Source organism: Crinia signifera, chromosome 1 (assembly GCF_055691185.1).
Source record: "Crinia signifera chromosome 1, ASM5569118v1, whole genome shotgun sequence".
In the NCBI taxonomy this organism is placed as follows: Eukaryota; Metazoa; Chordata; class Amphibia; order Anura; family Myobatrachidae; genus Crinia; species Crinia signifera.
Genome location: NC_139217.1, coordinates 307,504,953 through 307,577,041, shown reverse-complemented (window position 1 = coordinate 307,577,041; position 72,089 = coordinate 307,504,953). Strand labels below are relative to the sequence as shown.

Here is a 72,089-nt window from a genome sequence, read left to right as displayed (position 1 = left end):
CAACAAGGATTTGGGTATAAATTGGGCATGGGTCCCAGATGTCATCATTTTGAATAAGTAGCTGGTGTCCTGCAAGGGTTAAACAGCGTTCGTTAAAACATATTACACTTGAAACCCGCACAGGGGGTTCACATACATATGACCCACTTGCAATTTCGTTTGACCAACAAGGATTTGGGCAGAAATAGGGCACTAAAAGGGGCATAGGTCCCAGATGTCATCATTTTGAATAAGTAGCTGGTGTCCTGCAAGGGTTAAACAGCGTTTGGGCAAAAAATATTACACAGAAAACCCGCACAGGGGGGTCACGTACATATGACCCACTTGCAATTTCTTTTGACCAACTAGGATTTGGGCAGAAATCGGGCACTAAAGTGGGCATATCTTCCAGATTTCATTATTTTGAATAAGTAGCTGGTGTCCTACAAGGGTTAAACAGCATTGGTCAAAAAATATTACACTTGAAACCCACACAGGGGGGTCACTTACATATGAACCACTTGCAATTTCTTTTGACCAACAAGGATTTGGGCAGAAATCAGGCACTAAAGTGGGCATGGGTCCCAGATTTCATCATTTTTTATAAGTAGCTGGTGTCCTGCAAGGGTTAAACAGCGTTGGTCAAAAAATATTACACAGAAAACCCGCACAGGAGGGTCACGTACATATGACCCGCTTGCAATTTCTTTTGACTAACAAGGATTTGGGTAGAAATTGGGCACGAAACTGGGCAAGGGTCCCAGTTGTCATCATTTTGAATAAGTAGCTGGTGTCCTGAAAGAGTTAAACAGCGTTGGTCAAAACATATTACACTTGAAACCCGCACAGGGGGGTCACATACATATGACCCACTTTCAATTTCTTTTGACCAACAAGGATTTGGGCAGAAATCGGGCACAAAAATGGGCATAGGTCCCAGATATCATTTGGAATAAGTAGCTGGTGTCCTGCAAGGGTTAAACAGCGCTGGTCAAAAAATATTACACTTAAAACCCGCACAGAGGGGGCACATACATATGACCCATTGGCAATTTCTTTTGACCAACAAGGATTTGGGCAGAAATAGGGCACTAAAGTAGGAAAGGGTACAAGATTCAATACAATCATCCAACCTTCAATACAATCATCCAATCTTCAACCAATCATCCAATCTTCAATTATCCAATCAAATCCTTTTCATTCATTCTTCAACTCTTCAAGCAACATTACATTATTCTTTCAAGTACCAAGCATCATCATATTCTACAAAAACATATTGGACTATTGACTTTACATTTGCATTATCTGCCATATATCATTTGTGCCATCAGTATCAATGTCTTGCAATATCTTTATTAAACCAAATTCATTTAATCCTATTTGTTTCACTTCCTTCTGTCGTGGATGCAACCCCCATAAGTTAAAGCACCCAGCCTCCGTTATTCTACAGCTGGTGCTTCTAAGAACGTGACATTATGTTTTTTTTTGTTTTTTGCTTGTTGCCATGGGAGGATTACATGTTTGTTGCCATGGGGGGTTCCATGCTTGTTGCCATGGGGGGATTACATGCTCATTGCCCACAGGGATGGGAAGAGTTTACATGCTTGTTGCCCAAGGGGCTCCCTCCAACCATACCGGCTCATGCTCCTCTGCCCACACAGCAGCAATGTCATGTACCGGTCCCACTGGCAGTGACTCCTGGGTCCCAACCCCAGGCTGCGCAGGGCCGCAGGCTTCCCTCACCCCACCGGCAGCTCTCTGTCATTTCAAATATGGCGCTGATTCGTAAGCCAATCGGAGCTCGTGGCCAGTCACAGTAGCTGCTTTTACATGAGCTCTAATTGGCTCAGGAGCCGTGCCATATTTGAAATGGCCGAGAGCTGTCGGAGGGGTGAGGGAAGCCTGAGGCCCTGCGCTTCACTCTTCTACTCTCTGTGTGGTAGGGAGGGGTGGGAGAAGCCTGTGGGGCTGGTCTGCGATCACCTTCACCTCTTAGTGGCGGCAACTGCTGGAGGGGTGGGAAAAGCACAGCAGGGGATACGGGATGGTATGGCGTACCTGCAACATATTTCTTAAAGGTACGCGGTACCACTCCGTACCCCCCTATTTGCACCACTGGTCAATCAGGGTCTGCCGATCCGCTTGGGATCGATGAGCATGCCCCCAAAACGCTAAAAAGGTAGGTTCCAGCACTTGGGATGCCCTCTTTATCTGAGGCTCCACCCTTCCTTACTGCAGAACACCAATTTTCAGTGGTGACAAGGGACTTCAGACTTTTGGAGGTATTGGCCTATACTTAGGCTTACCATATGCCTTTAATCCAGGACACCTAAGATCTACATAGGTTTTGTGCTTGGCTAAATTCAAACCTGCATTACATCCATTTTTTTTTCAGCCCCAGAGCCTGTGTAATCATAGCTGATCAGATCTCTGACAAATACTGGGGACAAAGCTGTTAGCATGGGCTTTGGGCAGTAAGCTTGAAACCCAAATCGCAGGAGCTTGATCGCTTCTCTGCCTTTTGGCTAAGATCAAGTGTAGTATCTGTTCTTATCAGTTGGGTCTGGACGGCCCCCTGGCAGAGAATAGAGAAAGGCCGGACTAAACCACCTTGCTACTGAGCTGAGGACTAACCCACTTCATGCTCTGGGCAGGTGCTAGGTCTGGCTGAGTATCTACGCCCTGCTGGTGGGGGAACATCGTTCTCTCCACTGGTAGGGAGGGGAGAAGCATCGGGCTGAGTAGTTGGGGCTCTTGTTCGGGGGTTTATAGCCTCTGAGGGAGAGTCACTCGAAAAGCCCGGTCTAGTATCCACTCCCAGGAAGACAGGAAAAGCTGGGACTCAGTAGATTGTCCCTGGTTGGGGGAGCAGAAACTCCCAGCCAGTGAGACAGCGAAAAGCCCAGCCTAGTACTCAATCCCTGGGAGAGGTGAAATGTCGGGACTGAGTAGGTGTTTTCTTCTCCTTCAGTAGGTCTATGGCCACTGCGGGGGAGACTCATCGAAAAGCCCGGTGGAGTATCCATTCCCATGCCGGGGGGTCCGGAAAGGGCCTGCTGGTGAGGCGGAGAAACACTTGGTCGGACGCTGACTGGCTGGCTGCCTGGAGTCCGAGGCTGCACTGTGCCCCCGGGGAAACTCGGGGGTGCCGAACATGCACGGGTGATCCCCAAATCACCATGCACTAGTAAGCACTAGCACTGCGCACTTCCCTTTAGGCTAGCGCTTCACGTCCTTACCTCGTCCTTTTGGATGGGGTAGGACAATTTTTCACACCCCCACCCCGGCCTTCTGGCTGAGGTCTTTATTATTTATTTCTCTACCCCTCTCACGTTCGTCACTTTTCACGTTCCTTGTATTTTGTAGTTTTGTCACGTTTTTTTGGGTAGTGTGGTCGACCCTTACGGGCCTTCCATTTCCCCAATGTGCCGAAGCTCTCGCCTTTTGGGGAGAGCTTCGTGCCCCCGAGGACGACCCCGAGCCGCAAGGCGGAGGGAAGTCTATTGAGGGTCTCTCCAAACCTTCGGGTGCGGAGGACCCACCGTCCTAACCCTTCCGGGGGTTGAGGAGAGAGGGTCTCTCTAAGCTTCGGTGAAGAGGACCCACCGTTCCCTATTTTCCCCTCTTCGGCCTTATGGTTGAGAGGGGATAGGGGAAAAACGGGGCGTTATATATATATATATATATATATATATATATATATATATATATATATATATAAAAATATATATATATATATTTAAATATCCAGCCGGCACTCTAATCAGCAAAACATAACTTGATCCGGAGCATGTCCACCACTACACGGTAACATAACCAAGCCCACCGACAGCTGCAAAACGGACCCTTTCAAAATAAATACTCGGACGCTGAGCTTACAGCAACGTTTCAATGTTTATCCAACATTGTCCTCAGGCTTAATGAAATATACAAACACATACCTTTAACCCCTTCCCGACATTTGACGTACATTTACGTCATGGTCGGGAAGTACTTCCCGACACATGGCGTAAATGTACGTCATGGCTTGTAACTGTCACCGCGTCTATAGACGCGGTGACAGTTTCAACATGTCTGCTGTCCCTGACAGCAGACATGTCCCTGCATGCCCAGGGGGGGCTGCGATGCCGCCCCCCCGTCGGAGATCGCTGTGATTGGCTGTTCAGTGTGAACAGCCAATTACAGCGTTTTCTGTGTCACCGGCGAATAACCTTCGCCGGTGACACGCAATCGGAGGTGATTGGTGCTGTAAAGTACAGCACCAATCACCGCGGGGTGTAAGGGTGACACTGGTGTCACCCCACCTCACCCCGCCCGCCCCCAAAGGCCGTGATTGGTTCGTCGGACCGACGGACCAATCACAGCCAAGGAGGGGGATTTAAACTAACGGTGACTGCACTGCAGACGCCATTCCGGTCTGGAATTGCGTGCAGTGCGGTCACCGTGCCTAGCTGCGGCAGTATACTGACCTGAACCGAGCAAAATACTTACCTGATCACTGCTTCATCACTGCTTGTAGTGTGCTGGATGCTTCCTGGATCCTGTACTTGTGACTTCCTGTGTTGTGAACTTGTGCTGCTGCAGTGTAATAGCGTTAGATAGAGAGAGAGATAGATAGAGAGAGATAGAGAGAGATAGTGTCAGAGAGTGCTATATTTTGTGCTGCTGCAGTGTGATATAGTTATAGATAGAGAGATAGAGAGAGAGAGATAAAGAGAGATAGAGAGATAGTGACAGATTGTGCTATATATTTTTTATATAACTGACTGCTGCCCCCCCTTTTGTGCTGATCAGTATAAATTAACTGATCAGCAACTTTTTGGGGGCGCAGGTTTTTTTTTATATATATATATACCTGTCAGTGCTGCTGCTGCAGTGTTATAGAGTGATAGATAGTGAGAGATAGAGAGATAGAGAGAGATAGTGACAGAGAGTGATAGAGACTGCTATATTTTGTGTCTGCTGCCCCCATTTTGTGCACCCCCAGCAACTTTTTGGGGGTGCAGGGGTTATTTTTCATATATATATAACTGTCAGTGCTGCTGCTGCAGTGTCATAGAGTGATAGATAGTGAGAGATAGAGAGATAGAGAGAGATAGTGACAGAGAGTGATAGAGAGTGCTAAATTTTGTGTCTGCTGCCCCCGCCTTTTGTGCTGATCACTATATCTGAGGTGATCAGCAACTTTTTGGGGGTGCAGAGGTTTTTTTTATATATATATACCTGCCAGTTGCTGCCAGTTGCACTGTCAGTTGCACCAAAGGTTGTGCACCTGCTGCCCCTCACTGGTAATCAGTGTCGCATCACTGATCACCTTTTTTTTTTTTTTAGGCTGCTGTGGGGTCTTTTTTTAATTTTTTTTTTACACACACTGTGATTTTGTGGGTGTCCTGTGGCCACTGTGCGCTGATCAGTGACGTACATCACTGATCAGCTTTTTCGGCACAGGGTTGATCTTTTTTTTTTTTTTTTATCAAATTCCTGTTGCCTTTGAGCGCTGTTCAGTGACGGACGTTACTGACCAACATCTGTGCTCAATTTTTGGCGCAGGACCTTTTTTTTTTTTTTTTTTTAACCCCTTCAATTTTTTTTTTTTTAACCCCTTCAATTTTTTTTAACCCCTTCAATTTTTTTTTTTTGTATAAAGTATTTTTTTTTCTGCACTACATACACACTACACACTACATACCCCCCGGGTTGAAATAAAGTTTGTACCCCCCCCTACACTATACACGTGTTGAAACATTTCACTACCAGTAACACAAAAATAAAAATGGCATCCCAAATGTCATCCCAAATGTCATCCCAAATGTCATCCCAGTCATCCAGAAGAATGTATTCAGCGGAGGAGGCATATGCCATGCTTGCCTCTGACTCTGACACAGCCAGTGATGCAAGCGGGGAATTTGAAGGCTTCGTCTTAAGCTCCTCTTCCTCCTCTAGTGATGAGGGACCCCCTCAAAGACGCCCCCGTAGAGCAGCTGAGACCCCCCCCCAATAATTGATCTCGTATGGACCCCACCACCAGACAATTTTGAGCCCCAGGTTCCTGAGTTTTTGGCCATGCCAGGAATCCAATTTGATTCCACAGGTCTCAGAGAAATTGACTTTTTCAAATTATTTTTCTCTGATGATTTTATAAATTTAATGGTGGACCAAACTAATTTATATGCCCAGCAGTTTATTGCTCAAAACCCCACGTCATCATTTGCTAGGTGGACCCCTGTAGATGCAGTAGAGATGATGACGTTTTGGGGTCTGGTGTTTCATATGGGCATAGTAAAAAAGCCAGAAATTAGGCAATATTGGAGTACAGATGTTCTGTACAGCACCCCATTTTACCGTATGGCCATGCCCCGGGCTCGATTTGAGACGATCCTTAAATTTTTGCATTACAACGATAATGCACAGTGCCCACCCAGAGATGATCCCACCTTTGACCGGCTATTCAAAGTCAGGCCGGTCATTGATCATTTCAGTGCCAAATTTGAAGAGATGTACATCGCAGATAAATTCATTTGCATAGACGAGTCCCTTATACATTTTAAAGGAAGGGTTAAATTCCGCCAGTACCTTCCCAGTAAGAGGGCAAGGTATGGCATAAAAATGTATAAGCTGTGTGAAAGCACCTCAGGGTACACCCACAGGTTTAGGGTATATGAAGGGAAGGATTCAAGAATTGAACCGCCAGAATGCCCCCCCTCCCTCGTAGGTGTTAGTGGAAAAATTGTCTGGGATTTAGTGCACCCCTTCCTGGATAAAGGTTATCACCTCTATGTGGATAACTTTTACACCAGCATCCCCCTGTTTAAGGCCCTTGGTTCAAGAGGTACAGCAGCTTGCGGTACTGTGCGCAAGAACCAAAGAGGCCTCCCAAAAACGCAAATTGCCCAAGTAATGAGAAGGGGTGAAAGCAGGGGATTATGCACCGAAAATATGTTGTTGGTCAAATATAAGGACAAGAGGGATGTCCTTATACTGACAACAATTCACGGAGACAGTACCACCTCCGTCCCTGTACGAGGTACCAGTACCCACACCTCAAAACCTAATTGTATCCTGGATTACAATAGGTACATGGGCGGAGTGGATCTTTCAGATCAGGTACTGAAGCCGTACAGTGCCCTGCGGAAAACAAAAATCTGGTACAAGAAGCTGGCCGTGTATATCATCCAGATGGCACTGTATAACGCTTACGTGCTATTCCGTTCTACCGGCCAGAGGGGGACATTTATGCACTTTCAAGAGGAAGTCATAAAGGGCCTAGTATTTGGGAACCAGCAGGCAGAGGGCCCCAGTACTTCTAGTACTGGCCCCCGTATTGTACCAGGGCAGCATTTTCCTGATGAAATCCCCTCCACTGGAAAAAAGGGCAGGACACAAAAAAGGTGCAAAGTTTGCTATAAAAAGGGAATAAGAAAGCAAACTATTTTCCAGTGTGACACTTGCCCCGACAAACCCGGCCTATGTATAAAGGAGTGTTTTAAAATATACCACACATCTATGGATTTTTAGGTTCATCATTTCACCGTGCTTCGGGGGTCTTGCTAATGCCACATAGCACCCACCATTCATTCCACCAGAATCTGAGCCGCAAAATCCAAAAATCACTCCTTCCCTTCTGAGTCCTGCCATGCACCCAACTGGTATTTTTTGGTCACATGTGAGGCATTGCCGTACTCGGGAGAAATTGGGGCACAGATTTTGGGGTGCTTTTTCTCCTTCATACCTTCTGAAAATGAAAAATTTTGAGCCAGAACTGCATTTTTGTGTAAAAAAATGTAATTTTTCATTTTCACTGCCCAGTTGTATCAAAATTGGTGAAACCCCTGGGGGTTTGAAATGTACACTATACCCCTAGATGAATTCCCTGAGGGGTGTAGTTTGCAAAATGGGGTCACTTGTGGGGGGGTTCCACTGTATTGGTGCTTGGGGGGTCTTGCTAATGCAACATAGCACCCACCAACATTCCACCAGAATCTGAGCTGCAAAATCCAAAAATCACTCCTTCCTTTCTGAGTCCTGCCATGCACCCAAATGGTATTTTTTGGTCACATGTGAGGCATTGCCGTACTCGGGAGAAATTGGGGCACAGATTTTGGGGTGCTTTGTCTCCTTCATTCCTTGTGAAAATGAAAAATTTTGAGCCAGAACTGCATTTTTGTGTAAAAAATGTAATTTTGCATTTGCACAGCCCAGTTGTATCAAAATTGGTGAAACCCCTGGGGGTTTGAAATGTACACTATACCCCTAGATGAATTCCCTGAGGGGTGTAGTTTGCAAAATGGGGTCACTTGTGGGGGGGTTCCACTGTATTGGTGCTTGGGGGGTCTTGCTAATGCGACATAGCACCCACCAAAATTCCACCAGAATCTGAGCTGCAAAATCCAAAAATCACTCCTTCCCTTCTGAGTCCTGCCATGCGCCCAAATGGTATTTTTTGGTCACATGTAAGGCATTGCCGTACTCGGGAGAAATTGGGGCACAGATTTTGGGGTGCTTTTTCTCCTTCATACCTTCTGAAAATGAAAAATTTTGAGCCAGAACTGCATTTTTGTGTAAAAAAAAATGTAATTTTTCATTTTCACTGCCCAGTTGTATCAAAATTGGTGAAACCCCTGGGGGTTTGAAATGTACACTATACCCCTAGATGAATTCCCTGAGGGGTGTAGTTTGCAAAATGGAGTCACTTGTGGGGGGGTTCCACTGTATTGGTGCTTTGGGGGTCTTGCTAATGCGACATAGCACCCACCAACATTCCACCACCAAAAATCACTCCTTCCCTTCTGAGTCCTGCCATGCACCCAACTGGTATTTTTTGGTCACATATGAGGCATTGCCATACTCGGGAGAAATTGGGGCACAGATTTTGGGGTGCTTTTTCTCCTTCATACCTTCTGAAAATGAAAAATTTTGAGCCAGAACTGCATTTTTGTGTAAAAAAATGTAATTTTTCATTTTCACTGCCCAGTTGTATCAAAATTGGTGAAACCCCTGGGGGTTTGAAATGTACACTATACCCCTAGATGAATTCCCTGAGGGGTGTAGTTTTCAAAATGGGGTCACTTGTGGGGGGGGGTTCCACTGTTTTGGTGCTTGGGGGGTCTTGCTAATGCAACATAGCACCCACCAACATTCCAACAGAATCTGAGCTGCAAAATCCAAAAATCACTCCTTCCTTTCTGAGTCCTGCCATGCACCCAAATGGTATTTTTTGGTCACATGTGAGGCATTGCCGTACTCGGGAGAAATTGGGGCACAGATTTTGGGGTGCTTTTTCTCCTTCATACCTTCTGAAAATGAAAAATTTTGAGCCAGAACTGCATTTTTGTGTAAAAAATTTAATTTTTCATTTTCACTGCCCAGTTGTACCACAATTGGTGAAACCCCTGGGGGTTTGAAATGTACACTATACCCCTAGATGAATTCCCTGAGGGGTGTAGTTTGCAAAATGGGGTCACTTGTGGGGGGGTTCCTAAATTTTAGCATCTTATGGTGCCTAGAAACCTACATGGTGCCTAAAAAATAATCTCATAAAAAGGAGGCTCCAAAATCAAGTAGGTGCTCCTTCTATTATGAAGCCTGTGGTTTGGTCAACGTGTACACTAGGGCCACATATAGGATATTTATGAAAACAAAAGAATTGGGGGAATCAATTTTTAGTCACATTTCTATAGTAAAATGTACTGTGTTCCTTAGAAAAATGTATTAAAATTGCAAATCTGCAAAAAAAATGAAATTTTGAAATTTCCCCTACACTTTGTTTTAATTCCTGTGAAACACCTAAAGGGTTAACAAACTTCCAAAATGCTGTTTTGAATACTGTGAGGGGTGCAGTTTTTGAAATGGTATCATTTATGGGGGTGTCTCACATACAAGTCCCTCAAAGTCACATCAGAACTGAACTGGTCCCTAAAAAAATCAGAGTTTGAAATTTTCTTGAAAATTTAAGAATTTGCTATTCATATTGTAAGCCTCCTAGTGTCCAAAAAAATTAAAAGGAAGTTGAAATAATGATGGAAACATAAAGTAGACATATGGTCTATGTTAGTTATTAACTATTTTGAGTGGTATGATTATTTGTCTCACAAGCAGAAAATTTAACATTTTGCAAATTGCAAAATTTTCCATTTTTTCACGACATTTTGGTATTTTTCACAAAAAAACACAGACTGTATCGACCCAAATTTACCCCTAATTTGAAGTACAATGTGTCACGAAAAAACAATCTCAAAATCACTGGGATAAGTAAAAGCAAAAAAAAGTTATCCCCACTTAAGTGATACATGTCAGATTTGAAAAAAAGGGCTCTGTCAGGAACGCAAAAACTGGCTCTGTCAGGAAGGGGTTAAATAGTGATACATCACCCCCAGTGCACACTGCGTCTTCCCGGGCTCTGGACTGCGCACACATGACAGCTTCCGGTCGTTCCCGTCTCCAGGGACGCCAGATCGCGTCATACAACGTGATTAAGACTAACACCTTGTCCTCCCTCCATATTGCACGTCTGGGGATACAACTACAGCTCCAATTGGACGTTTGACACTCTCCCCACTGCCAAGTTAGTGTACACTTAAATTGGTAAATTGTGTACACTTAAATTGGACGCTTGGGACTTCCTGGGTCTAACCCATCCAAATGGTTATGGTCTGGTGAGATGTTGCTTTTATTCTTCTAATATTATTGTTGTTATTGTTTTTATAGCCTGTTTACTTCCTGGCTCAATTATTTTAGAAGTGTTAATAAATCTTTGTGATAGATCTAACCAATCTTTACCTCATTTTTATGCATAGGTTTTGCACATATACCACTAAATTAGCGCAGCCCACACCTTTTTCCCCCTTTTTGTTTGTGTGTCCCGAGGATGGAGGTTCGGGAGCAGAAGTGCATTGTGCCTGGCCCCCCTGCACACCCAGTCAAACAGCTGTATACTGTACTTCTATGGGCGCCGGGCAGGGCGGAAGTGGCTCAGGGCAGGTTTTGAGCCAGTGAACCGAGCGGAACATCAGCCGGACGCGCAGGGGGACCATAGCACTAAGGAGATAGCTGGTGAGATGATGATTTACTGTGCATGGCAGAGCGGGTGGGCAGTGGTGGGTGACGAGCGGCGCTGCCGCCGACATATGATGAATCATGTCGGCGGCGGCGCTTGTCATTTGCCGCTGTCCACCCCCTCTGCCATGCTGCTATTTAAAAGAATGCTTTAAATAGCTGTCATGCCTGCCGTGCCGCCCTCGATTGGTGCCGCCCTGCGGCCCATGCCTCACGGGCCTAGGCACAAATTCCGCCCTAGTGCTCGCAATCATACATTACCAGGTAAGTCCAGGAACAGAGCATTTTCTCCCTCATGGAGAGGGTCAGGTAGGCAAGTATGGTTCACATTCAAGGTTGACATGGGTCTAGGTCGACATGGGTCTAGGTCGACACATCAAAATGTGGACATGGGTTTTTGACTGTTTTTTTTTAAGCCGACAGGCGATATATCATCCACTAGGCCGCGGGCATGGTGGTAGAAGAAAATAGTGTGCCGGGTGCATCGAGGCACCGTGCCCTAAGCATTGCGAGTGCAGTGAGCGATGCGGTATACTTAAAATTGTGTCCACGTCAACTGTGTCGACATTTGGGTTAAAAAACTGTCAAAACCCCATGTTGACCTTTTGACTGTTGACCTAACCCATGTCGACCTAATGCATCTGTCGATCTAATCCCTTGTTGACATAGTCCCCTGTCAACCTTGACCCATGTCGACCATCTTATGGTCAACCAAACAATCCCTTTCCGTATTCACTGGTGTAAAAAAGTCTCTTCTCTCTACACAGTTTGCACTGAGATGGAACTCCTTTGTGCCTGGTGAGATCACAAGGGAGATAGCCTATCACCCTCTGTGACCTGCTCATGACTTGTAAATATCGTTTCAGAGCCATTCACACTACTGGATTGGCTCTGAAACGGGTAGGACACGGCTTTTAGCACGTTTTGAATTACTGGTATTTTAAAACCAGTAAATTCTCTCTGGACCTTTCACATTACAGCTAGAAACGTTTAAAATCGTCAATAAACCATATTTTAGCTGTAATGTGAAAGGGGTGTGATGCCCTTTTGCTGTGCTGGGAGTTAGGATCCCCCTTCGCTTGCAGCACCTGAGGGGCATTACTAGTTTGATCGAGCATCTTTCACATTGTTTCCCAAAGGAGTAAGTAAGAGATACTATACTTGCTAAAGTGCTGGGAAATGGTGCTGATGATTCAATGTAAATGTATCTAGCTCTCATTCCTTTTCCCCAAAAAAATGTAACAGTGTAATGTAGGCTAGGTGAAATGAGGCAGAGAGGGAGATTGCTGCTATTTCAGGGAGTCTCCTGCAGAATGCAGGAGGGTAGGCAACTATGCATATGTGATATCAATTAATAACAATGTTTCCAGCTTATAACAAGTTTTCTAGTGCTTGCAATATTCTGAAAATAGAGATCCTACTGAATAACCAATTTTAAAATAGACATGCTGTGTTCACATTGGCCAATATATTGGTGGTTCAATTGAGCAAGACTAATCGTTTCTCCACCCAATGCTTCCTGTAACATTTCATGAGTTTCATTTCTGCTTTTTCCAAAACTTAACACAAAATTCAGTCCCATATCTGACGTAATGACATGCCTGCATGTCATGTTGTCCTTGACTACTATTCAGTAACAGTGATTATTGGACCATTAATCAGTGTCAGTAGATGTCCAGGTCAACATGTATGTAAATATTAATGCCATTTATAATATAATTATTATTACATACATCTTGTCCATCACTACTACTGACAGTTTTATTTTATTTTTTAAAGCAGGAGTTAAAAAAACTAATATGGCATACTATAGGAGTAATGAATTCTCTAGAGAGAGTAAAGGGGAAAGCAGTGCTGTTTCTAGAGGTCACCCATTGTGTGCTCCTCAAGCATGCGCAGAAAAAACAACGAGAACACCCCCCCCCCCCCCCCCCCCCTACTCTCTGTAGGTCTTACTGAACTTTCCTCCTACGTCACTCATTCACTGGCAGAGTGACAGGCTGGGAACTGTCACCTTTGCTTCCATAGTGTTTTCTGTGGTTTTCTGTGTGGCTGTGTTATGGCTGTCTGTTTTCATGGCCCCACCCCCTGCCACAGAGGGGGGCTTACAGAGTTTTTGCCTAGGCTGCTAAGAAACCTTACACCGGCCCTGCACCTGGCTCACTGTGGTGGCAGAGTTTACTGGGGAGGGCAGCAGCCCTGCAACCTATAGGTAAATCCCACTGCTGATCTGCAAACTTTTTAGTTTAAATGAGAAACCATCACAATTAGTGTAGTGTAATACAGAGTACAGAATATAGAGTTATAGCAGCAAATAAATTTGTCATATTGTGTTCATATTGTATATTCAAAAAGTGCAAAATGTGCCTAAATGAAAAGCTCTGAACTCATCACCTATCTGTCCATATAAGCCAACATTTTCAGGATGTCCTTTTGTCAAGGCTATGGGAGTCTGTAAAGAGGGTCTATCAAATACTCCTTTTACTTCTGGGCTAGTCTATACCTGCTATTTTATCCCCATAACACTTCAGTGAGTGCAACCACATACTAGAATTTAGATTTACTTTAGACGTATTTATGGATGTATTTTTGTTTTTCAAATGTTACATTAAACCCACTCATTACTGTAAAGGTGCCCATACACGTTACAATTATTGTATACAATATTGTATACAATATCGCATCTCATCCGATCTCAGTTTTGCGATAACATCAGATGAGATGAGATCTAGTACAAAAAGTATGTGCAGCACGTACTTTTTGTACTAGATCTCATCTCATCTGATGTCATCGCAAAACCGAGATCGGATGAGATGCGATATTGTATACAATATTGTATACAATAATTGTAACGTGTATGGGCACCTTAAAGTAAAAAATATCAGGTGAAGTCTGCAAAACATTATACACTGGTGAAAATCCAATTGAATTGTTCTGCAAGTGAATGTCCTAAAGCATACTAAAACATACTTACCAACTGGAGGGGGTAGTTTGGTCAGTGCATTGGGGGTGTGGCCGTAGGGAAGATGGGATGATAGGGGGCATGGTTGCACTCATCATAATAGATATGCCCCCTGCTATGCAGCACCAAAATAGCAAAGGGTAGGGCTACAATGATATGATTCTTTGGCCTACCCTCAGTCTGGGTTGGATATACATCCTCCTTAGTAAATGTTCCAGCTGACAGGACATACCATATCAGGGAGTTCAGGGGAGCATGAAAGTAGCCAACAGGACACACAAAGGGCCTAATTCAGACCCAATTATAAAGGGCCGGATTCAGTCCCCTTTCGATGGTGGGGCAGGACTAAAATGATGCGAATCACGTCATTTTGTGTCATTTTAGCCCCTCCCCATCCATGGACCCCCAACTTAATGCGGCTGTCTCTCATGGGGGTGGGGCTTGGTGACATCTGTCTAACCACGCCTCCAAAACGTAGCCTTACCAAAAAGTCGTCAGGTATGCATTGGTCACGTGATTCAAACTACATTCACAGCCTGGGAATTTGCTGCTACACTTCCGTCTGCCCACTTCTGCTCTGTAAATGGCTGTTTGAGGGGGAGGAGGGACCAGGGGTATGAGGGAGACTTGACAACCTTTCCGGGGAGCGGGAGCTAGGCAAGAATGGTCCTAAAGTGTAATACTGCATTTAAATAACCTGCAATACATGTTTGCTCCACCAGATGGCACTGTATGAGAATTGTACTTTACATGTTGGTTGAATTAAAAATATAAAGCAAGCTAACTTTGCTATGTGAAGCAAATTACTATGTACTATAGTCTTATTTCAGATAAGTGAATCAGCAGCATCTGTGATCTAAGCAGAGGTAAATAGTGCATGCAGTAAAAACACAAGCAGGTGTCTTGCACTGTATGTAAATACAGATTCTGCACTAATGACCTGTTTCCATTATGTAATGTATTGCACGGCCACAGGGAAGCTGCTGTACAATGCTGTACAACTAGTATCATAATGCTGAAGCAGACATATGTATGCAGCATTGGCTCACCATCACAACCACAGCTCACAGGGTGTGGATCAGTAAGTTGACAGTGTCTAGGTCAACAGTCAAAAGGTCGACCACTATTGGTCAACGGACAGAAGGCCGACACATGACAATGATCCACAAGGTCAACACAAGCAAATAGTCAACATGGGAAAGGTCGACACAAATATAAAGACAACATTTTACAAGACATTAAAAATAGATGAATGAATCCCCGGGTTTAAAGTCAAAGCGGCTGTCATTTTAAATCAGTCCTTTTAATATAAAGTACATATTTAAAGGTTAGTGGTTAGAAAAGGAACAATGATTACCACATGGCCAAATAGGACCAAATAGGTACTCCCAATAAGGTGATCTCACCTCTCCAAAATTCTCTGTACACATCTACTGGGATAGACATCTAGAGATGTACCTCCAAACTGACCATTCTCTGTTCAGGGGTGCAGCCAACTGTACAGTCTGTCCTGTGGGTACTCATACCAGCTGGTAGGTGCCCAATTATCAACTGGCCTATGGTCTATCACGTTTCTCTACTTCTGTATATCTAAGATCTCTGAGGAAGCCACTGATATATGGAGGCGGACAAACGTATCAGAGCTCATATATCATCCTTAGGTTTAGTTATGTGGAACAGAAAGCACTTCTGTTTGTCCACATATTTTTTGATTGGAAGCCACAACCATTGTAATAGGCAATATGTCTTTAAAATTGGTCATGGATCACCAATCAAGGCACCCTTTCAAGGGCCCAGGGGCACCCCAGAATCTTTAGGGGCGTAAACACGTGACAATAAAGCATACTTGCTGACCCTCCCACATTTAGCGGGAGTATCCCGCTTGTTGATCCTTTCTCCCGCCTCCCGGGAATGTTTTGGATCCTCCCGGATTTTAGCCTGTCACAAAAAAATCAGTGACTGCGCATGCACAAGTCACAAAGGGCAGAGCCGACGGTAACCTCTTAAATGCGGCTGTCCTATTAAATGATGGCTGGGGTTCTGTGGGACCGGATGTGGTCACCATCATAGCGGCAGCACTGGTCGGACATGGTGGGCTAGGTGGAGACACTGGAGAGATACCCTCCTCCTAGCCCTGTAGCGGCAGATCGATCGATGCGGGAATTGGGGCGGTGCAGGTTCCCGGCCAGCAGCAGTAGCACTGTGCACATTCGGGAGGAGGACCGAAGGAGCAAGGAGGATCCGCAGCAGCAGCACAGCATGGGGCAGCTGCGGGAGCAGCACGAGCGAGCAGCAGAGGAGATAACAGGACTCCGGAGCAGCAGAGAGAGGGCAGCCCGGCAGCTCCGCAGATCACATGGTAAGCTAGCGGCTGGCTGCTTCGGCACTTCCCTCCTGCTTCTCTCCCTCTGCTCACGCTGTTTACTTTAATAAGGCTCATGCTGTCTCTCAAACCCCCGCCCCCCTCACTACAGACCCCCACGCAGCTTCAAAAGTACCCTCTGAAATGTACTTTGGATAGCTTCGCCCATGGCCCCGCCCCATTTACATGCCGTAAATGGGGTGGGGCCATGGGCGGAGCTATCCAAATTACAATTGAGTGCTCCCACGCCCCCTCTCTCCCGCAAAGCCCAGCTAAGAAGTCGGCAAGTATGCAATAAAGAGAATGATGTCTGCAGTATGCTTCTTTTATATTAGTTGCTGAATGCATTACAAATGGAAAGTGTGCTTTTCCTGTAATGTATTTAATTGAGAAAAATAATATTATATAGGATATTACATAGATCAGGTGATGACACACTTATTACTGTTGGTTGGTTGGTTGGTTGGTTGGTTGGTTGGTAGTGTAAATAAATAGTGTGTGCACTATACACAGGGGCTGGCTAGCAACTTTTAGCCTGGGGGGCAAGTCCAGAGCACCGGCCCATAAATAACAGCGCATCATTAAATGGAGGTTTTTCGTATAAGTAATAAAAAAAAAAAAGAATAATAGGACACCACAGGCTGCTCCCCTGTATAATATTAGGACCCCCACAGGATGCTCCCCCTGGATAGATATGCCAGAACCAGTGGTGTAACTAGCCATTTTGGTACCCTGTGGCAGAAAGGAAATTGGTGCGTGCCCCACCACCACACTAAAATAGGAGAGTGCGCGCCAAAGGCGCGCGGCAAAATGTAGGAGCGATACTTCATGGGGAAGAGGCGTGGCCATATAAAATTACTAATAACATCATAATGCCCGTAACACATTATACCACACACAGTAATGCCCATTATGTATTATGCCACACAGTGTAATGCCCCTTACACAAAATGCCGCACACCATAATGCCCATATGATATTACCACACACATTATGCTCCATGCAATGCCCCGAGTACACCTGCATATGCCTACATAATGCCCAGAGTTACCGACAGTAGTAGCGCAACTTATACTGTACATAACGTCCACATCAGTTGCCGACAGTAGTAGTATCACAACTTATACATAATGCCCACACCAGTTGCTGACAGTAGTAGTGCTGATTATATGTAACATCAAACCAGTTGCCAAAAGGAGTAGCGCTGCTTATACATAACTCCATAGGGGGAGGGGCCCTAAACTGCACACCCTGGACATATGAGGTGCTACCTGCTGAGACTTGTAGTGCAGCAAGCAGGAGGAGGAGTTTGCAGGTGCACACTAAATATATATGCTAGACCTTTTAATATCTTGCTATATTGCATTTGAGGTTATTAGCATAGTAATGGCCATTAGTATCGGCTTGTCCACCGCGTCCAGGTTACCTCATTAGGACAAGTCCCTAACACTACTCTGGGACAGGTCCAGGGCACAGGGCCCCCCAGGCCAGCCCAGCAGAACCTTCCCATGGCATCACATTAGTGTAAAATTAAACTGATAGTAAAAGGGATAGGGGAAATTATATGTGATAGGACTTACCAAGGTAAGAAGTAATAATAAATGTGAAGGGTGCTACATATATATTAAACAAACTAAAGGGGTGATTGAAAGTATACGATATGATGCCATGGAGCAGCCCAGCAACAGCAGCCCAAAGAGCCCTGAGCCCCAAACTCCTCCTCCTGCTTGCTTATACATAACTCCCACACCAGTTGCCAACAATAGTAGCGCTGCTTATAAGTAACACCCACACCACTTGCCGACACAAGTAACGCAGTCTGTACATATGTCCACACCAGTTGCCGACACTAGTAGTGCTGATTATACATATGCCCACACCAGTTGCCAACACTAGTAGCGCTGCCTGTACATATACCCACACCAGTTGCCGACACTAGTAACACTGCCTGTACATATGTCCACACCAGTTGCCGACACTAGTAGCGCTGCTTGTACATATGCCCACACCAGTTGCCGACACTAGTAGCGCTGCTTGTACATATGTCCACACCAGTTGCCGACACTAGTAGCGCTGATTATACATATGCCCACACCAGTTAAATCACACCATGTGATATCCTGAACTCAGTATTAATACTTCTTTACCTTTTTCTTTCTTTCAGGTTCTATTGTCTCTCCCACGACCGACTTCTTGAATTCTTCTTTGGTAAGTATAGTCACGATTGTATATCATGAAACGTTTATTTATATAATAGGTGAATCTACTTGCAATACATATATTTATATACATGCGGGTCTAATACTTTATATGATGAAGAAAAGTAACAGGCTACTGCTAAAATGACAATAAGCATATACCAGCGATATAGAATACTACCAACTTCTCTAAAATTTCATTGACTTGTTAACGTTTTTTTTATCTATTATCTCTATAATAACACAAATGAATCCTTATAATACTACAATGGCACGGGTACAGTCTTTATATTCAGCAAGGAGGTGCTAAGTTCAATAAGTTAATGAGTCTCGGAGTCTCAGGTGATGCTAACTTCCTTTTTCTAAAATAGTTTTGATCAGAGTTTACCTTCCCTGTAGCATACGGTTAATCACAAAATATTTGTACTCCAAATGGTATATTTTATGAATGCACTGTGACGTGTACTTATTCCGGACCACTCAGAATGTTGCTATAACTTGCTCAGTGTACCCTTTCAAGCTGTACGTATATTCAGAAGAGCGCCCCCTGGCTCAATGAACCGGGTCTAGCTCTTCTCTTTACTTGCAGATGGATCTATTGAATAAACTTCCTCCAAGTGGTCTAAACTGTCTGATTCCTATGTCGGCTCTACTTGGGCGAGTTATAATTGGTGAAATAGTTTAATGACCGTATGCAGTAAGCACGGATCTATGAAGCAGTTCTATAGCTACAGCAGTGTTTCCCTCGTTACCCTGGCAACTGATCTCAGCTGTTTTCCTTTCCTGTAAGAATTACAAGCTGTAGGCTATCTGTTCAAAGTAGCAGGCTTATATGTCTTCCTGGAGTCTGTGCCGTGTTAATAATAGTTCAATTCAGCTACTCTGTTTACATACAGTTAAGTGGAAGATACACTGCCTGTCAGTACGCTGCACTGTCCTGACTAGCAGCTGATTTCTGTCCCAATGTCCCAGCGGACTGAAGAAAAGTCAGGGTTACCACTGTTCTGAATAGTGTAGAATACTGCTGGGCAGGATTTACTTTATTAAATACAGTGTTAGTCGCTGGTGATGACTGAAGACTGTATGTTAACCATAGACTGTATCCTTTTCAAAGGGATTAGCAACTATTCTTTGCTGGCTCAGCTCGGATATGTGGAGATCTGGCTGCCTATAGCTACACTTAGCGTTTCTGCCCGGCCAGATGTATCACAGTGGGGAGGACAGGCTGTCACTTCAATTAACTAGGATGCCGGTGAGCTGGTTATGAGTATGACCCCCACTTCCCTTGCAGTCTATCTATAACAGGGATTCGTGGTTAGTGTAGTGGGAGGGCTTGGGGCTGTACTAGGCTGCCTAATGGGGCCGGCTCTGCACTCTCCGCCTCCCTCTGTTTGCTGCGCTTACCGATTATGTCCCCCTCAGCAGCCGCCTCTTCCAGCCTCCTCTCCGCCCGACTCCGCCTCCGTCACTCTGATCCTGGAGATCATGCGGCTCGCTCCGGCCCGCCCGTCAGCTTCAGCCGCCGCCCTCTCGATGACGCGGCCTCCTCCGGCTCTCAGTCACGTCTCAGAGGCCGCCCAGCGATGACGCGGCCTACACGGCACCTCCCGGGGGTCGCGTCTCGGATCTCCCTCGGCTCCCCGCTGTCACTCAGAGCCTGGCTTCGCCGGATTCCTCCTCCTCACCCGGTCAGTCTCCTTTACTTATCGCCAGCACCGCTGTCCACCTCCTATCCAGCTGCGCAGCTCTGCTCTATCTTCCCTCTCCTCAGGAATCTCCTCTCCCACCGTTCTGTCCCTCACTATATATCAGTGGCACGCGACTCTCAGCCTTCCCGCTCTCCGCGCGTGCAGGGCAACGTTATTAAACAGGGTTTTGTTCAGGTTAGTCCTCGAGGCGCTCTGGAAAGGTCAATTGATTTGGCCTTTTATTCTTGCACTCTCCGGGTGGCACAGTCCAATCCCTTCAGGGGGAATTGTGGTGTACAAATAAAATTGCTTTTCCTAAAAGTCTATCTTGCCTTCTGTGAAGGCAGCTATCCGTCTACAAAAGGTCCATAGTTCTTTAATACCCCCTATGGGGGACGGTACATTTTTAACATACTAACAGTATATATATTCAGGTTCTACAGTAAGGGGTCATATGCCCACAATATGATTTAACCTTATGCCAACACAATATCATCAGTACAGGATATTAAAGTCTTCCCGGCTGGAATATTGCATGTCCTCATGCAACAATTTGGACTACTATCAACTCCTAAATTCAAGGTGTAGTTTTTTTTTTTTAATTTCCCACTAAAGTGCTTTCCGTTTGTTCTTTTCTTCAGGACCTCGACCGCTCCGGGACCACCCAGCCTCAGGGGGTCACACCTTTTGGTGGACCAGCGCAATGCCCCACACCGGTCACCGGCTTTCCACGGGAAGTCCACCTATTTCTACGGAAAGTACATAATTGTGTCTATCTAAACACGATAACGTAGGGGCAATACTCCTCGAGTGCTTCGTTATGGTCTTTCCGTGGGACGGGTGGAAGCCTCCCTTTCGTCTCGTTCTGGCGGGGATACTTGTTCCATTTCTGCACTCGGGGTAAGCTCTTGTCTTGACGAAAGGCGGTTATTTTGTCTCTTTACTTTGATACTTGGACCACAGACAAGCATGAGGATCTCCATGGGGTCGGGCATAACGGCATTTGTAGGAGACTCGTCCCTTTCTGACTCGAGTACTTCTTCGGCTGACTCGGGCGTGGCTGTAGCTAAGCACGGTTTCAATTGTTCTCGGGCGACAGTGATGATGGGACCCGCGGGTCCTCTTTGAATTTGATAACTGTGAAACTCGTCCGTCGGTACGCTGACAACCGTGTAAGGTTGAGTCTCCCATCGAAAGTCCAATTTGCTGTTCCTACGATTTTTTCTCCGCCACACTTGTTCTCCAATGTGTAGCGGGACCTCGCACCTCCCAGCGTCGTAATTCCTTTTTTGTCGTTGCTGAGTGCTGTCTAGTCGTTTGCCCACAACTTCTCTGACGGATTCCATTTGACGTTGGTGTCGACCGACCCAGTCACTGGTGAGTCTTTCGGTCTCTATGAACTCAGGATACAGTTCCAAATCTTTTGGTAATTGGCCATGGCGGCCAAACATAAGGAAAAAGGGAGTGTATCCGGTGGAGCAATGGCTGGTGTTGTTACATATATATACGCAAGGTTGGACACTAGGCTTGGCCACCGGCTCCGTTGTTCCTTGGACAGGGCCCGGAGCATCCCAATGATAGTCTGGTTGGCCCGCTCACACAGGCCGTTCGACTGTGGGTGGTACGCGGTGGTGCGTATTTTCTTACAACCGTATAAGGTACACAAGTCGTGAAATAAAGCAGCCTCAAAGGCGGGTCCACGGTCAGTAAGGATTCTATCGGGGGTCCCGTACGGCTGTAGGAAGTGTTTGAGGAATACTTGAGCTGTTGTCTTGGCAGTAGCGTCTCGAACCGGGACCACCACTAGGAATTTGGTGAAGTGGTCCGTTATGGTCAATGCGTATTCTATTCCGCTGGTGCTAGCTTCCAACTTGACATGGTCTAGGGCCACCAATTCTAGTGGTCGTTGTGTCTCGATTGGACATAGTGGATCCCTTTGTCCTGGATCCGGGCGCCTTTTCAAAGTGCAGGCTGTACAGTCTCGGCACCATTTGTCAATGTCCTCCTTCATGCCAACCCAAAAGAACCGGCTTCGTAAAGTTGCCTCGGTTTTACAGGTTCCGAAATGCCCCGACTGGTTATGGTATGCTTGCAAGATGGACTGACTTTGATGTCGGGGTATTACAATTTGCGTGACCTTTTCATGCGTACCGGGGTCACATCGGGTTCGGACCAGTAAATCCTTGTTCAGTTGCAATCTATCTCGCTGCCGTAGGAGTTTGAGTAGTTCAGGCGGTGTGTGTGCACGTTGCTCTTTGGACAATTTTCGTCCCGCTTTAAGAATTTCAATCAGTTCTCGTATGATTGGGTCTTCCATCTGCACCCTTTTCCAATCGAAGACAGGGCCTGATCCCACCATTTCGGTGCCGGCTACTGTGACCAGACTGGAATGTCCTGCCTTCCTACGACTGCTCGCAGGCATAGGGGCGAATGCGGGTATCTCAATTCTCTCTTCCTTGTCTTCGGCTTCCGGGATTGTCGTATTAGGCAGACGGGATAATGCATCCGCATTGGTGTTCAGTTTCCCGCTGCGATAGGTGATGGTGTACCGAAAGTTCGCCAGTCGAGCCATCCAACGCTGTTCCAAAGCTCCCAGGTGTGCGGTCTCTAGATGTGCTAGCGGGTTGTTATCGGTCACAATGGTAAAAGAGGCGGCCGTCAAGTAACTCCGGAATTTCTCCGTGACCGCCCAAATCAACGCCAACAGTTCGAGTTTGAACGCGCTATAGTTTTCAGGATTCCTCTCGGTTTTTTTCAGGCCCCTGCTAGCGTAAGCTATGACCTTTTCCTGTCCATTCTGCACTTGGGCGAGCACGGCACCTAACCCGGCGTTACTAGCATCTGTGTACACACGGAATGGCTGTTCATAATCGGGATACGCCAGGAGAGGGGCACTAACTAGAGCTGTTTTTAACTCTTCAAATGCCTGCTGGGGTGAATCGGACCACTCGACTGGCGCGTTTCCTCTTCTCTCTGCACCGGACCAGCCTCGGAGCAACACATGTAAAGGGGCGGCAATCTTGGCAAAGTGGCGGATGAACCTTCTGAAGTAGCCTACAAAGCCTAAAAAACTCCTGACGTCTCTCACGGTCTTTGGCGTGGGCCATTCTGTGACTGCTCTTATCTTCTCTGGGTCGGGGTGAACCCCTTTGGCGCTTACGATATGTCCTAAGTACTGCACTTCAGGTTTCAACAAGTGGCATTTGGCGGGATTTAGTTTCAGGCCACTCTTAATCAACTGGGCAAACACTTCTCCGAGATGTTCCAAGTGTTTCTCGTAGGTGCCGGAAAAGATGATAATATCGTCTAAGTACAGAAGGATCATCTCAAAGTTTCTGTGGCCCAAGCAGTGCTCCATCAATCTTTGAAATGTCGCCGGGGCATTGCATAGTCCGAAGGGCATACGGGTGAACTCGAACAGTCCCATGGGCGTGGTGAAGGCGGTCTTTTCTTGATGTGCGGGTGCCACCGGGATCTGCCAATACCCGCTGGTAAGGTCTAATGTGGAGAAATATTGGGCGGTCTTAAGGGCGGTTAGCGATTCCTCAATCCTGGGTAATGGATATGCGTCCTTGTGGGTGACATTATTTAACTTGCGATAATCCACACAGAATCGCAGACTCCCGTCCTTCTTCTTGACCAATACAATGGGGGCCGCCCATGGGCTATGACTTTCGGTGATCACCCCGGACTTCCTCATGTCGGCCAGCATTTCCCGTACGGGCTGATACAGCGCAGGGGCCAAAGGACGATGCCTTTCTTTAATGGGTGGGTGACTTCCGGTTGGTATATAGTGAACCACGTTTTCTGCTTTACCGAAATCGGAGGGGTGCTGGCTAAAGGCTTGAGAGAATTCTTTCACCACCTGTATCACTCCGTCTTTCTGTTCGGTGGAAGTACTCTGGTCCCCAATCTGAATGGGATCCCACCATCGTTTCTCTTCAACCCCTGTTGGCGGGAGTGTATCCGTTACTCATTGTGTGGTGGTGAAGGCCTCCCCGTCAAAGACATCCTCGAAGTTGACTTCGGTCAATCTGGCGACCGGGCAATTTTTATTCAATTTGATTGGAAAGCTATGCGGATTGAGTACTCGCACAAACACTTGACCCTGGTGGACTCTGGTGACGGCCCTCGCTACTGCGAATGGATATTGTCCACTCGGGTCGTGGGGTTCTACCATAGCATCATAGTCTGTTCCGCCTACTCCAAAGCGGGCCTTGCATTGTAGCATCACTTCTGAGTTCGGCTGGATGAGGAGGGCGGTCCGATCGCTAATTCGAGCTTTGCCAATTTCTCCACGGTCGTTAACAAAGTTCCCCATTCCTTTTAGCCATTTGACCGTCTGGAGCAAAGCTTTCCGTTCTTCTCTATCTGCCCGACTCAGTTCCTTTTGTAGGGATTCTACTAGCTCCCCTGGGCAATTTTTAAGGACGTTCATCTACAATATCATGGGTGGGAGGTGTTCATTAAATTCCCTGGTGATCAGACACCCTTGATGCGTCAACTGTGCGCAATATTCAATGGTCTGTCCATTGCTGGCCAACAGTTGCAGCCAGTTGTCTGGTGGCATCATGATCTTTTCCCTTGGCCAGTACTTGTCAAACTCGGTGAGACAGATGGTGGTGACCTGGGATCCTGTGTCCAATAGTGCCGAAATTTCCACACCGTTTATAGAGATAGTTACGTGTGGGCAGGCTCCTACATAACGGGAATGCCAGGTTGACGGGGTCGGACCTACTGGAGAAGATCCTCCCGAGGGTAGGTCCGCGGCCTCGGGGCATCTCCATTTAAATCCTCTTCCATACAGAATCGCTCGATGTGCCCACTCTTGTGACAACGTCTGCAAATCGGGCTCCCTTGGGCGTCGAATCGGTCCGTGGCCCGTCTCCCTCTACTGGCCGTGGTCGTCCAGGTTGCTCGGCCTCTGCCCGAAGCTCCGGCGTTGTTTCCCTTACTTTTGAGTAACAACTGTTCTTGTCGGAGGTCCTTCAATTCTCTCCCCATCTCTGCCAAACTTTTGGTAATCATTTCCAGCTTCTCTGCCAGAGGCCCGGACATCTCTTGTCCTGACTGTACTTGCTGGGTGACAGCTCTTTTCCCCCCGCGGGTGGAAATCTTAGGTGCAGGTTCTTCATTCACCTCATCCTCCTCATCTTCCGTATCGGTTGACGCCTGGCTTTCCTCATCGTCACACTGATTCAGCCCTAATATTTGGAAGATTGCCTCTTTAAATTTTGAGAAAGTGCCACCCGGATTTTGTTTCCTCCACATTCTGAGTTGTGCTCGTATTGTTTTTTCTCGAGCTCCCTCCACGAAAAGGTTAATCAGGGTTTCATTCTCCTGATCCTTGTCTCCTGGCTCGATCGCCTGAATCGCATGGGAGGCTTCCTGCAATGCCAGGGCGAAGTCCCTCAATGATTCCTGTGGTTTTTGTTTCCTCGCGTATAGATGTCCCTTTAAATCTGCAGGGGTGCGTGCATCAAATACACTGGCCAATTTTTTGAAAATGTCTTGTACCGTGACTTTCCTTTCTCCCATCCACGCCTTCACTTCTCTCCTTGCCGGTCCTTTCAACTGTCCTAGCAGCATTTGTACTTGCTGTTCATTGCTTACATGACCCAAATCAAACATGGACTTCATCCTGTCTTTGAAGTCTCGGAATGTTGTTGTCCCCGCCGTGCGTTTATTTCCCGAGTATACGGGCAACCATGGGGCCCCGAAGTAATAAGGCATGGTAATGGGCGAGTTCTCTGTCATTTCTCCTCTTCTTTTTATTCCAATGTCGCTCGGGGATGGGAGGACTCTTCTTTTCGCTGATTTGGGGGTTTGGGGTTCTGACTCCGCCATTTTTCTATCCTGTCCGTAGACGCCAAAACTGTTCTTTGTGATATCCTGAACTCAGTATTAATACTTCTTTACCTTTTTCTTTCTTTCAGGTTCTATTGTCTCTCCCACGACCGACTTCTTGAATTCTTCTTTGGTAAGTATAGTCACGATTGTATATCATGAAACGTTTATTTATATAATAGGTGAATCTACTTGCAATACATATATTTATATACATGCGGGTCTAATACTTTATATGATGAAGAAAAGTAACAGGCTACTGCTAAAATGACAATAAGCGTATACCAGCGATATAGAATACTACCAACTTCTCTAAAATTTCATTGACTTGTTAACGTTTTTTTTATCTATTATCTCTATAATAACACAAATGAATCCTTATAATACTACAATGGCACGGGTACAGTCTTTATATTCAGCAAGGAGGTGCTAAGTTCAATAAGTTAATGAGTCTCGGAGTCTCAGGTGATGCTAACTTCCTTTTTCTAAAATAGTTTTGATCAGAGTTTACCTTCCCTGTAGCATACGGTTAATCACAAAATATTTGTACTCCAAATGGTATATTTTATGAATGCACTGTGACGTGTACTTATTCCGGACCACTCAGAATGTTGCTATAACTTGCTCAGTGTACCCTTTCAAGCTGTACGTATATTCAGAAGAGCGCCCCCTGGCTCAATGAACCGGGTCTAGCTCTTCTCTTTACTTGCAGATGGATCTATTGAATAAACTTCCTCCAAGTGGTCTAAACTGTCTGATTCCTATGTCGGCTCTACTTGGGCGAGTTATAATTGGTGAAATAGTTTAATGACCGTATGCAGTAAGCATGGATCTATGAAGCAGTTCTATAGCTACAGCAGTGTTTCCCTCGTTACCCTGGCAACTGATCTCAGCTGTTTTCCTTTCCTGTAAGAATTACAAGCTGTAGGCTATCTGTTCAAAGTAGCAGGCTTATATGTCTTCCTGGAGTCTGTGCCGTGTTAATAATAGTTCAATTCAGCTACTCTGTTTACATACAGTTAAGTGGAAGATACACTGCCTGTCAGTACGCTGCACTGTCCTGACTAGCAGCTGATTTCTGTCCCAATGTCCCAGCGGACTGAAGAAAAGTCAGGGTTACCACTGTTCTGAATAGTGTAGAATACTGCTGGGCAGGATTTACTTTATTAAATACAGTGTTAGTCGCTGGTGATGACTGAAGACTGTATGTTAACCATAGACTGTATCCTTTTCAAAGGGATTAGCAACTATTCTTTGCTGGCTCAGCTCGGATATGTGGAGATCTGGCTGCCTATAGCTACACTTAGCGTTTCTGCCCGGCCAGATGTATCACAGTGGGGAGGACAGGCTGTCACTTCAATTAACTAGGATGGCGGTGAGCTGGTTATGAGTATGACCCCCACTTCCCTTGCAGTCTATCTATAACAGGGATTCGTGGTTAGTGTAGTGGGAGGGCTTGGGGCTGTACTAGGCTGCCTAATGGGGCCGGCTCTGCACTCTCCGCCTCCCTCTGTTTGCTGCGCTTACCGATTATGTCCCCCTCAGCAGCCGCCTCTTCCAGCCTCCTCTCCGCCCGACTCCGCCTCCGTCACTCTGATCCTGGAGATGATGCGGCTCGCTCCAGCCCGCCCGTCAGCTTCAGCCGCCGCCCTCTCGATGACGCGGCCTCCTCCGGCTCTCAGTCACGTCTCAGAGGCCGCCCAGCGATGACGCGGCCTACACGGCACCTCCCGGGGGTCGCGTCTCGGATCTCCCTCGGCTCCCCGCTGTCACTCAGAGCCTGGCTTCGCCGGATTCCTCCTCCTCACCCGGTCAGTCTCCTTTACTTATCGCCAGCACCTCTGTCCACCTCCTATCCAGCTGCGCAGCTCTGCTCTATCTTCCCTCTCCTCAGGAATCTCCTCTCCCACCGTTCTGTCCCTCACTATATATCAGTGGCACGCGACTCTCAGCCTTCCCGCTCTCCGCGCGTGCAGGGCAACTTTATTAAACAGGGTTTTGTTCAGGTTAGTCCTCGAGGCGCTCTGGAAAGGTCAATTGATTTGGCCTTTTATTCTTGCACTCTCCGGGTGGCACAGTCCAATCCCTTCAGGGGGAATTGTGGTGTACAAATAAAATTGCTTTTCCTAAAAGTCTATCTTGCCTTCTGTGAAGGCAGCTATCCGTCTACAAAAGGTCCATAGTTCTTTAATACCCCCTATGGGGGACGGTACATTTTTAACATACTAACAGTATATATATTCAGGTTCTACAGTAAGGGGTCATATGCCCACAATATGATTTAACCTTATGCCAACACAATATCATCAGTACAGGATATTACAGTACACTCACATTTTACTTAACTAGTTCAGGGCACTTCAGGCTGGCAGCTCATCCTCGCCTTCTTTTTCCAATACCAATAGACATTTGTGTAGCACCGCCCCCTCCGGATGTTAGCCCTGCCCCTTTTTCGGTCCCTGCAGTTACGCTGACCAGGGTGCTTAAGAGCAGGGAGGGATCCTCTGTGCTGTCCGTACTGCTGCATGTAATGCAGTGTGACACAGGCGCAGCAGCTGCTGGCAGCCACAGAGGACTGACTGCTCAGAGAGTCCACAGCCCCACTGTGTGTAGCGGCCTCCTGCACTAGACGTCCTCAGTGCAGGAGGCCGGCGGCCATGTTTCTGAAGACCAGTCAGAGACTGGTCAGCCGTGGCTGCAGCAGCAGCATCAGAAACAGTCGGCCCGCACATAAATTGATTGAGCGGCCCGGGGGGCACATGGCATCCTGCCCCCCGGCCCAGCCCGCCCCTGAGTATACAGTAGTATAATGTGTGGGTACAGTGTACAGTAATGTAACGTGTGCAGTGTACAGTAGTGTAACATATGGGGGCAGTGTACAGTAGAGCGGGTACAGCTGTCCCAGGCACCGGCCTCTGGAAGGTCCCGGGCAGCTAATTTTGCCCACTTCAAAAAACTGGCACAACCATCAGTTGATGGTTGTGCCATTTTTCTCCCCTTCAGTAATAAAAGTCAGTCTGAACTTATTACCGATAGAGATGGCCGGGACATCAGCTGCCTGCCAGGAACAAATGGGTCTGAATCGGCCCCTTAATGTCAAACAGATGCGATTTTGCCATTTTTCATCTGATTTCTTGAGCCCAGTCCATCAGAATCAGATGAAAATATGCCAAATCCCAGTTGATTATGGCTAGCTTTACGAAATCCTGCAGTCAGCCACTGGGTAACACTGGAGAATAGCATCTATTACTCTGGCTTTTTACACTTATCCAGAGGAACAGAGGTACAGTATATATTATTTTGGTTTGCTGATGGTTATGTATGTATGTATATATATATATATATATATATATATAACAAAGAAAATTTTCCCAGTGCGCCCTATGTATAGGTGTCCACCACCAGACCAATAATGGAATACAGTATTACTTCTGTAACAAAAATATTTAATACAAATGATTTAAAAGTAATAATAAAACATCATTTTCATCTGTATATTCTTTCCAGTCAGTAACAAAGAAACCCAACGCGTTTCGTCGACCCAGCGACTTCCTCAGGGGTTATTTAATCCAACGATGGCTCAGGAGTGTATATAGAGCTTACAGGATTCTGACTTCAAATATGGCGGATGAGTCCTTATAAGGACTTATATCATATATAGTGTAGTGTGGATTTATCAATTTCCAGGTGGTGCCCTTTTTTTTAAATGCAAAAAAGGATGAGGGGGAAGGATTCAAGATGAATCAAAAAAGATCCACTGGTTCCTTATGAGACTTTGCACACCACCAAACACTGGACCAAACTGCAGTTTGGTCCTTATCCCTTACTAACAGAGGGGACTTCCCTAGTTGCTGCCCACCCTTATCCATTAATTTACAGCGCATTGAAGGGGTACTTTTCTTGTTTCTCATATATATATATATATATATAAATATATATTATACTATTAGCTTTCATCTTCACACTTTGCCCTTATAAATTTTAGAAGTAACTCAGAACAATGAGGGCATGCTCTGTTGTATGGTTCTATAACAGATGGAGAGCCATACCCCTTTCACACCGCAGCTATAACAAGGTATATTGCCGATTTTTAAGCGCCTAAACCCGGTTCTGGGTGCAGTGTGAAAGCTCCATAGTCAAAAACCCTGGTATTTTAACCCGTTTAAAAAGTAGGATCCTACACGGTTCAAAGGTGATTCATTTTGCAGTGTGAAAGCCTCAGACCCTGTATTTTGAACACATGACAGCCTATCACAGAAGGTTATAGGCTGTCTCCCTGCCTGATGACACTATCCTGAATCAGGAAACAAGAGAAATAGCATTTGAAGTAGTAGTGAAGCATTACTGGCATACTTCTACACTACAGAGCATACAGTTATAGCAACACATACCCTCCAACATGACCCATTGCATTTGGTACACCATGCTCTGCTCCTGGACTTCCCTGGTAATGTATGATTGCCAGCACCTGTGTGGAACTAGGTAATTGACGAGAAGGGTGTTTCAACAAAGGTGATGACAATCATACATTACCAGGGACGAATAAGAGGGGAGGCAAAAAATGCCAGGCAAATCACTGGCACTGTAAAGGATTCTCTAATATATAAAAATATTTGTAATTGGTACATTACATAAACATCAACAAACAGGTTTTTTTTTAGCTATAATACAAATATGCCCCTTTCCCACTGCAGCTAAAAAACGGTAAATTGCCGATTTTCAGCGCAATTTACCGTTTTAAGGCTGCAGTGGGAAAGTGCCAGAGTTGAAATACCGTTTAAAGTTAAATGGTATTTCAACTAGGGTTACCACCTAGTCCCTTTAATTCCGGACACATGTTAATTACACAGGTTCTGTGGCAGTTTAAAACCAGGTGAAGTGGAGTCTTGAAGTCAGCCAGCCACAGAACCTGTGTAATTAATATGTGTCCGGAATTAAAGGGACTAGGTGGTAACCCTAATTTCAACCCGTTTTTAAAGCAGAGTCCTACACGTTAAAATAACGTTTAAGAGGCAGTGGGAATGCCTCTTAAACGTTATTTAGCCTCCAGGCAGTGCCAGTGCCTGATGAGACCTAGTAGTTCTCACTTTGTGCATGTGTAATGAGTGCACAGACATAATAAAGAGCCACTCATTACATATGCGCATATGTAATGAGCCACTCATTATTATGCACGTGCACTCATTACATATGCGCAAAGTGAGAACTACTAGTTCTCATCAGGCACCGGGACTGCCTGTACCCTTCATGGACCCCCGCAGCCTCCCCACTGCCCTGCATCCCCGTGCAGGTAAGTACAAGGGGAGGAGAGGTGGGGGCACAGGGCAGGTACAGGGGTTAGGCACTCTTTACACTTGGGGGGGGGGATTAGGCACTCTTTACACTTGGGGGGGGAGGGATTAGGCACTCTTTACACTGGGGGGGGTGGGGGTTAGGCACTCTACATTTTACACGGTTCACTGCAATGGGAATGGTACTTAAATGGTATTTAAAACGGTAATCTGCTGCAGTGGGAATGCTAATACAGTTTTAAATACCATTTAAGATTACCAGTACTTTAAACTGGTCTGCAGTGGGAAAGCAGCAATACATACCTCCCAAACTTTTCCAGGAGGGATACATTGATCTGCTCCTGCACTTCCCTCTTAATGCATGATTTCCATCACATGTGTTGAAGCACCTTTCTTAAGAAAGTCTAGGAGCAGAGCATTGTGTCCCTCCTGGAGAGGTTCATTTTGGGAGGTATGTAAATATGCATACCTCCCAACATGCCCCTCTCCAGGAGGGACACAATGCTCTGCTCCTGGACTTTCCTTTTAATGTATGATTGCCATCACCTGTGTGGAAACACCTTTCTTATCCATTAACCTTTTTAAAACAGGTGACAGCAATCATACATTAAGAGGGAAGTTCAGGAGCATTGTGTCCCTCCTGGAGAGGGTCATGTTGGGAGGTGTGAATATGTGAGCCATAAAAGTCCATTACAAATGACTTTACACTATTTTCTATGAGTGAACCGTATTCAGTGTGAAAGGCAATAACCCATACTTGCCTACCTGACCATCTCCATGCGGGAGAAAATGCTCTGCTCCAGGATTTCCCTGGTAATGTATGATTGCCAGCACCTGTGGTGAAACACCTTCCTCATCAATTACCTACAGTAGCTCACCACAGGTGATGGTTATCATACATTACCAGGGAAGTCCAGGAACAGAGCATTTTCTCCCTCATGGAGAGGGTCAGGTAGGCAAGTATGCAATCACCCAGTAATAAACTATTAAACAGGCTCCACCATGCGATGTGAACGGGGTTTAGCTTGCTCAGACCTATTTCAGAAATGTTTTCAAATACCAGGGCAGAGCAGGGTTTGCGATGTGAAAGCAGTATAATCCTCTCCGCCCAGTAGCTTGCAGTGAACCACGTGACTACATGTGACTGTCCGTCCCCTTACACTCAGTAGGGAGGGAGAGCAGTACTCCACCAGGACCTTGCACAAGGTAAACAGCACAATGTTTCTGTATAATTAATGTCATGTGGATTATTGTCATTCAAAGTCTGGCCTTTCAGCTGTCACGGGCATAGCACAGCAAATCAATTCTGTCCGTAAATGTATCGCTGCTTTCTGAGAGTGAATTCTAGTGAAGCATTTGTGTATATATTACATGTGCATTGCATAGATTTTACGTTACATCTACAAGTGAGATTCAGCAAAGTACTACTATAGCAAACAATCACTGTGTTTGTACATTTAAATAGAGCCGTAACATTAGATTTGTATAGTATGCTTGCTGTCACTCAGGTGAGTGCTGGAATAACAACCTGGAGACACAGGTTATAGGACAGTGATGGCTAACCTTGACAATCCAGCTGTTGTTGAACTACACTGTTATAGCAGGTATCCATATGGCTGACAGACGTGTAAGTCGCCAGTTAATAGGGCGACATGAACACCTTTACAAAATGTCAGCGCAAGCAAAAGATTGACATGGCGATGGTCTACACAAGAAAAGGTTGACTTGTTTTTGTATTTTTTCATACATGTGGATTCTGACTAGGAACAGTAAAGTGGTACACTAATTAATTGTACGCAGTATAATTGTGGGTCCACATCGACATTTACATTTTTTTTTTTAAACTCATGTCGACCTTTTGATATGTCAACCATTTCTCAATATCGGCCTTGTGCATGTCGACCTTCTGCTGTCAACCTAATGACTGTCAACCTAGACATAGGGTGAAATGTAATAGGATGAGAGAATCAGAAAGTGAGAGATTTGCTAAGAAATCTCTAGTTTTTCTTAAAGCGGCAATCATCTACACTGCAAAATCAAACTGGTTTTGCAGTGTAAATGATTGTTGCTTTAAAAAAAAAAATGGAGATTTCATGGGCTTTCTCATGCTAATGAGGCTGTGACAGACATGCGGGGGGGGCAGTCAGCTGACATCACCGGATGTCACCTGCTCGCCCACTTCCCCCCGTGCGTACATGCATATGTAAGGTTGCTCAGAGCAACCTTACATATGCATGCACCTTCCACATCTTTTGATGGTCGGCGACCATCGAAAGATGTGCGACGGTCCCAGTGGCATGCGAATGGATGTTTATGCTAAACATCCATTTTCAGCCAATTCGAATGTACGCGACTTGCAAATGGTGGGCCGACGTGCCACCATTCACAAGGCGGGATCTGGTTCACTCACAAGGATGCAAATTCGCAACCGTGGGAATAAACCAGAATAACCCCCATGGTGCGTGAACGTTCTCACCACTTTCTTACTTCTATAGCTGGAGAGTTCCAAAATTCCATTATAAGCATATAAGCACAAAAACTGCATGGCTGGAGCTTAATAGAATGGGTTACCATGGACAAGCAGCTGCATGCAAGCCTCACATGACCAAGTCCAATGCCAAGCGTTGAATGCAGAGGTGTAAAGGTGTGTACACACGTACAGATTTACTGTCTGATCTATCTGGTGGGAACAAAAACCTGGAAATATATTGGAGCAAATGACTATCTAAAAATTGTCCCCAAACACTTGAAAACAGACCGTGATCAGTCAGACAAATTGTTTAAATCATTTTGATATAACTGATTTATCAAAGCATATAATTTTTTCTGTTTGCCTGCATTTGGGTGGAAATTTTTGATTGTCAAATGCTCCCATACATTTCCAGGTTTTTGTTCCCACCAGATAGATCAGACAGAAAATATGTACGTGTGTACGCACCTTTACGCAGTCAACACTGGACTGATGAGCAGTGGAAATGGGTTCCGTGGAGTGACAAATCATGTCTCTGTTTGGCAGTGTGGGTATGACAGATGCTGGGTTAATGTTGCCTCCCTGACATTATCCTGTGAAGATTGGTGCAGGAGGAATAATGGTATGGGGCTGTTTTTCAGGGTTTGGACTAGGCACCTTACTGGTATCTCCAGTAAAGGGAAATCTTAATGACTCAGCATACCAAGACAGCAGTTTGGGGAAGACCCTTTCCAATTGTAATATGACTTGTACAGAACAAAGCAAGGACTATAAAGACATGGTTTGAGTTTGGTGTGTTAGAACTTGACTGGACCACACAGGGCCCTGACCTCATCCCCATCGAGCACACACTGATGCCTCCTGGGTATACTCTCTGTCTGGAACAAAGAAGATAAATGGTTTGAAAAGATAATTGGCAGCCTAAAATGTAAGTTAATTGTTCATTAGGTAATGTTTTGGTTTATGTGGAACTGGCTTTTTCAGTAGTATTTCCTAAATGTCATTTTTCAAACCCAGTCTGTAACATGACAGATAGGAACTGATTGGCTGGTGGTTCTCTACTATAATTTTTTGAAGCTTGGTGCATCTGGACCATTATATAGGATAGATTAACATGTTATATAAAACTGTTTAATTCACACCTGCATAACATGTATCATCCTTCTGCTCTAATATCTTGGGCCTTATTCAGGTTGATTCGCAAGGCTGCGTATGGGCAGCCTTGCGAGTCCACCAAACCCCGCCTTGAGAATGGTGGCTGGCCGCCACCCATTTGCATGGTAAATTCGCACTCAGGGCATGCGAATGGATGTTACACAGTAAAATCCATTTAAAGGCTGCTGTGATCCACCACCAACCTTCGATGGTCGCCAACCATTGAATGATGCAGAAGATGCTCATTTCTGTAAGGGTGGTCCAGACCACTCTTACAGATGTGTGTAGTTTTGCAGTGAATTGGACGGCAGCTGACATCCAGTTATGTCCAATGCCCGCCCCCCACCTGTCCGTCATTTCTCATTACCGTGTGAACGCCCGGCGTTCTCCTGGGAACGCCCATGAAATGCTGGGAGTTCCCATATGTCATGGGGGAGCCTGCCGCTCCACTCCCCTCTATGCCTCCGGCCGTAAGGTTGCTTGCTTGCCACTGAAAAGTTTGTTCGCTGTGTCTCACATGCAACAAGCGTATGCACATGCTCCTCCTCCTCCTCCCTGCACCCGGAAGAGGATGTAAAGTGCAGGAAGGAGGAGGTCACTGGTCCGGGCAGCACAGCTCTGTGCTGCCCGGACACAGGTGAGGGGGGGTCGATGCGAGGGGTCGTGTTAGAAGCCCATAGGCTTCTTTGGGGCATCGCCAGATATTTCTGGCGATGCCCTCCGCCGCGGTAACCCGGCAGGGGATGCTTAGAGCATCCCAAAATGCGGTAAAAACTCTGATAATGGGGTTTTTACAGCATTTTTAGTTTAGAGAATCCCTCCCCCCCCGCCTGTGACATGGCAGTTAGGAGCTGATTGGGTGGCTGTTTATCACCCTCCATTTTATCACTTTTTGAAGCTTGATACATCTGGCCCTTGGAGAGGGATTACATACTAGGTTATGAGTAATTATTTACATTTGCTACATATGTATTCAAGAAGTATACATTTGCTTGTGATATTTTATGGAATGAAATAAGCCAACAAGTGATTTATGTTTAGTTTGTGTTTTGTATAACTCAGCAATTGTTAGGAATTCCTCCCATGTGCATATTTCATAACTGAACTTTGAGTGGTTTCACAGCTTGTGACCTAGAAGTAAGATAATGAGCATTATATGTAGGTAAAGATTCACACAGTTTCCAGTTTAACCCTTTGCGTGCCAAGGGAATGGATCAAAATAGGTGTGAAAATTACCAAGCAAACCTTTTTATTAAATAATAAATACAATTAAACACGGTTTATTTATTACATCCTACATGTTTTTTTAAAAAGATATCGCTCAACATATCGCTCAATATCGTGAACCAGCATACCCCCAGCCTGTTGTCGGAACATGCAGCTTGATTTTTGCTGTGTAGCCATAGACCTGCATGTGAAGCGGCCATGGGTGACTACACTGGACGATATCATCTATGGTGTCGTCCAGTGTGTATGCACAATATCGTCCGCCCATGGCATGGCCAGTAGAGTCAAGGATATCTGCAGTGGCGTGAGTTCTCTAGTGTGAACGGGGCTTTAGGAGCATAGTCCATTCCCAACAGCTAATTTCCACAGCTCACCCTTGCAGTTGGTCAGGATTTACCTGTGCTCGATTACACAATGGCGTACATTTCCTTGCAGCTTCAGTTTCAGGTGTAGGGAAAAGGCTATTTAATTGAATAGTCCATAGCTAATTTGAATATGCCTAGGAGCTGTGTACGTAATAAATGATAGGCTCCATGAACTTTACCGGTAATGATTTCCTTAGAACTCTCTGGAGCTCCAGAATAAAAGATTTTATGAAAATTTAAATATTTAGAAAAACATTGCTTCAAAGATATCCAGGAGTATAGCTGTTGTTGACAATATTGGGCCCAATGCACAATAGACAAACTTGGCCGCAGCCGACATCATTAACAATATCGGCTGCGGGTGGCCGATATTAAGCGTACACTGAATGATAAGATGTGAGTTCTATTTCAGATGGGATGTTGCTATGGGCAACCAATCAGATACCATCTATTATCTTCTAGAAAATGCTAAATAAATATGAAGTAGATTCTGATTGGTTGCCCATAACATCCCATGTGAAATAGAACTCTACCTATGTAACATTTAGCTATCTAGTTCATGAGTGTGTCAATTTCTCATTTAAAACATTCATGTGAACAATCATTTGGAGAAATAAAACTTTACTATTAGGGCAGTTGCAGCTGTTTGAACAAGGCGCATTTGGTAAGTTATTAGTAAGCCATAGGCATACCTCCCAACTGTTCTGCTTTTCGTGGGACCATCACATTCTTTCGGGACAGTCCTGCATCCCACCTACTGTAGGAATGGCTGTGTCCTGCCGTGGGGGTAGTTTGGAGTCCCACCAGAACTAGGAATAGATGCTGTGTGCATGGAGATGTGGGGGGGGGGGGGGGTCTCAGCAACTCTGTTAGTAAACAAGTGTGAAAGCCTTATTAGGTTTTCTTTTATATGACTATAGCAGTTCTAGTTACTGCTCTAGCAGAGAGGGTTAGGGTCAGGGTGTGGGGGCCTATGGTTAGGCTACGGGAAGGGAGGGTCAGTGGAGGCACGGGAAGGGTAAGTATACTTTTTTTTTTTTTTTTTTTTTTTATATTTTAATTGCGTTTTTATTTACATTTTCCATAAGAACATACGATACAGTACAAACAACAAACAAACATCACAGCAATAAATTAATATCACGAGTAATTATACAATCCCCACTCTATTTGTTTCAACTTCCCCGTATTAGCAGACTCAACCTTTACCTATCCAAATTGATAACACAATCCCTGCTCGCTGTCCCTCAGCCTTGCCAGGATGAAATGAAATCCCCCCAACCCACCAGACTCTCCTCTTGTTGCGCCTGACCCTTTCTCAATCCCTTCCCCTCTCTGTACGGAGTATACTTACCTCTGTTTAGATTCCCTACATCGGAGGCCAGCATCAGTATTCTGTATGCCGGCATCCCGTCTGCCGATCACCCATATGTATCCCTCTAGAATGAATATTATATACACTTCAGAACAGAATAAATTGTATGCCGCTGGTCTAGGTGGAGCACATGCTGCTTGTCTACATCCCCGTCCTGCCTACCTACAACATCATGATCTATTCCCTGAACCTAGTTACAGTAAATTTTAAATTTAATTTTTTAAATTTGAATAAATTAAAAAGAGAGCAGAAATAGATAATTTTCTCTCACATGTCCTTTCATATTTATTTGAATGGGCATTCCACATCCAGGGCTGGATGTAATGCAGTGTAAGTCTGGCGGCTGTGCAGGATAACAGCCAAAGTCTGAGATTTTCTTAAAGGGGCGATATCCTTTATAAGGTAAAACCTTTAAGTTTGGCCGGCACCACACTGGACTTGGAGAGGGTCATGTTGGGAGGTATGTCAGGGTGGTGATCTTCCTTCACATGCAACTCTTAGATCTGAGATGTAGGCAGTAGGCTTATGTTTCCTTCTTATGCCTCCGGCAGGCATTGGAATTTTTTCCATACCTCTAAACTTACCAATTTTTGTGGGCCAATACTGTCATTTGTGACTGTCCCGCTGTCCTACCCGCAGGCAGCAGTGTCCCATGGGGGGGGGGGGGCGGCATTTGGGAGTCCCCCTGTCACTCACTGCTCAGCATGCGCACATTGCACATAAAATCAAAGGCAGCATTGTTTGTTCAGATTTATTTCAGCCTTAGTATAAAACATTGATAATTGAGAGATGTTACTTTAGCTTAAACCTATTTTTCACATGTACAGTAGTGAATTTTCCATTTAAAACAGAATAAACCATTGTGCGGATATACAAAATTTATTATGTGTTTTTATTATACCCCTTTCAGACTGCACTCTCAACCTTGGTTATTGCCACGTTGTTACGTCACAAACCTAGGTCAAGGTGCAGTGTGAAAGGGCCACCCAGGGTCGAGCAACCTGGGAGTTCTGACCCGGGTTGAGATGCAGTATGAAGGAGGCAACGCTGACAGCTCCAAGCACTGCCTCCTCCCCCACCCCCTGATGACACACCACCACTCAGCCCCTCCCCAGTATGACATCACAGACGGACCCGTGTCCTAATCCTGGGTGCAACCCGACATTTGCAGTCTGAAAACGGTATAACTTAGGGTTTTCCTTCTATAAGTTTTATAAGATTGTACCTGTTACGTCTATTTAAGACACACCTTATTCATGAGTTAGAACTATATACTGTATTCTTATTATTTTGTTTAGTGGTATTTGAAAATATTTGTATGAAGTGATAAACATTTACAGTATACTGTATTTATTTTCCACAGGAGTGACATCAGGGAAGGTGGAGCCATGAAAACTTTCATTGTTGGTATTGGTGGGTAAGTTTATATTAAGAGTAAATATGTCATTTATTATGACACAGAACAAGTGAATATGTGTATTTAAACTTATATAAATGAAATATAACTTCATTGTCATTTGCTTGCAAACTTAATGTTTCTAAAGATACTTTAACCCTTTGGGGTATATTCAATTGATGTCGAAAAGACGGCAGTTCAATGCTAGAATGTTCCGACCTGCTGAAAACCAGGTGGATTGATGGAACAGCCACTAATCCATCTGCTTTTGATGGAAACACAGCCAAAACCAAAAGGTTTTGGCCATGTTTCCGGCAATCTCAATCCGACATTAAAAGATGTCAGGGAAAACGCATCGGGTGTGCAGCAGCAGTTTACACAGCGCCGACCTCCTGTCTGCTGCCTCCTGTACCCTCCCATCTCCTCCCATACTCACCAGCCGCACTCATCTGTCTCGCCGCCGGGCCGGGTGAGAACAGCTCACCCGGCCCCGTCTAGCTCCTGCTGCAACGCTCACTCGGTCCCCGCACCGGCCGGGTGAGCATCAATCAGCAGCCAAATCTGACGCCCAGATTTGGCCGCTTCATTGAATAATGAATGATGGATCCATTCTGTCAAAACAAATTCTGAATGGATCCGGTATCCATTAAATAAACCCCTTTGGGAGAGAGGGGCTCCGGCAAAACCCCCTCATATATCAAGCCCACCATCCCCCAAAGTGACTCAGACTCACCATAGTGCCCTCCTGAGTGCTGGTGCATCCCCACAGTCGGCGGTGGAAGCGCTGCGGAGCCGGGGACCCTGGAAATCGGTCCTGCGGGTTGCGGCCTTCACGCTGCTAGAAGCCGCGGCCTCAATTTTCACACAGACCCGTGTAGAAGCTCCACGGAACATCGCGAGCGGCAACGGAGCGCGGACGCGACACAGGAAGCGGACAAAGGGCAGTGAGTACACCATCTGCCCCCCTTCTTGCACACCTTCTCCCCCCCCAGAGATTTCTCCCACAGGCGGAGGGAGCAGGGATTAGGGGAGCTCATAAGTGCTGGCTCTTCCTCAGCCACAAATAGCGGCGGCCATCTTGGAGGTGGGGACAGAGGACACAGGATCCTCACATAAGTGCAGTGAGGACGGCAAGGGAGCCTGAGCCCCACAAATAAACTCAGCCCTCTGAGAGAGGTACCCTGTACCCCCATATCTTTGTTTTGCAGGGGCAGACATCATCCACATACCCAGGACTGGGGCTGTGCTATTAACCCCTTCCTCACTCCCTTTTGCTGTCTGCCCTCACTCCCCCTCCCATCTGCACCTGGTCAAACAGCCCTTCAGCTGCAAGAAGTGTGAGAAATGCCATTGCTCTCACTACTGGCACCTTCTTAGACCCTGATTATATAAAATAAGAGACATTGGGAGGTGAATAGCCATCCTTCCTCTAGAGCTGTTACAGACTCCTCATCACAGTGCAGAGTACATTGCCAGACCAGTAATAAGACGAACACTCACCCTGCTGTATCTGTGGGCACGAGAGCTGTGAGGAGGAGCTGACAGTGCTGACAGAAAGTGTCTTTGCTCCTGGACCAGCTGTTACAGTTCTCATATAATAAAAGAATCACTCTTCTACTCTGGCATTAGAGAGTTAACTTTCTCCCCTTCACAGGGCTTTAATAGTGCACGTTACTGTACTTAATCTAAGACGAACACAGCACAAAGGCTCCATCTTGTGGCTGATCAGTAGAATTGCAGCTTCACTCATTACATCTTTCAACAGACCAAACTTGCACCTTCACCTGACCTAGACCACAAGCCCCCATACCCTGCTTCGCTATATACATCCGTGAAAAGAACAACCGCGATTGAGGTCAGTTAAGTGGGTTGGACACGTGAGATCACCTATAACGCTAAGACTCAGGAGGTGGGCTCTACGGGCGGGTTCCCGTGGTTGGATAATCCGCTTTACCAAATCCTGCTCCACTAAGCAGCATAGGAGTCCTTACACGGAGTGCAGGTAGCAATCTGCCGTACCACTCCCAGCCCCTAACCGTATCGATGTGACTTAAACCGCTTGACGGACAGGTCATGACCCCCTAGTCACCCGTTCAGAATGGGGTGGTGCTGACACTGCCTTTCACACCTTCCGGGCTACGACTGAGACAAACATGACAAACAGCTAACCCACTGAAGACGCTTAACTCTGAGGACCTTGATATACCATTTACCTATGGGGAAAACAAGACGAAACTCTCAGACTCCGGTGCCTAAACATCAAGGTGAGAGCCAACACAGAGCAAATATCTTTAGATATCTCACACCTAACCCTGAATTGCATCCAGAGGACTCCCTGTCTCCTTCTGAGAGTTCCAGATCACTGAGAGAACCGTCTCAAATGGAATCTCCATCAGACCCGCTCCCCCCCCAAAATACAGAAGTGACCCTCTCAGAGGTCCTAACCTATCTCCGCACCCTACCTACAAAGGCGGACCTCCCATCCAAGAAGGACTTCGTGGACCTAGAACAATCCCTGCGAGAGTCAATCAAACAGGAAGTGTCGGCTATCCAAGCGGATCTGACCCAGACTTCGCAGAGGGTCGCAACCTTAGAAGATCGCACAGACACGATAGAGACCTTCCAAGATAAATTGCGTGAGGTCACTGTGGCCCATGCACAGGAGCTAAAACTTCTACAACGCAGGATAGATGATATTGACAACAGAGGGAGGAGGAATAATCTCCGGGTGCGGGGACTCTCAGAGGACATACAAGGACCGGGCCTAATAGATGCCCTCACGAAAATCTTCAATGAGATATTAGACGCGGATCCTGACTCCAATATTCTTTTTGATCGGGCGCATCGGGCCCTGAGACCGCGAGGCTTGCCATCGGAGAAGCCACGAGATGTTATTTGCAGGCTGCATTACCATAAGGAACGGGAAGCCATCCTACTTAAATCAAGAAAGTTGGACACTATTGAATTTAATGGGGATAGAATACAGATCTTCTCGGACCTCTCCTGGTCCACGCTCCAACAGAGACGAATGCTCAAACCCCTTACTGACCTCATGAAGCAGAAACAGATCAGGTTCAGATGGGGCTTCCCATTCAGTATCCAGGCAACATACGAAGGTAAACAGGCAGTCCTCCAAGACCCGGCAGACCTCGAAGCCTTCTGCGCAACTCTTAACATTAACAAGCCGCAATTGTCTGAGTGGACACAGTTGACATCCAGACTAGATCCCCCTCCCCCGCCGCAACATGATCAACCCTGGACAACGGTGGGGAGAGACAACGGGAGGCCCTCTACCAGTGGTCCCACGCACCGAGGTGCGACTACCTGAGGACCAAACAACACGGATGGTTCGCTTCATTGAGGTGGAGACTTTTATAGGTTGGGACTGTGAGGACTTAACCTGATTCAAAGTTTTATGGACATGATTGTTTGCTGACGTTCACCAAACTATATGCAAGACGGAATTTGAGCTAACAGGGTGGGTCCCTCCGGGGAATTGTGCAACTGTAAGGTAAATTTTGAGGGGTAGACCCTATAGTAGTTTTAGATGTACGGTTATGGAAGAGGCCGCAACAGACAGTCAAGTATTTTATAATGTGCTTGCCTCCTCCCCTCCAGACTACCCCCCCATCCCCCCCTTACGGAGGGCGACCCGACCTCACTTTTCCCCCAATATCATCCCAGTTCTAGGGATGGTCCTTTCTGAAACAGGTGCCCTTAGTGGGCTCCCCATAAGCTGTTTGTACCATAACGGTTCACCACTAGTTTTAGCTTGTCTCACTAATTTGTAAGCAGATTCTTAATACACTGGACCCGTTGAAACCCTAAGTAACATGACTATGTTTAACAAACGTGGAGGCGGTGGGCACTTGCCCCAGTTAGGGTGTACCACACAAGTGCAAGAGAGTGATGCCGATACAAGGCATCACTGTCTCCGCCAGTGGTAATGTTTTTTGTATGTATTTACTTCTTGAGTTTGTTTTGAATGTTTTAACAGTTAGAAATGTCAAATGTCTTTTTTTTTGTATCCTTCCTCTACTCCCCCACCCTCGGACTTTCCCTTCTACCCTCTGTCTAGGGTCTTTCTTCCCCTTAATCATAAAGACGCAAGGGCTGGGATTCTCCATGATCTCCCACTGCTCGCCACTCACCTGACATGACTCCTAATACACCGACACTCAACCTCCTATCCTTAAATGTAAAGGGTTTGAATATCCCAGAAAAGAGATCCTCATTACTTAGGGAGCTCAGAGCTAAGAAGGTTGACGTGGCCTTCATTCAGGAAACTCATTTTAAAAAAGGTATGGCGCCCAAACTCTTTAACTACTTCTTCCCTGTTGCTCACACCAGTGATAACCCCACAAGCAAGACCCTAGGAGTGGCCATTTTGCTAGCTCGGCATGTCCACCCAACAGATGTTTCACACCACGACTTAATTGAAGGAAGGTGTCAGGTACTCAAATTTACACTCTTCTCTCAGAAATACACGTTAGTGAACGTATATTTCCCCAACACCCAACAGAGACAATTTTTCGGCAAAGTCCTACAGCTCACAGAACCACTAAGGGAGGGGTGTCTCATTCTGGGAGGGGATTTTAATTGGACAATGGATCCTTTAATAGACGGCAACCCCCCTCCTAAAACCCAACGTATGCGGGATCATCGGAAGGTTAAACAACTCCTACATGAATACCAATTAGTGGACGTGTGGAGAATACACCACCCGTCGACCAAGGATTACACATTCTTTTCTCATCCTCATTCAGTTTATTCTAGAATTGATTACTTTCTAGTCGACCACCTCCACCTCCAATACTTCACTAATAGCGAGATAGGTCAAATAACATGGTCTGACCACTCCCCTATAACCATCAAGGTCCAGACGCCCCTTGCCCCCCCCAAAAGACTGTCCTGGCGTCTCAATGAGTTACTACTCTCAGATGTCAGGACTAAGACAGAACTTGAAACCGCTATCTCTGAATACATCTCAAACAACGATAATGAATTAGCCTCCCCAATATCTGTTTGGGAGGCACACAAATGTGTGATCAGGGGGAAATGCATACAATTGGGGAGCATGATAAAGAGAGAAAAGGAGGCCAAGAAGTTAGAAATACTGGAACGTATTAAGACTCTTGAATTAGCCCATAAGTCACAACTTTCATCTGACACATTAAACGAATTAACACAGGCAAGGGCCTCGCTTAATCACCTTTTAAGAGATAAAACCAAAATGGAACTTAGGAAATGCAGACATAAATTCTACTTGTGGGGTAATAAACCTAGCGCGATGCTTGCAAAAGCACTTAGGGCCCAAAGAGTACAGTCATATGTCCATACCATTACAGACAGATCAGGGAAAAAGGTTCACAATTTTCCACAAATTGCGAAGGCCTTTGAAGACTACTATACTAGGCTATATAACTTGAGAGATTGCGCCCCCCAAACAGAGAAGCTTAATCTGAAACGCGAGATTGACGATTACCTGACATCGGTTAGCCTCCCCAAGATTTCAGAAACAGACGCACAATGGCTCGACCAGCCCTTCACAATTGAGGAGCTGGAGCTGGCCCTTAAACACACCCCCTCTGGGAAATGCCCTGGCCCAGATGGTTTTACAATAAGCTATTATAAATCATTCCGTTCCCTCCTGATGCCACTTTTTATAAAAGCCTGTAACTCAATTTCAAAGGACACCCTCTTCACCCCCCAAAGCCTCGAGGCTCATATCTCGATAATCCCTAAAGAAGGAAAGGACCCAGGCCAATGTACTAGTTATAGGCCTATTTCACTCTTAAATACCGACCTCAAGCTTTATGCCAAACTGATTGCGCTGCGCCTGGGCTCTCTCCTCCCGGGGCTGGTACATGAAGACCAAGTAGGCTTTGTGGCAGGGAGGGAGGCCAAGGACAATACGACAAGGGCAATAGATCTAATACACTTCGCAAAAACCAGAGGTTTGCATACAGTCTTCCTGTCGACGGATGCGGAGAAGGCCTTCGACAGGATAGACTGGTCCTTTATGGAAGGGGTACTCAGACACATTGGCATAGGGCCGAATTGTTACCATCGCATCCTAGCATTATATAGCTCCCCCTCGGCGCGGGTGAGAGTGAACGGGGCGCTCTCCGACCAATTCAGGATTAGAAACGGCACGAGACAGGGTTGCCCCCTCTCACCTTTGATTTTTGTCCTATGCATGGAAGCACTGGCGCGAGCGATTCGGAGGAATCAAAATATTAAGGGCATCAAGATAGGGAAAACGGAACATAAACTGGCCTTGTATGCTGATGACCTCCTAGCGACAATAACCGACCCGACTACTTCAATGCCCTCATTGATGTTGGAGTTTGAGAGATTCGCTCGCCTATCGAACTTCAAAATTAATTACACGAAATCAGTGGCACTGAACATCTCTGCACCGGCCAACGTAGTTGAAGGGATTAAAAATGCGTTCCCGTTCCACTGGCACGCTGATCGCATTAAGTATCTTGGTGCTTGGCTATCCAAGGATAATACCATGCTCTTTCAACTTAATTTTCTCCCATTATTAAATAAGATAAAAGCTGACTTTGCAAAATGGTCGCCCCTCAGACTGTCTTGGCTAGGCAGAGTGAACACTGTCAAAATGAATATCCTCCCTAAAGTCTTGTATTTGCTACAGACACTACCGATCACAATCCCGCTTTCCTTTTTCAAGGAATTACAGAGTTCGGTTGGGAAATTTATTTGGGGTAACAAGAGGCCGCGAGTCTCTCAAAAAATCCTGATACAAAAGAAGGAAAGGGGTGGCCTCCAACTTCCTCACTTCCTCAGTTATTACCACTCTGTACACCTCTCTAGGATCATAGAAATGTCCAGGCCCTTCCAGCTTAAGCAATGGCCCGCTATTGAAGGGCATGCGGTGGGCATTTCACCGAGAGTGATTCCCTGGCTAAAGAAATCCCCCACATTGCACCACCCTACACTCACTCCAACAATTCAATGCTGGCGCAACTATAGAACCCTCACCTTTTTCAAAACAGGTACATCGCTCCTGACTCCCCTAGTAAACAATCCGGAATTCCCTCCGGGAGAGGCGCTTCGGACCCTCCCCGCACGACACTCAATAGACATCTCCTACCTAGGACAATTAGTGGACAAAACGGGGCTGAGACCTTTCTCTGACCTGCGCACTGAAGTTGGCCTGCCGGCGAACCATTTCTGGCTTTACCTCCAGATTAGACACTATGTCTCCACTCTTCCTAATAGAATTCAGGGATGGGAGGCTACTCCATTCGAATCCTTGATCCTCTCGCGGGAACCGCCAAGACATTTGATTTCCCAGCTATACCAGGTCTGCTTAAGCAACCGAACAACTGATATACCCAACTACTCAGTCGCCTGGAATAAAGAGTTGACTAGGGAACTGTCAGAGGATCAATGGTCGAAAATTTTTAAATATATCTTTGCCTCATCTTCTTCGATACAGACTCTAGAAACACAGTACAAAATAATTTCACGATGGTACAGGTGCCCGCAGACTCTCCATCAGTTAAATAGATCGTTACCGAACATATGTTGGCGCTGCAACCAGTCGCCAGGCACACACATACACATCTGGTGGTCCTGCCCGTCTATCCAACCATACTGGCGACTGATTCATAACCTGACAGAAAAAATAACCAAGACCCCCTTGCCCTTTAGTCCGGAATTTTGGCTTTTCAACCTGGTAGAGCTACCAATCTCTAGCTTTAAAAAGTCCCTGATAAGACATCTTTTAAACGCGGCAAGAGCAGTGATCCCATGCTTTTGGAGATCATCGGACACCCCCCCTATCTCTCGCTGGCTCAAGAGAGTTGACCTTTATATGACAATGGAAGACCTGACTTCTTTTCTGAGGGATACCACACAGTCTTTCGCCGCTACCTGGTTGAACTGGCTCTCCTTCAAGGAATCCCAGGAATACCTCAAGTTACTACAAGAAGACATTCCTTTGCCCTCTGCGTCCCCTAGACAGATTAGGTGAAGATCCCCCCCCCCCCCCCACAATTCTCTTCCTCCCTATCCCCCCCATATCTACACCTTACCTCCCCCCTCCTACCCCTACCTCCACTTATAATACCCACTACCTTTTTGCTTATACCAGTTAACAGGCAACCCCACTACCTTCATATTGGCTCTCCCTTTCTGTTCTTCTTATCGCCGAATGTTATTACGTTTATATAGATATTATGATGTTAGCAGCGATATTGATATCATATGAGGCGGCTCATCGTCTTATCTTATTGAAAAGAAAGTAAATATTCAGTACGAACGCCACAAGTCAAAAATAGAGACCTGCAATAAGAGACATTGGACTAAGTGATCCCGAAAAAGTGATAACAGACACTAATGTAAGATTATCTGATGTTCATGTACGGTTGTTTGTTTCATGTTGCTTCTCAATAAAAATTGATTGCAAAAAAAAAAAAAAAAATAAACCCCTTTGAGTACATAGTGAATTTGTCAAAATAGATGTGGAAATTGCAAAGTGCCTGCACAATAGGATACAAACACAAAAAATTGGGAGTGCATCATGGGGAGGGACCCGGTGTACAGGACTGCCTTGCCCTGTTCTGCATGGCCCTCCACAGGCAGCCGCCTGCAGTTGTAATTTTGTGAAAAAGTTACAACTGATGCTGAATAAGGGCCTTGGTGTGGAAAAAAGATATACAAGTGTTACAGATCAAATGGCTCATTGAGAGGGGTTGTTTGGTGGTACTACAAGAATGAGGACACATCTGTATATTTTTATAATTTATTACATTTACATTTTACTTAACTTTCTTTACGTTTCCTATGTTGAGATAGATTATATTTGTGTTAGTAATCTTTTGCACTTTATTGTCTACTATTTTTTAATACTTGTAATCTTTTTAATGACTATTGTTTTTATTATGCTCTTCTTATGGCAGCGTGACAAATGGTGGGAAAACAACACTTGCTAACAAGCTACTGAAAATACTACCTGATTGCAGCTTAATCAGCCAGGATGATTACTTCAAGGTATTGATGGCATTGCCAATGCTAGAAAAATGTCAATGTCTTTTTTATCATCAAGTGAACTAAAGGTTGAGTATCCCTTATCCGAAATGCTCGGGACCACAAGCATTTCAGATCAGGGATTTTTGAGGTTTTCGGAATATTTTTTTTCATACTTACCTGGTCCCCTGGCGGTGCCCCTATGGTCCCCCAATGTCCACAGTGTCCCCTGGCATCCATCGCAATCCTCTTCAGCTGCATCCCCGGACCCAAGGATGCATTGCACGGGTGCGCCGGTGACGTCATCAGCGCACCCCCGCAATTCATCCTTGGGACCGGGGACGCAGCTGAGGAGGATTCTGATGGCCACCGTGGACACTGGGGGATGAGGTTAGTATGAAAAATGTGCGGGGAGCAGGGGGCAACCACAAGACCCCAAAATATTCTGAAAATGTCCAGTTTTCGGAATATTTAGGTTTTTAAATATACCTATAAGGGAGACTCAACCTGTATAATTTTATTGTGTGTACAATCTTCCTTCCTGCTTGCATTGGTGAATCTAAAATTGTGTTTTTGTGGGAAGGATAAGGGTATTGCTCCTGTTTGTACTACTACAATATCTAATACTCTTTTATCCAACTATAATGCAACATCAAAGATTAGGAATAGATCTATTGAATTATAAGAACTTAAACTAAGCATTTATGTAACAGCTAGTTTTGTTCTGATTTTCAAATGTTCACTTTCTAAAATAAAAAAAACCTGACAACTTTGGTGAACTAGACACTAGTGTAGACCTTTCCGTACACACCCGAAAAATGATGAGCTTCCAAAAACCTATACAATGACATACGATTCTGAAAGTTTTGAACAACTATGCTATACTGTGGCTGACCAAGGGGAATGGAAAAGTTCTTAGATTTTCAGGTCATACCATAAGGAGCATACAGTAGTTTAATGCCTATATAGGACATACATATTTTCACCTATCAAACAAACAATATCCTAGTAGGTCATTGTGGGAAAGTTATGCAGTGACTAATACAGGTTGAGTATCCCTTATGCAAAATGCTCGGGACCTGAAGAATTTTGGATAACTGATTATTCCGTATTTCAGAATATTTTTATACTTCAATGAGGTATCTTGCATTTATGTTGTACAAACACATGAAATACACACAAATATTTTTTATTTGTGCATGGAAAGAGGTTTCCAAACATGAAAGGGCCTTTATTCTAGTTCGCTCTTTCTTACAAAATCCTTCTTAGATGGACAAAACCAAGTGCACTGCAGGGGGGCAGCTGTAAAATGTGCAGAGAGAATTAGATTTGGGTAAGTTATTTTGTTTCTGTGCAGGGTAAATACTGGCTGATTTATTTTTACACTGCAATATAGATCTCACTTTGAAGTAAAACGCCACCCAAATCTAAATCTCTCTGCACAAGTTACATCTGCCCCACCTGTAGTGCACATGGTTTTGTCCATCTAAGAAGGATTTTGTCAGAAGGAGTGAACTAGAATAAGGCCCAAAGTTTGTATCTTATCTCAGACTGTGAATTTGAATGCAAGCAATCATTTTCTTGCACATATTTAGTGCCAGTTACATATCATGTCCTCAGTAATGCCAGTTACATATGTTCTCAGTAATGCCAGTTACATATAATGTCCCCAGTAGTGCTGTTACAGATGTCCCAGTAGTGCTTTTTGCAAGAAAAAAAAAACTACATTTTGTAAACTAGAGAGAAATAGGCCCATGTATTAATAATGCCATTTGAAATACAATCTTAGCATAATGTAAGATAATGTATTATGCAGTACCTACAGGAGCCCAGGCCCAAGTCTGATGAAGGGGCCCAGTGTGGCCTTAGCTACCAGGCAGCAGTAGCTGTAGCAGATTTTCTCAATCCAGTACATGCTGCAGTGTGGCCAGGGAGGTGCTTAGGTTTTTTTCTTATTTTTATTCTAAGGGCGCATTCACATGTCTCCCACAGTTAGGACAAGACCCCTGAAAAGTACCTGGACCCAGACAGACTCTCTATTGTCCTGCTTAAGCTAGCCATAGATCAACAGATTTTATAGTCAAATCTGGCTGGTTGGAACAAAATCCTGGTAATGGATGAGAGCAAATGAGAGTTGACCATTTGCTTGGAAATGCTGAAAAACTGCCAGCGGTCATTCAGATATTACCAGGTTTTTGTTTTGTAGATGTATAGCAAGCTTTATGCTATTGCAATCTGGAGATGGTGTTGCATTCCAACAACCTATGGGGCAGTGATTGATTAACCAATAGGCTAATTAGGCTACAGAAATGAAATAAAGGCCTAAAGTATTCCATGCTTGTTAGCTATCACCTATCCCGATGTACTGTGGGGGAGGGGGGTAAAGTGGGGTGACTGCCAGATGACTGTGCCAACATAACTGGGGTGCCGGACGGCTCCCCGACAGTCGGGATTCCGACAATCAGTACTCCGATGTCAAAATCCGACTTGTCCCTCGTGGGGGTCCATGACCCCCATAGAGGGAGAATAAAATAGCGTGGGGCTTCATTGCGCTCCCCACGCTGTGCAGTCGGGATTCTGACGTTGGAGTACTGACTGTCGGAATCCCGACTGTCGGGGTATTATACCACACCCACATAACTGATGGTACCATTATTTTATGTACATTGTGCTACAGCTGGTCTGCCTAAAGCCAATGTCCCCTTCATACATCATGAGCAGATCGTATATGCTAGTTGTATTTTATTTTATATTGTTTATATTTTATGTTGTTTAAAAAAAAAAACAATAAATATATTGCGCCTTTTTTTTCTTGTTTCATTTATTTTTATCTTGTGTTATCTAGCCAGAGTCCGAAGTTGCAACCGATGAAAGGGGATTTAAACAGTATGATGGTAAGCAATCTATATTTTGGGTTTCACTGATAGAAAAACACTAATATTATTGTAACAATTATTTTTCATTAAGCTTTGTACATCCAAAATGTAGAATTTATTTTAAATCACAGACGAAACAAATTTGATTCATTATATTTATTGATACCATAAAGCCACATTTTAAATATAGAATATCAAATATACCTTAATATAAATAATTTGGCTTCTGTAGTCCATTTGTGGAGAGTATAGAGCTTGTTTTTTCCTAAGTAACAATGCTAATAGTGCGCACTGCCTGTGGGAGGAAATGCAGCCACCCTACTGCATACCTCCCAACATGACCCTCTCCAGGAGGGACACAATGCTCTTTTTCTGGACTTCTCTCTTAATGTATGATTGCCATCACCTGTGCCAAACAGGTTAATTGATAAGAAAGGTGTTTCACCACAGGTGACAGCAATCATACACGTAGGTGCTGATTTTATGTTTTTGCTGGTGGGTGCTCAAGCCAAAAATATAGAGGAGTGGCTTCATGGGGAAGGGGTGTGACCACAAACTATTACCTATTTATATTATGGAGCACAGTTGTCCCCAATATTCAAATTATGGCAACAGAGTTCCACATACATAAATGCCCCCACAGTGCAGGTACATAAATGCCCCCACAGTGTAGGTACTCCGCGGACAGACTACACTCTTCCCGACATACTGTTTACCAGGTGGCGGGTCCGACGATGTGGGTGCTTCAGCCGCAAATTAGCAAGTTAATATGGGGGCCCAGCAGCAGGACTCGGGTCCGTGGGTGCTCATCAATTTCCGTGGGTGCTCGGGCCCTTGAGCACCCACAGAATAGGCACCTATGATCATACATTACCAGGGAAGTCCAGAAACAGAGCATTGTGTCCCTCCTGGAGAGGGTCATGTTGGGATGTATGCTACTGTATGTTCAGCTATTAATACCTTTTTCTTCTTATATATCTACATCATACTTGCCTACTTGACCCTCTCCATGAGGGAGAAAATGCTTTGTTCCTGGGCTTCCCTGGTAATGTAGGATGCGATTTTTAATTGTACAAGCACCCTGATGGGTGTTTTCAATGTTAAATGCACCCCCATTGGCAACGCCACCCCCACTATCAACGCCAACCCGAAGCGTGGCGAGAGGGGCGGCGGTACGCATCCTCCAACCTTTTCATACCCCCACTGTCACACTCAGCCGCGGCGGTGCGCGGCGGGCTTACTACTCACCCGTTCGCGCCCGCCGTCGGCTAGCGTGTAGTGGTCTCCAGTTCAGTGGCAGCAGGCAGCGGCAGTCTGGTGGGCAGCAGGCAGCGTGGGACGCCGGCAAGTGTAGCGGTATGTGCTGTAAGGGCGCCGGGAGGCCGGCGCCGCCATCTTGGTTAAGGGCAAATAGCAGATTGGTCCTTGTCTGAGGTTTCCGCCCATACTGACCTGACAGCCAATGGCAGCCGCCCTCTAGGGATATAGGGGATCTGCCTAGGCCTGTTCAGTGTCAGTACAAAGAGTCTCCAGAGGCGTTCACAGCTCCCAGCTGACTCCGGCTCTCTGACTCACCTCTCCTGACTTGGTGCCTTGCTTCAGTGCTCTGTGTTGGACTCGATTCAGCTTAACCCCAGCCAGTTCTCTCCACAGTCTGGCCTCTGCCTGCATCCCTGAGCTTCCTGGCCTAAGCCCTTCAAGCCGTCTGCTTCCAAGCAACTTCCCATTCTTTTGTCATCATCCAGCTTCTTTCAGTCTTCAAGGATCCCTCATTACCATCAAGTACATTCTCTTTCCGGATTTCTTCATTTCTCAAGACCCCAGCCTGCTGTCCGCAGTATGTGAACTGTTATTGTTTCTATGAACTTTTTCTTCTTTCAAAGTGCCGTGCTGGCTCAAGTCTTATTACCACTAACTGCCACTTTAAGAAAGTATTCAAGTGTGTATTATTTCATTTATGAATTCTATTATTAAACCTGCACGATTTAATCCTTCCTCCTCTGGTCCGTCTCCGGTTGCTACACACCACACGACTTCATCCAGCCCTTCAGTTGTGACAGTTTGTACTGACCCGATGGAGTCGGGTGAAGAACAGGCTTCCATGGCGGACGCACTTCACAGCATCATGGCTCGTCTGGAGCAAGTGGAGGCTACCCAACGTCAAGTGGCTCAATTCCTTCAGGTCTTGGCTCCGCCCCAGACGGCTCCCTCAGTTTCTGTGGCTTCAGCTCCAGAGGTTCCAGTCCCTGTTTCTACACCTGGACCAATAGTTCCTCATCACATGCAATTACCAACCCCCAGCAAATATGATGGTTCTCCGAAAGGATGCCGTGGGTTTCTGAACCAATGCGATGTGCATTTCACCTTACAGTCTTCTCACTTTCCTACTTCCAAGGCAAAGGTGGCTTATATTGTGTCTCTCCTGGCAGGGTCGGCTTTGGACTGGGTGTCCCCTCTCTGGGAACGTGCTGATCCCCTGCTCAATGACTATGAAGCTTTTATTACCTCTTTCCGTCGCATCTTTGATGAACCTGGCAGAGTGTCGTCTGCCGCTACTGAGATCCTGAGGATTCGCCAGGGTAGTCGTTCAGTGGGACAATATGCTGTGCAGTTCCAGACTCTGGCTTCGGAATTAAAGTGGAACGAAGAGGCTCTCATCTCCGCCTTCTGGAATGGGCTGGCAGGTCGTATCAAGGACGAATTAACTACCCATGACTCTCCTGCTACTTTGGCTGAACTCATCTCCTTGTGCAACAAAGTAGATCTACGGATGCAGGAGCGTCAACTAGAGAGAAATCGCTCCGATCGTCTCCGCCTTCGTCTCACCACCAACGCTGTTCCTGTTCCTAGATCTGGGCCTTCCACAACCACACCACCAGACGAACCCATGCAGATCAACCGCTCTCGGCTTTCCGTGGAGGAAAAGTCCCGTAGACGTCGTGAGAATCTATGCATGTACTGCGGTTCTTCCGCTCATCTGTTGGCTTCCTGTCCACTGCGTCCGGGAAACGACCGCTCCTAACCTCCCCGAGGGAGGTCAGGTTAGGAGTCCTGCTTTCATCTCCCTCTTCAACTGTGCCCACCATTCCTGTTACCCTTGTGTGCCCTCAGGGAAAAATCAAGATCCAGGCTCTACTAGATTCCGGAGCAGCCGGGAACTTCCTTTCTTCTTCTTTCGTCCAGCAACATTCCTTGACGGTGCAACCTTTGGCCCATCCGTTGGCCCTCACTGCAGTAGATGGGAGTCGCATCAGCAGTGGGCAAATCACCCTTCAAACCGATCCAGTGACAGTTCTCATCGGTGCCTTACATCAAGAGACTCTTGAATTTTTTGTCCTTCCTCAATCCTCACACCAGGTAGTCCTGGGCCTACCATGGCTTACTAAGCACAACCCTCACATTGATTGGACCAGTATGGAGATCACAGCCTGGGGTACGAACTGCCTAACTACTTGCATGCCTCGTGTCATTCCACTCCATCAAACTAATCCTCAAGAAGTAGGAGGTCCCAGTCTTTTGTCTTCATCAGCTCCACCCTTGTCGTTACCCACACCATATCTTTCTTTTTCTGACGTCTTCAGCAAGGGAGGTGCCGATACCCTGCCGCCTCATCGTTCCTGGGACTGTCCGATAGAGTTGATACCTGGGAAGTTCCCACCGCGGGGCCGCATCTACCCCTTGTCTCTGCCGGAGACCAAAGTCATGTCTGACTACATTCGAGAAAACTTGGATAAGGGGTTCATTCGCCCGTCCACTTCACCAGCCGGAGCGGGGTTTTTCTTTGTGAAAAAAAAAGATGGAACCCTCCGGCCGTGTATCGATTACAGGGGCCTGAACGATATCACGATCAAGAACCGCTATCCTTTACCTCTTATCACCGAATTATTCGACAAAATCCGAGGGGCTTCCATCTTTACTAAACTGGATTTAAGAGGGGCGTATAACTTGATCCGTATCCGATCTGGAGATGAGTGGAAGACGGCTTTCAACACCCGAGATGGCCACTACGAATACCTGGTGATGCCATTTGGCCTTTGCAACGCTCCAGCCGTCTTCCAACAATTTGTAAATGACATATTTCGAGATTTACTATATCATTCCATCGTGGTGTATCTCGATGACATCCTCATCTTCTCGTCTAACCTCCATCTCCATCGGCAAACAGTAGCTGAGGTCTTGCGGCGCCTTCGCCAAAATAAATTATTCTGCAAGCTAGACAAGTGCGTCTTTGAGGTCACTTCCATTCCATTCCTTGGCCACATTCTCTCCAGCACTGGGATAGAGATGGATCCAGAAAAAGTAAGAGCCATCTTAGACTGGACAGCGCCCACAACGCTCAAAGGCATCCAGAGGTTCCTGGGCTTTTCAAATTACTATCGTCGTTTCATCCGGAACTTCTCCACCCTTGCTGCACCTCTTACAGCTCTAACCCGCAAGGGTTCTGATCTGAGTCAGTGGTCACCTGAGGCCTCCCAAGCCTTCCAACAACTAAAGGATGCTTTTGTCTCCGCCCCAATCCTTCTTCAGCCAAACCTCGACAAACCCTTTATTCTTGAGGTGGACGCATCCTCAGAGGGGGTGGGGGCAATCTTGTCGCAGAGAGGGGAGGACCAGGTGCTTCATCCCTGTGCCTTCTTCTCCAAGAAGTTTCTTCCAGCAGAAAAGAATTACCCCATTGGAGAGCAGGAGTTACTGGCAGTCAAATCTGCGTTGGAGGAGTGGCGGTACCTCCTGGAGGGGGCACGACATAAAATTACTGTGTACTCCGATCATAAGAATCTCTCATTCCTCAAGCACGCCCAATGTCTTACAGCTCGTCAAGCCCGCTGGGCCATGTTCTTCGAACGCTTCGATTTCCAAATCAGATTCAGACCCGGGACGATGAATGCCAAGGCCGATGCTCTTTCACGCTCTTTTGAAACTTCAGCTGATCTTGACACTCCTCCTCGACCCATCCTCGATCCTCTGGTCTTTGCTCAAGTAACAGTCCAGCCTTCACCTCCACCAGGCAAGACCTTCGTTCCCCCCAGTCTCCGAAAGAGAGTGCTGTCCTGGGCACACGCTTCCCGTTTCGCAGGGCATACCGGGGCACAGAAGACCTTAATGTTCCTGTTGCGTTCATACTGGTGGCCTACCATTCGTCGTGATGTAACCACCTTTGTCGCCTCCTGTGTAAAGTGCGCTCAGCATAAGTCCTCCAGAACGTCTCCTGTCGGTCCTCTTCTACCTCTAGCCATACCAACAGAACCATGGTCCCACCTGTCTATGGACTTTATCTGCGAACTTCCTCCCTCCAAAGGGCACACAGTAATTTGGGTGGTGGTTGACCGGTTTTCAAAGATGGTGCACTTCTTCCCATTGAAAGGCCTTCCATCTGCTCCAGTGTTGGCTCAGCTCTTCATTTCCACCATCTTCAAACTCCATGGGTTGCCCAAAGAAATTATATCTGACCGTGGCGTGCAGTTCGTCGCAAAGTTTTGGAGGGCCCTATGTTCCGCTGTACAAGTCAAGCTCAAGTTCTCCACTGCTTTCCACCCACAAACCAACGGGCAGACAGAACGTGTCAACCAGGACTTGGAAGCCTTCATTCGTTTATTCATCTCTTCCTCTCAAGACGACTGGGTAGACCTTCTGCCTTGGGCGGAGTTTGCGCACAACAATTCCTATCATTCATCCTCCGGCACCACTCCCTTTTTTACTGTCTTTGGCAAACATCCCCGATCTCCAGAGTTTTCAGATCTATCATTGCCCGATGTCCCTGCAGCTGCTTCTTCCCTACAACGGTTTGCAAAGATCTGGTCAGACGTCCATACCACTCTCCTCAAAGCATCCGCTCGATATAAAAGGATGGCAGACAGGAAAAGAAGAGCGGCTCCTAAGTTGAAGGTTGGAGATCGAGTATGGCTGTCTACCCGCCATATACGCCTTCGGTTACCATCCATGAAGCTGGCTCCTCGGTTCATCGGGCCGTACCCAATCACTCAGGTAATTAATCCGGTGGCCTACAGACTACAGCTCCCTTCTTCCTTAAAGATATCAAACTCTTTTCACGTGTCTCTTTTGAAACCTTTACGACTGAACTTATATCAGAAAAAGGTGCCTAAACCGCCCAAGATTGGCTCAGAAAGAGAGACAGAGTTCGAGGTGAAGCGCATTATCGACTCACGTTGCCGCAATACCCATCTTCAGTATCTGGTAGAGTGGCTTGGATTCGGTCCTGAAGAGAATTCCTGGGTTGATGCTGCAGATCTCCATGCTCCCCGTCTGGTGAGACAATTCTTTCAAAGGAATCCACACAAGGTGCGTAGGTGCCCTGGGGTCACCCAGAAAGGGGGGGGTACTGTCACACTCAGCCGCGGCGGTGCGCGGCGGGCTTACTACTCACCCGTTCGCGCCCGCCGTCGGCTAGCGTGTAGTGGTCTCCAGTTCAGTGGCAGCAGGCAGCGGCAGTCTGGTGGGCAGCAGGCAGCGTGGGACGCCGGCAAGTGTAGCGGTATGTGCTGTAAGGGCGCCGGGAGGCCGGCGCCGCCATCTTGGTTAAGGGCAAATAGCAGATTGGTCCTTGTCTGAGGTTTCCGCCCATACTGACCTGACAGCCAATGGCAGCCGCCCTCTAGGGATATAGGGGATCTGCCTAGGCCTGTTCAGTGTCAGTACAAAGAGTCTCCAGAGGCGTTCACAGCTCCCAGCTGACTCCGGCTCTCTGACTCACCTCTCCTGACTTGGTGCCTTGCTTCAGTGCTCTGTGTTGGACTCGATTCAGCTTAACCCCAGCCAGTTCTCTCCACAGTCTGGCCTCTGCCTGCATCCCTGAGCTTCCTGGCCTAAGCCCTTCAAGCCGTCTGCTTCCAAGCAACTTCCCATTCTTTTGTCATCATCCAGCTTCTTTCAGTCTTCAAGGATCCCTCATTACCATCAAGTACATTCTCTTTCCGGATTTCTTCATTTCTCAAGACCCCAGCCTGCTGTCCGCAGTATGTGAACTGTTATTGTTTCTATGAACTTTTTCTTCTTTCAAAGTGCCGTGCTGGCTCAAGTCTTATTACCACTAACTGCCACTTTAAGAAAGTATTCAAGTGTGTATTATTTCATTTATGAATTCTATTATTAAACCTGCACGATTTAATCCTTCCTCCTCTGGTCCGTCTCCGGTTGCTACACACCACACGACTTCATCCAGCCCTTCAGTTGTGACACCCACTATCCACGACGGCGTGGAGTTGATTTTAGATTTTGATGAGCGCAGCCAGCCACCGATCCGGAAGCGTGGCGAGCGGATGCGGAATATGAGCCAGAAGCGTGGCAAGCATACACGGAATACATGTAAAGTAATCGGTGTCCACTGGCCACACTTCGGGCTCGGTGGCTCGCTGCGCTCGCCACACTAACTGTGTGGGGGTATGAAAAGGTCGGAGGACGCGTACCGCCGCCCCTCGTGGGTTCGCTGCGCTCGCCACGCTTCGGGTTGGCGTTGATAGTGGGGGTGGCGTTGACAATGGGGGTGCATTTAACATTGAAAGCACCCATCAGGGTGCTTGTACAATTAAAAATCGCATCACATCACATGCCGCTATATTGCATGCGATGCGATTGTATAAGATGTCCTACGATCAAAATATTGGGCGCTGTGCTAGGAAACAAGTACCATTATTATTCACTATGCTGTATGATCAGTGTCATGCACACGGACAAGCATCATGGCATCGGTATGTATAGTGGGGAAAGCTGCAGGTAAATTTACTAGTGTACAGTATGTTGTTAATATATAAACATCTCTTACAGTACTTGAGGCCTTGGAAATGGAATCGATGTTGTCGGCTATACTTTCCTGGATTACACAGCATAATGTTGTTTTAAGGGAGGAATCAAAAACCATGCCAGATAAAGGGAAAAGCACAGTACACTTTTTAATAGTTGAAGGTTTTCTTCTGTATCAGTATACGTAAGTATGATACAGTCACCATTTTTTACATATGCAGCAGTGTCTGTTTTATGTCTTATGTAAGTCTGTGTTTGTATATAAGAGCAGGCACCCCACTGTATTTATCCATAATAAATATATCCATTGCCTACCCTCCAGGAATGGCAAGGAGGCTCCAGAAAATTGGATCCCCCTTCCAGCCCGCTGGGAAGGTGGTAAAGTCTCCCACATGCTCCCTGAAGCCCCTGCAACAACCCCCGGGTCACTGAAACAAATTCTGAAATTTGCGGGTCCACTGGGAGGTGGTTGGACTAAAATGCTGCATCAGATTGTGTCATTTTAGCGCCACCCCCTCCCTACAGTTGTTCTAGGAGTTTGTGTGGAATGGAGGTGGGTCTTGATGATGTCAGCCTTGTCTTTGTCCCCAACCCCTAATGTGCAGCATTTGGTCTCCCGGAGAGGCAACTTTGAAAGTCGGTAAGCTGGGGGCGGATAGGACTGGCTTCCTCAGTTTTACCTAGTTTTCTTTGGGGAGGAAGGTAAGAAGCACCACCCTATTTTAAGGAGCCTTCCAGTCTTTCCAGAAGAATCTCTCTCCCAATGCCCTGTTTTTCACACTCACACATCCCTCCTTCCTGTGACTCTCTCTGGGCGGGATGTACTAAAGGGAAAATGCGGTAAAACAGGGGTTTTACCGCATTTTCCTATGTACCATTACCCGTGGCGATACCCTATAGAAGCCTATGGGCTTCTATCGCTGCCCGCCGTCCGCGCGCTCCAGTCCTCCTGATCTCCTCCTCCCCCAGCAGGTGTCACAGCCGGGAGGACATCCGGCTGCAGGGGGGAGGAGGAGACGTAGGGGGATACTGGCAGCAGCCGGGATGTGACTGAGACCCCCGCAGACCACATCACAGGTATCGCGGGGGTCTCCGTCACCGCAACCCGATGCTAGCCGCATATGTTAGTACATATGCGGCAGCATCGCGGCGGCTGCCAGGTGAAGGGCGGCGATGTATATTAATACATCCTGCCCTCTGTTCTTCCTCAATGTCTTTCTTCCTGCCACCATGTCCTGCTCATTGTATCCCCCTCTTACCTTGTCTCTCTTTGTGTATTCTGTGTGTATATATGCATTGATGTATGACACCTCCTGGATGTAGGACTTATGCTCTCCTTTTTTAATTTAGATTTTTTGCCACCTTTTCTCCCCATCTCCATTATTGCGATTGCAATAGACCTCACTATCATAGATGACAGGGACCCCTCTTTTCCATCCTCCATCTGAGGATTATTGCCTTTTATCTGTCTACAGAGGATCTTGCATACTACACTATCTCCGTTTTCTCTGTTTACTTTCTCACTTATCGGGAGAAAAACTTGAAAGGAAGGACATTCATCCATATCAAGGGATCCTCCCTCTGCCGATCCTACCCACAGATGCAAGATTGGTCATTTACTGTATATTTGGAGTCCTATTCCTTTTTCCCTTTTTTCTACAGTGGGGCGCGACATTCATTTACCTTTCCTTTGTTATATAGGGGGCGATTCAGACTCACTCAGTGCTGGAGGAATTTTCTACCCCGTCCGATTGTTGGGTTTGTGCATGCGCGAATATGAACATGTGCAAATCCCTGGAGTGAGAGGATGGGCGGGCAGGGGGTGGACGCAGGGGACCACCTATCTGTAAAAAAAAAAAGGTCAATGCCTGCTTAGGGCAGACAGCTGACGTTACATGACGTCTGCGTCCGCCCACAAGTCAGCCATCTCTGGCCAGAATAAAATGCAGTCTAGACTGACCTATTTATAAAGGGGAAAATTAATAATTTTATGATTAGTGACCATTGAATGATTTGCCTTCAGTGTGGTGACATGCGAGCGGATGTTTCTGCGAACGCATCAGATCACATGCTAGTGAGCGGATTTGGCCAGCAGGGGGGTGGGCGTTCGACAGGGTGGCGTATACCTGCTGCTAGGCAGCGATTATACCCCTTTTCTTATTATCACAAAAAGTCACTTATAAGTCACAAAAAATTGAGTTTATCAAGGCAGAAGCAGCTGCATCGAAGCCCCCCCCCCCCCCCAAAACAAACAAACAAACCTTTAGCTGTGCAACATGAAATTTTATTGTATCTAATTAACAACAGCAAACGTGACAAGCTTATTATATAGTATATAAATATGTAAACACATTGATCGAAAAAAACTAATCTAATATTAAGTTAATTTTTTTTCAAAACTTTTTTACGTGATTTATGTTGGTTATTTTGAAAAACACCTGTTGTGGTGATGCACGCTAAAATCATTGGTCTATTATTTTAGGAACTTGGACAAATTGTTTAATAGAAGATATTTTCTAACTGTTCCCTATGAGGAATGTAAGAGACGAAGGAGGTAAGTGGAGCAGATCATTATCATATGGACAGTTACACATACATAATATTCCAGTAGAATTTCATATAGGAGTTGCACACAAACCGCTTGATATTTTATGCTGTCTGCTCTAGCATGTTTGAAATTAAATTTCAAATTGTTGTAAATACAATTAATAATATTATGATGTCCAGAATCCCTCACATTTGGAAATCCACACCTCCCAGCACCCATTATTATGGACTTTTTGATGCAATGGATCGAAGATGGATTTAGAAAATCTCCTCCAGTTTGCCAACAGCAGATAACTGACCGTTGTTACCATCCGGGTAACTAAAGACGGTTTCTTACCACTCAGATGCCTCTCCAGGCTGGCACTGTGCTCTGTGTTCAGATGCCATTGGCGCTTTTCATACAGTGTAATGGATTTAGCGCTCACTAGGCTTCTCTGCAGTCTTCTGGTGCCACTGTCGCTGCACAGCATGCTCCAATCACACTGGCAGATGTCAGTGTCTCCACACAAGCTGCACCTCCATTGATGCCACAGGCCACAGACCACTTTTCTCCACACCGAGTTTCCCGCCAGGATTTAGACATGGGCACAGCCATGTTGGACCATGTTACATGAAAGCTAACAACCAATCTGCTGCAGCAGGAATACCTGCTAACTGCTTCAACCAATCATTGTACACTGGCTGCTATAAAGCTGTTTAGAAAATTCCTGTCACATTGCCAGCACTTTTGTTATTTCCAGACTGGCTGCATCCTTGTAGTGAAACTCCTGTGAAACTCTTCTTAGAGGTAGGTACATTCTGTCCTGCTGCACAGACTGTCTTCATTTCAGCCTTAGCTGATTCCAGTGCATGTTTACCATAGGTATCTGAGTTTTCCCATATTTGCTCCATACGACACCTATTGGGAAATCTCCTCATGCACCATTCCACCGTGCCCATTGCCGATCCTGCGCACCGTTGTCCGTCTCCATGGATTGCTACCATTGATATTCAAGTATTCTCCATTGGTTCCAGCGACTCCAGTATTCTTCATTGATGACTCAAGTGCTTACCCTCAATTCCAGTTGATGCAAGTATTCTCCATCGGTTCTAGTCAACTCTTGTCTACATTCTGGCCATCCTCCAAAGTTCATCAATATCATTGCATCTTCCTTAAAGCCTACATTTCTCCGCTGTTGCCTCGCCTTCGATTATTGTCCATCTATCCTCTGTGTGCATACCTGTATATGTTGAAGAACCCAATTAAACTGCCACATTTTCTTTGCGCTCCAGCCTCTGCATCCGTTACTAACACAGGTCAGACTCAACCAACCCTCAGGCATGACAACCAGTTGGCATCAGTGTAATAGACAGGTCAGTAGCAGAGACATCTTATGTTCTTTGTAGCAAATGAGGTGTCTGAAGAGGAGCATTTACCAGGTTTTGAGCTGTTACAATTCTGATTGTTGTCAGGAGCCAATTTTACTGCTTTCAAAGCAAAGTAGGATTGGTGCTCATAATTCACACCTATATGGGGCACATGCTTAGCTGACCGACCCAGTGACCATGCACCTCATTTTGGTAAGCATGTGTGTATGCAATGACCTACACCAGGGGTTCTCAAACTATTTTGCACTGGGACCCCATCAGACAATAAAATTACAGGACCCCAGCAAGTTACCACAGAATGGCCGCCACATGTGTGGTCAGTGAAGGAAAGTGACCACTCTAGTGACAGGGCGGTGGTTGGTAATGAGGTAATGGAAAAGGGGTTAAAAAAGGGAAGCAGAGGGTGTCTACTTAATGAGTTATCCCCTGTGTCCCCCCTCCACAGACCCATTAATCTGATGGTCAGCAACATGGAGTCATGACCCCATGCTGAGGTGGTCGGGACCCACTTTGGGTCAGGATCCACAGTTTGAGAACCGCTGAGCTACACAATATGTCTGGCCAGATTTTACTACTGGGAAAGCATTTAAATCTCACTAACACTATTCCTTTAATATTTAAATTTCATTCATCACTTTTGTATCACTTTCTGTACATAGCTCTGGTTTCTTAAACACGTAAGCAGCCCATACACTCTGCGATGCAGGCTGTGCGTTATGTGCTTTGAGGTGCGCGCTCCCGCGGCACCTCATCGCACAGTACAAAAAGTATGTGCTTGCACATACTTTTTGTACTTTGTTTTCATCACATTGCATCGCATTGCATGCACAACGCATGTACAGGCAATGCAATGTGATCCGTGCTTGTTAAGCATGGAACGCACGCCCGTATCGGGGCGTGTATGGGCAGCATAACACTTATTACCACTTTAGTCTTTTCACTGGTCTGCTGTTGTGGGCTTTCAATACTTTTTTGTTGCTGGGACCTCCAATACTTAGAGAAGCCTTGACGATTGGCTAGGTGGCTTTCCATATATCTGCAAATATATGTAACCAAGATCTCTGAATTCTATTACCATGGTGATTTAAGTCTGTTTTCTGATCTCAGTCAATGTGCTGGGGGAAAACAAAGTGTTTTTTTCTTCTCACCCACCTGAGTGATTTCACTAAACTAATTGTGCCCTTGCCAGTGTATATACAGTATAGACATTTAAAAATGCCTGCCCAGTTGTGACATCAATGTCATTAGTTCCAGTGTCGAACATATTGGTTGGTTAGTCTAGATACACACCTGCAGATGAGATTGATGTATAGTCACGGCTGATGCAGTATATCTGTAATAAAAGGATGCCTTCTACATGCAGTGCTTTTCCACCTGCTTCACCCAATAAACCATTGGATCACTGTTGTGACTATCTTTCGCAATAGCCCCAGTCCACGGTTATTGAGTAAGGCAAAGCTTACTCAGAATGGTGCTGGAACCAAGAAATCTGTGTAGAAAGATGCAGATCCTGTGCTTGGCACACCTACAAAACGGGGGTGACAAGACCCATTTTTCTAGAATGGTTGCTGCCCCTGTTGTGCCTTAAAACACTGAAGCGTGTCAATCATGGTGTGGACTGATGAACGCAAACATCGCAGATATAAGTAAAGCATCAGATTGATGTACTTCAGGACACTCAAACAATATATCGTCCTTCAGCTTATGAACAATATATAGCCTAATGTGTGCCCAGCATTAGATTGTTGCCATGACTCCTACACATTGTGCTTAGCACCAACGCTAATGTTTGGCGGGAGATAATCGAGAGTATATGACAATCTAGAGTTCCTTTCCTCCAGTCACATTTTCCCACTTGTCTCCCTTACATTATACATGTAAAGGGGACCACTGCCACAATTTGGTTGCACTTGACCTAAATCTAATTTAAAAAAAAACTTCCTTTGGGAGCACCCATGGGATTACTAACAAAGAGCCGGGCCAAGATTAACCCAGGATATTTGTTCTTCAGCCATGCCTTGTATTGTACTTTTATATTTGCTAGGTAAAACAACGTTTACAGTCCATTTGCTATGTATGCAATACAGATGGATCACCTCTCATTTTAACGCCAGCCCTCACCAGATCCCCGTTCTGACAGGAAGCGTGAGCATCTCAAAAGCATGCGCGTCCTCATCAACACAGAGCAGTTCGGCGGCGGGGAACGTTTTCCCTGCCCGTCTCCACTGTAGGGAGATCGGCAGTGAGTGGGGGGAGCCAGCAGGATCTGAGGGGAGAAGCTGGGGACCGGCGGCAGAGGGTTCCGATTGAACATGGCGTGCAAGCCCCTTCCATTGGCTTGCGAGGAATGGTGGCAAATGGCGATCCTATCCGACGGGAGCTGCTCCATCTGTACATAGGCAAATAAAAGATAGAAAAATAATTGTGAATATTAGCCTTAAACAGTGGCGGGTCTCACATCTGTGGAGAAGGGGGGGGGCTGCCGTGACGTGAGCTCCCCTCTGCTGCTGCCGCTGAGCTTGTGGTCCCCACTGCTGCCGTTGCCAATCCCGGCCCCAGCTGCCAGTCCTGGTCCCCGCAGCAGGGACGGCGCATGAGCAGTAGCTTCTTCGGGACTGCGCATGCGCTGGCCGCCAGCGTCTAGGCCAGTGTTTTTCAACCACTGTGCCATAGCACACTAGTGCGCCTTGAGCTGTTCTTAATTGTGCCCCCAGTTCTAAAGATGCCCAAACCAGTTTACATCCACCACCAGTTCAACTGTAATTTACTGGTCTCTTCCTTTCATGTAAAGTGCTGATGTGTTTTATTTTTGTTACCTGTGTGGACCAGTGTGATTGTTTTTTTATATGGGGGCCAATAGGTTTAGTTTTTTTCCTGTGGGACCAATGTGTTTTGCCCTGTAGGGATATCATTGTGTGCCTTGGCAATTTTAAGATCTTATTTAGTGTGTTGTAACGTAAAAAGGTTGAAAATCACTGCTCTAGGCACAGGGCCGGTGCTAGGGTGTCCGGCGCCCTCCTGCAAACCATACATTCTGCGCCCTTTTACATTGCCATTGCAACAAGCTGCAGCCTGATTGTGGGAGTGTAAGCAACATGCGATCCTATGGAGGATCTCGGGTGCATGTACATGTAGGCATACACCATCTCAGTGCTGTGTCCGCAAAATGTTGCAGGCACTAAAGGTGCCCATACATGCTAGATCGCATCGCACGGCATGCATGCATGTGTGCGATGCGATCCGAAAGCAGTACAAAAACTATGTGCAGCACATACTTTTTGTACTGTGCGATGCCCGCACATCGCATCACACGCTGCTATTGCAGAGCGTATGGCCACCTTTAGGCACATAACCCAGCCCATTATTTAAAAAGTGTCTAAATTAAAAAAAATCTACAATTATTAAAAAATTTGTTATAAACATGTATAATAAAAGACTCACTGTTCTTTTGCTGTTTAACTCTTGTGCAGTCCCTCCTCTTCTATCTGCGTAGGCAGGACGCTGAGGACGCCATTACACCCCTCTTGTGACTGAGGGGAGAGAAGGAGGAGATGGAAGAAGAGGGGAGGAGATAGAGGGGGCGGAGTGTTGAGGATTGGCAGTGGCACTGGCACAGCACACTGAGAAGAGGGAAGGAAGGGGAGGCGGTGCTGCTGCCTGTTCGTCATTTGATTGACAGCTGACAGGCGCAGGGAGCAATGGGTAGGGGGCGGATCCGGACATGACATGTCATCCAGGCATTCACAGACAGCGCTACATGCCTCAGCGCAAGTGTCTGAGAAGAAGAGGGGGCAGGTTGCAGGAGGAGGACAGTGTGTGCGCGGTGCAGGGAGCTGCTCAGCCTCTCCATACTGCCGCCCGCTGTCAGACAGGCACTGCGGGCGGCATGCAGGCTGTGTGCACTCGCGGTGCAGGGAGCAGCTCTTTATACTGCCATCCACCCGCTGTCAGACAGGTGCTGGGGGCGGAGTGCAGGAGGCAGTGACAGTGAGGGCTGAGGCAGCTTTAGCAGAGCAGGGAGGGAGACAGCGCCTTTTCAGCATGGCGCCTCCTTGCTTTGCAGGAGCTGCTGAGTGGGTAGCGCCGGCCCTGTCTAGGCAGTAGCCCCCAGAGGCATATTAAGTGTCGAGCCCGAAGCGTGGTGAGCGGACACGGATCTGGTGCATGTGCAGTATCGTCCTCGTACTGTGCATGTGTGGAACCCGGTTTTTATGGGCTGCCGCACCCCAGTCTATGTAGAGGCATCCCAGAGGGAGGAAACGCCTCCTAATGGGACTGCCTTGGGTGACTGGCAGGTCTGACTTCCAATAGGAAGTCACTGCCAGTCACAGTGAAGCCAGAGCAGTCTCACAGCTTGACTTAGGCAGAGAACAGTGAAGGATTTTAACTGGGGGGGCTGCAGACCTGCAGCCCATAGGTAAAATCCACCACTGGCTTTAAACATTCTCATCTTTTCTCCTTCTGGGCCAGATGTACTAAGCTTTAAAAGTGATAAAATGGAGAGTGATAAACAACCAACCAATCAGCTCCTGCCTGACATTTTTCAAACACAGTCTGTGACGTGGCGGGTCAGAGCTGATTGGCTGGCTGTTTATCACTCTCCATTTTATCACTTTTGAAGCTTACTGCATCTGGCCCTCTGTCTTTTTATATATCTAGTTCTGCAATAAACTACAATAGTACAGCTAGAATTGCAAAACTAAGTACTGTAATTTAGGAATAGGGGTGTGTGTGTGTGTGTGTGTGTGTGTGTGTGTGTGTGTGTGTGTGTACATACTGTATATATTATCAACTAACTTAGAACCTGTCTATAATAAAGCTTTTTCTCTCCACAGCACACGAGTTTATGAACCTCATGATCCTCCAGGATATTTCGACGGACATGTATGGCCAATGTATATAAAGCACAAGGAAGAAATGGATAAAGTTCAAAAGGAAATAGGTACAAAACCTACTTGATCACATTCATACTGTATAGCCAGTGCCGGATTATCCACGGGGCAACAGGGGTGGTTGCCCTTGGGCCCCCACACATCAGGGGCCCCCACACCGGCACTGTTGCGGCAGTGGAGGGTGGGTGGCAGGCAGCTCGGGGCAGGCAGGGGATCCATGTAGAACCACATCGGTAGTCCCTGCGGTGGATGGAAAGTCAGTGGCGGGGTCCATGGGAACTACTAGTTCCAATCCACTACAGGAACCCTACTGCAGACTGGCCATCCGCCGCAGGGACCACGCTGTCTCCCGTACACTGCACGGATCCCCGCTGCCCAGACTCCACGCTGCCCAGGTACCCCCTGCCTCTGTCTGGGGGGGAAGGGGTCCTGTGTCCATCCAGAGGGGGGGGGGCCTGCCTCCGTCCGTGTGGCAGGCACCACAATTTTGTTGTCCAGATACATTTGGAACTTTACCCGCCCTCCCCGGTTGGGGGATGTTACGGCTGTTGGTGGTGGCGTGTGCAAGCCGCTCCTCCCTCCCAGCACCCTTTCCCCTTGCAGCCACGACCTGCACGCCCTCTCCAGGCTGGACGGGCGGATACAGGTGTGGGACACCTGGATTGGAGCCCCGACTCGAGAGTATGTGCCCTGTACCTGCCTGGCCTGGGTGCCGAGCCGGGGTATCCAAGTGAGCGGGGACCGGGGGTTGGGAGGACACAGAGGCTGGGGCTCACAGAGTAGCCACCGGTGATACACATGTGTGTCTGATCATGTGTCTGACTATCTAACATGTCTGTGAACAACCGATGTGACATGTGCAGCATGGTCTGTGTATATGAGGTGAGGAGCAGCGTGTGGCATGCAGTGTATTTGCGCTCCTGATCCTGTGTGTTGTGTCAGCCCGGTTTAGGTTTGGGATGTGTAGTGGATAGTAAAAGGGTCAAGACCATGCCCCCTTTACAAGTGGTCACACCCTCTATCTATGGACACACCCCCTGGCCTGTACCGATTTTTGAGTTGGAATTGTTGGAGGGTATGCCATCCAACATTGATACTACTATTCTATTTTTTGCTTTCAGTTTTCTTAGATGGTACAAAACCAAAAGAGGAAATTGAATCTGTTGTTTATTCTGACATTATGAGTTGGTGAGTCACTTTATTTATTTATTAATACTGAAGATTGGAAGACTAGAAACTGTTCATTCTACAGAACCATTCTACTTCCTGGCATGGCATCACCTTAGGCTGTTTAAAAACATCATGTTGTTCTTCGATACACTGTAATGTAGAATATATACACTTTTCAAACAAGCTACTCAGACCAATTTAGTTGGAGCAATGTACAATTTGTGTGTCCATTACATTTTCCATTTTGGCATATGACCTTTGAACCTGTCACATGAACACAAAGATATCCTTTTTGTGGGTAAACTACGTGTGTAGTAAGGCAGCAGGCTTTTTCTACACCACTACTTCAGAGAATGGCAATGATTCCCCCAGATAAACAGGGGGAAAGGAAGATAGTGTTTTATATAAACCTAATAACAATGTTTATTCCATAATTATTGGATGCAAAGAAAGAAGACTTTTTGGGCTATTTAAGACATACCTCCCAACATTTGAGGTCATGTGGGTGGGACAGGGCGCCCGCCATAGGCACGCAGCTAATTTTTTTGGGGCGTGGCCTGATGAAAAGGGAGTGTGGTCTATACGAACAGCGCTGATGTGAGGCCACGCCCCTGTTTTTCGCCTCTGTGGGGGCATGCCCAGCAGCTCTGTAAGTCCCTCTGCCTGCAAGAATAGACGCTGTGCGCATGCGCACAGCATATATTCACGGATGACAGGGGGGGACTCTGCATCACAGGGGGGTGATGCAGCGGTACGCTCTGGGGGGGGGGGGGTGTTGGAGGGAGATACGGGCTCATGGGGTGGGAGTAGACTCTATTCCAGGTGCTTTCCTCTGCGCCGGCGGGACACTTCCTGTTCCTACTGCTGCTGCTCCTCCTGGCTTCTGCAGCTCATTACCACCCTCCAATGGCCGGTGCCCTAGGCAAGTGCCTAAAGCTGCCTAGTGGTGGCACCGGCCCTGGGAACATCTCTTCTCCACCTTTTTGATACAGCCTGTGAAGATTGCAATGACATGAATTTATTTATTTACAGTTTCTTATATAGAGCAGCAGATTCTGTTGCGCTTTACAATTGTATATAGTGATAAAACAAACTGGTTAACAACAGACATAGAGGTAAGAGGGCCCTGCTGCAAGCTTACAATCTACCAGTAATAGCATAGCAGTCCCACCAAGTTGCAAGTCTAGAAGGGATGCTAAATAATACATAAGTGCCTCAGAGGGTTATGCCATACCCTCCAACTGTACCGAATTTGCCGGTACAGTACCGTTTTTTAACAGTCTGTACCGGCAAATTGCAATTGTACCGAATGTACCGCTTTTTCAGCAGTCAGACTCACGTCGCCGCATATCTTCCTCCTGGCCCCGGCGGTGTGCTGCCTGGACCCGACGGACTGGGCCGGGCTGAGCTCCCCCTGCCCACCCGTTCCCATGAGTGCAATGCGCGGGCCAGTGCCGTGCGTCATGAGGTCACGCGCCGGCACCGCGCACTCATGGTAAGGTGCAAATCATCTATTTTTACCCCACATCGGAAATGCTGGCCTGGCATGCGGGAGTGAGCGGTGCTGGGCTTGGAAGCGCTGCTGCACCTGCCGGCCCAGGCTGTGTGTGCACACGGAAGTGTGCGGCCAGCACGCAGCTGCCTGGAAGAAGCCGGTGAATGTGCAGCCTCTGGCAGTGTGAGTGTTGCCGAGATGCCGGAGGAGGGCAGGTTACACTGGGCCGGGCTGAGCTCCCCCTGCACTGTAAATCTTCTAAAATCCTGTCCAGTGCAGTACACATTCGGAAAGGGTGTGTGGCCATGCCCACTTTGGCTGTGACCACACCCACTTTAACCCGTGGCCACACACCCTTCCCGAATGTGTACCGATCTCTGCCCTCCAGATGTTGGAGGGTATGGGTTATGCATGTAGGACTTAAATATGATAGGCTTGCCTGAAGAGGTGAGTTTTCAGGGAACGCTTGAAAGTTTGGAGGCTATTAGAGAGTCTTATTGTGCATGGAAGGACAATACATAGGGTGGATGTATCCATAAATGTGTGCATATACTCTGCATAACACATGCTTAGTAGGAGTTTTTAGAAGATAACGCATGTGCAGTTACAAAGAATTGCTCAACTATGTGAACACTGGCATTGCATGCAACTCTGGGTCAGACCTTGCATCCAATTCTGTACTGTGTGGTAACTATCAGTACACATGCATAGTGTGCCTCAGACGTATACATAGAATTAGAACACTGGTGTGTGCCTTCCCCACAACACCCACCACTGAATCAGGCCCATGATATGCTTACTATTTCCTAGTGTTTTGATAAAGCTACTTTCTTATAAGTTCAGTCCACAAAATGGAAGGCCTGTCATTATAAAGTGTTTAATGTTAATTTACTCTACTTTTTGCAGTTCATCAAGTACACAACCTGAGGAGTTTTTAAAACACTGAAGGTCTGTATAATCTATGGATCAAAACACAAGTCTTTCGTACATTTTTATAAAAGAAGATACAACGTTCCAGTTGTTGAAGCAAGCTGTAACAATATAAGTGACAATGAAATCACCACTGTATTATGCTATGCAACAATATGTAACAAGTAACCCATGCTATACACAAACAGGGTTAGTGATTACAAATGTATGCAATAGTATATTAAAGTATAAATGACAATAAAAACTTTTATTTTGTTATTTATCAAGAGACACATTTGGGGGGTGCTTATAAAAATATCACATTGAAATTTTTTCTAAGAATGAATGAAAACAAATATTGATTTAGGGGTATATGAGGTCTATATACATTGGTAAACGCAGGATTTTTAGAGCGGAGTTTCCAAATGCAATCAAAAATCTCCCACTCTGCAGCGCATTGGAGTATGTACGGGAATCTGGGGGAGTGGTTACAGCCTTGAAAATTTGTCTTTTTAAACACTGGACACTTTATGGAATACAGTATTAATATTTAACTGTTCAGATGGCCTATACCTGGGGTAGCCAACTTCAGTCCTCAAGAGCTACCAACAGTTAATGTTTTCCAGATCTCCTCACAGAATCACAAGTGAAGTAATTAGCTCCACCTGTGGATCTTTGAAAATGTTTCAGCTAGTAATGAGTGC

General features: G+C 46.3%; 1 protein-coding gene and 1 pseudogene across 4 annotated transcripts; both read left to right on the top strand.

Moving 5' to 3' along the window:
- Window positions 1–2,484: 2,484 nt before the first annotated feature.
- On the top strand, window positions 2,485–2,591 carry LOC146045283 (U2 spliceosomal RNA; annotated as a pseudogene).
- Window positions 2,592–32,383: 29,792 nt separating this feature from the next.
- Window positions 32,384–71,668, top strand: NMRK1 (nicotinamide riboside kinase 1). 4 transcript variants are annotated; one of them, XM_083186117.1, is made up of 10 exons: window positions 32,395–32,585; window positions 34,605–34,777; window positions 39,335–39,388; window positions 48,304–48,394; window positions 51,216–51,264; window positions 59,029–59,188; window positions 61,487–61,558; window positions 67,755–67,861; window positions 68,933–68,999; window positions 71,383–71,668. In XM_083186117.1, coding segments are annotated over exons 2-10 (642 nt in total). In that variant the 5' UTR covers window positions 32,395–32,585; window positions 34,605–34,775; the 3' UTR covers window positions 71,423–71,668. The 4 variants fall into 4 exon arrangements, with proteins under 4 accessions (XP_083042245.1, XP_083042246.1, XP_083042243.1 ...); XM_083186120.1 differs by lacking the exon at window positions 61,487–61,558 and having other exon boundaries at window positions 32,392–32,585; XM_083186118.1 differs by lacking the exon at window positions 34,605–34,777 and having other exon boundaries at window positions 32,396–32,585.
- The last annotated feature ends 421 nt before the right edge of the window (window positions 71,669–72,089 follow it).

Coding starts and splice junctions, on each gene's coding strand:
- NMRK1 (XM_083186117.1), top strand. Junction 39,389..48,303: donor TTCATTGTTGGTATTGGTGG/GTAAGTTTATAT, acceptor TTCTTATGGCAG/CGTGACAAATGGTGGGAAAA. Junction 69,000..71,382: donor TATTCTGACATTATGAGTTG/GTGAGTCACTTT, acceptor TACTTTTTGCAG/TTCATCAAGTACACAACCTG.